This window comes from Myripristis murdjan, chromosome 13 (assembly GCF_902150065.1).
Source record: "Myripristis murdjan chromosome 13, fMyrMur1.1, whole genome shotgun sequence".
Classification (NCBI taxonomy): Eukaryota; Metazoa; Chordata; class Actinopteri; order Holocentriformes; family Holocentridae; genus Myripristis; species Myripristis murdjan.
This window is the reverse complement of record NC_043992.1, coordinates 30,615,766-30,686,850: the sequence shown is the minus strand read 5'-3', so window position 1 is coordinate 30,686,850 and position 71,085 is coordinate 30,615,766. Positions and strand designations below refer to the sequence as shown.

Below are 71,085 nucleotides of genomic sequence, written 5' to 3'. Positions count from 1 at the left end.
AATGTGCCCTATCTCTTTTTAATGCATTTATTGTACCAGTCGGAGCACCAATGGCAAACATCAGGCGTCTGAATAAATTTGTTTTGAGTGAAAAATAAGATTCTTGTGTGAGCGGGGTATGACTTCAAACTGTTGTTAAATATACCACTGTTTCATGTAAACAAAATCGAGCTGGGCTCTCAGTATCATTACACTCAGATGGGCTCTATAGTGCTCCAGCAATTAATAGAGGCCATTAGGATCAGCCTGCAGAAGGAGGTTGTTGCTATGGTTCTCTGGCTGCCGTAGGGGCCTTCCACACATACGGTTTAAACTCTCCAGCTGTGAAAATAGCTCCTCACCCAGCACCTCAGTATTTGAGATCCACAGGGGAGCCTTTGATTTTGTATGTGGTTGTGTGCTGATTTCACTGCTGCTCTGCACAGCAGGGTGTGAGAGGCAAGGGAGACAGTGGAAACAGAAAAGGGAAATGGAAACTGGAAAATAAAATTTGCAGACAAGACAGGAAATTGAATGAGGTCACAGGGAAGATGTAAATCCAACTTTAGAATATGATTGTGAACATTTTATTGAAAATTTATTACATCTTACTTTTTCTACAAAGTGATTTCTCTCTCCAAGAATTTCTGTGACAAATATTTGTTTTTGGCGTATTTTAAGGGCAGCCGTTAAGAGAAATATTTGCATCAAACAGGACTGGACAACAACTGGGAACAGTTCCACAGTAAATTGCAGCAATTGCAGATATAATGATGCATTTTTGAAATGAGTGGAAAAACATTACTGCTATTGCTGACTGAAGCTTGACCCCATGACAGATACTGTTATTTTTTTTATATAAAAAGTAAAAGAAACCTCTCTTTCAGATTGTGAATCAAGTGTCTGCCAATACCCAAATCTACATGGTGCCTTTAACTTAAGGAAAGAGAAATACAGGTAACTTTTCTGTGCAGCTATAGTTACATTGTTGATCACCATTCAGTCACATTGTTACATCACTAACCCATATAGCCATATCAGAAAGCATTCTGCAGTGCACTCCTGGTTGCTGGAATATGTATTATAGCAGTAAAGATTTCACTCAGCCCTGCTGAACAGGACATGATTAATTTGCAGTGACTGTCAATTCTTAACGTCAGTTTAATAGAGATTTAGAAGGGAGATTAGTGGTCAATGCTGAAATAGAGATGTTCCAACAGAGAAAAAAAAATCTGTAGACAAAAACCAGTCTGAAGCAGTGTGATATGACCCTGGCTGGGATAAGGAAAAACGGGGAATTCTCTTCCATAAACTTTGGAATGTGGGCTACTTGCTCTGCGATTTGAGAGAAAACTGCTTGCATATGTCAGCTCCACTACATGACAATCAAACACAATTAGCTAAACTAGTTTGGTGACGTCCCACATATTCTTTACGTGCAGTTAAATTAACCATTCACGCCTGCGCACTCCATGGACTCCCGATGTTTATTTGTTCAGTTCTGGTTTTGCAGTTCATGTTTGGGGAATAGTAGGAGTTTACCTTCCACTGACTTGGATATTTATGAGAATTCTAGACATGTGATTTTCTCATTTGCTCCTTTTCCCTTGAGTGTTGTTTAACAAAGAGTTGAAGTCAAATAAGTGACCGATAAAATATGGTTTCACAACAAACTAACTTGAAAGGAGTTCTCTGTTGCTCCGTAGAGAGAGAGAGAGAGAGAGGCACAGAGAGAGAGTTTGTGTGTGTAATACCAGTCACTAAACCCTACTGTGAATTATAATCAATGTGCTGTTAATTTCTACAATCTTTTATTTATCTTCTTTCTCTAGACATTATTCATCTGTGCCAATTCAAATATAGCTCTGACCTCAATTTCTGGTTAAAGCTGTTGAATTGAGACAGGTTGACACGAAAAGTTGCACTACCACCACCAGTTCATGAAATGAATGAACCTGGTTTGTTTATACACTAGATGAGGTAGGTGGAAGGACACCCACTTCTTGGCCACCTCTAAGAGTGTGGAAAAACAGCACTAACCTGCAGAGGACCAGACACCTTTTTCTTAAGAACACTGTTACTGTCACACATACATCATCTCCGAGGGACTTACTTCACACACTCAACAGAAATGACCATATCATGGACTTTTTCCACAAGTATGTCTGCTTTCTTTTGAATTAAGCTGCCAATCTGCTATCTTCTGATTGCTGATCAACAGACCCCCTCAGTTCAGTCTTTCCATCAACCCAATCTCTAAAGCATGCCCAAACAATTAATTTAACAATGGTCCCTTTGTTCAGCCAGAGCTCAGTATTCTCCATTATTCCATCCAGAGGCTTCCCAGTGATGATGTCTGTCTTCACTCCAGGACCCAAAAGGAGCCTTGGATTTCATGTTACAGACAGGAAGAAAATGGAGCAAGCCACCTTTTTTACAAAGCAGCACAGCAATGGACTTAAGTGACCTCATCTGTGGCTATTTTCTGTTTTCCTTACTAACTGAATATGCCCTGATTTGGTCAGTGAGTCAGTGATTCAATCTCAAGACAATCAAGCCAGCTATCCAAGCTGAAGTCGTTATCTGCTGCATATTTTACTACTGTATGTTAGGATTTTTATCTGCTCTATTAAAACATTTTGAGTCCATACTTGTGTCCTCATTATGTAAATTCTCTTCGATTCAGCCATGACTCTCTGTATGATGTCACAATCCGCAGCTTCTCTTGTGGTAAAGGTTAAGGTTAAGGCTAATGATGGGCTGTATAAAGTTTATAGATTCTTAGTGATATACATAGAACTTTATAGATGCAAAACAGAGCCTGTTTTTGTGTTTTCCTCATCTGCGTGGTGTCTCCTACCTCACAGTCAAAAACACAGAATGACAAAAAGCCTTGCTGCAAGAAACAAATGACCCTTTTTATTGTTAAATGAATGTGCTACACATACTGTGAAGGTGGATCACATGTCAGGACATTCTTCTTATCATTCTCTCATCAAAAGGGTCCCTTTGCTGATAATTTCCCTGCACCCCTGGGCCAAGAATGTGCTATTAAATGGTCTGCACCTAGACTGTTTATTTTTGCAGATAGGCTGTCAGACTGATAAATCACTTTTATTTTGCTCTTTGGATGTTACATGGAGTAGTTCCCTGGTGCATCAACACAAATAAACATCGACAAACACTTTCACCTGCCTACAATATAGAAACTGTCCAGTGTAAACCTTCCATCTCTAAAATGTCAGGTCTTCAAAAACTAAGAAAACAGCCTTGTTTTCAGCTATGCCACCATGTCTTTTTATGTCAACTATGGGTTATTAAGGGCTCACAGACAAAGTTAATTTCCTCAATTTGCTCCCATTCATGTTTAAAAAATGACTGTGGACATGACAGGTCAAAACTGTCTCTCAAAATATGTATATATGAGGAGCTTCAAAAGTAGGTGCAAAATAGTATAATTAAAAATTAAACTAGTAATACTAAACCAGTCACTTAAAATATTTACTAATACATTGAGCCTTAAAATTGTAGATAAAAATATACAGAGGTTGTATGTGTCATATTTCATATTTATCATATCTCCCTGTGTGGAGATGTCTGGAGTGAATGACACATGGTTAAAAAGAGGGAAAACTTGGAGCTATGTGAGAAATAGTGGGAAAGGAGAGGAACATCTAACAGAGTGGATAGAAGAAGGAAACCAGTGAAGGGTGAGACATATTTGTGGTCTGTGGCATGCTACATGGTATCTGACTGCTTACACTTGAATGCTGGGGGAAAAAAAAGCCCTGAACATGGAAAGCTGGAACCCAGGGGAGGGCTGCTGGGAGCTGAGAAAACCTAGCTTAAGAAATCACCCCTTTGCTACTTCTGAGAATTTGTCTTATTTCTTTGGTGCTGTAAAATTCACAACCAGTAAAAGCCACTGGAGGAATTAACTTTGTTTTGACTTCAGTCCAGCAGGCGCAAAGACGGCTGTGAGTGGGAAAACCTTCTCAGAAATTTAAAGAGTGAAGTGGCTCTGTTTCAATTTCCAGTCAGCGCACACAGTCACACATATCCATGTACGCTTGTTCATAGATCGGCGACTCTCAGTATCCGTAGTGATGATGGAATTTCGCATCGGCATTCCAGAATCCACACCTCCACTTTCCTGCCACAAGGAAGAGATTCATCATCCGATTCCCATCCAGGTGGGGTCTTCTCATGCTGTGTCGGGGGTCTTTGGATCCTCAGGTCATTGATTGTCTGGCCTGTTTTTATATATTCGTTCTGCTGCAAAGAGGCCATATTTTGCCTACAAGTATAAGGCAGGTATATAGGTAAATAGGTAGGTATTGGCTTTTTTTTCTTGCACTCACTGTTGCAGTTTCTGAAGAAATGCAACAGGATTCTTCATGACTCTTCATTGCATTAATAAACATCCAGAATTCCAAGCTCTGTCTTTTACTTAAATGTTCTTTAAGTGTTTGGAGTGGGTCGTATTGCGCATGGGCCAAGTTTAGGAGCTAACAAAACCCCAATACCAACATAAATCATCCTATGCTGCAGCCATAATTTGGCCAGACCACAAAGTAAGCAAATACACTGGTCATTAAATTTAACTATCAGTAAAATACCTGAGAGGATCAGACAAAGCCACGGTATATACATTTTAATGGGGCTATATCGCTCACATACTATCCCACGGGCAGTGGAAGCACATAAATAGGGGCTCTCTGATCTGATTAAGTGCAGATGTGCTCCAGGTCCTCGGAGTGTAACCAGGTGGACCAGTGGAGCCCACCACTGTATACCTTACCTTAATCACTCCAGACCCCCAAAGACCAACCTAAGGACATCAAAGCACCTCTGCATTACCGAGTCCCAAAGGGAAAGAGATTTTTAAACATGGCAGTGCACCCAATTATGTGCATAAACAATGTGGCACTGCTACTTCATGGCAGAGGCTGATGTTTCTCTCTGACAGGTTTAGCCTTCCCAGTTAGTTTAGCTTCACCAGGTTAGTGATGATTAGTGAAGAGGGAGGGTTTCAGTAGAACCATATGGATAAACAAAATACTTGGGCCTTGACCCATGGTGCTTTGTAAAGGTTGTATTTATAAGAAAATCACCCCATCTGATTTAATGACACATGTAATGCTGTACTGCAGAACCTCACCCAGGAAACTGGTGTCACTGTGGTGATGATACCGCCAAGAGCGATTCACTTGTGAAATTGTGGTTTTGGTCACAGTTTTAGTAATCCTACTGTACTTTAAGGCCTTTCTAATAATAACCCTAACTAACCCTAACCCACATTTTGTCTGTTTGCTGCCACAATATGCCTTGAAATTAGTTAAGGAGCCCTTGCATACATCTATGTCCCCTGATAGAGGGAGTGGGGTTCACTGTTTTTCTTGTGTTTGAATGGGTTCCCATATTCTGCTGAAATCTCATTGTTTCCAGTAGGGAGATAAAGTCCAGGATGGAGGGTTTTTGAGGAGGAGAGGCATGTGTTCATGAGAAACATTCCTTTACTCTGACACGTGCACCGTCAGCAGCTCTTCTGTGCGTCTGGAAATAACGTTTGTACTGCCCTATAGGAAACCAGTGTGTAATTTAAATGCAGTCTGGAAGAGTCATGACGTACAGTATGAGGGCACACTCAACAAAAATCCTATTAAAAGTGAGCAGGAGAAAAGGTATGGCTTTTAACAAAGGATGTTCCACAAATAGATGTAATGTCAGGTATAAATCAGGTTTGGATCATGTTTGCACGCACATCCTCCTGAGAGACACTCTCATGATTTAAAGATGTGTTTTCATCAACTGAACAACTTAATCAAGCGATGCCTGTCAAACACAATATTTTACATGCAGTAGACAACAGTATATTAACCAAATCCTGTTTATAGATAGATAGATAGATAGATAGATAGATAGATTTACAAGCATTTTAATATTGTTATTTGGTAATCTAGAGGGAAACACACAATCAAGCAATCCAGGCTAACACTGGAGTTTAGCTGTCTATTTAACTGTGCAATAATTTAATACCTTTAAAACTGTACAATAATTCAATAGTGCAATACCCCAGTGTATATATGATGTATGTAGGTGTACTTTTTACATGTTCTCACTTTCTTATTTCTGCATATGTTATTGTGATATTATTGTTGGATTAATGCACATATTGTTACATAATATACATACAAATTTCTAATGCGCACATTTTTAAATTCTTCAATAAAGATCAATAAAGTATCTCTGATTCTGATTCTGATTCTTGGTGTTGAATGGGTCTGTACATTGACAAGGACAGCAAGGATAATCCACTGAAACACAACATTTATGGTGTTCCATATGTATACATATTATCAAGGTCCCCAAATTTGAAAAACAGCAGTCAAAAAGCCTTTATGTATATTTTTGATAGCAATATTTATTTTTAGTCATGATCCACAAACACTGATACATACATTTAAATCTTCTTGGGAAGCAGTTTGGCTGCAAGATAAACCTTTCTTTCACAAGCCTGTGCAAAGACAAAGGTTATCTTTATTTACACCAGAGTAAACAATCTGAGATCACTTGGATCTTGGTGATCAAGTCTATTGCTAATTATTATTATAAGGTCTCAGAGCTGGGTAAATAGTGCAACCATGCACTCTGATTGTGTTATTCTCTTATATAACCAATAGATGGCATCAACAGCTGAGCTCTTACACCATATCTAGAACATTTTATCATGTGAAGATTTTCAGTATTTGAAGATATTTAGGGCCGGAAAAAATAAGCCAACATCACAGATATGACAGATTAAGATGTGATCTTTCCCCCTCAGTGTCAGCAGCCACTCATGAATGACCTGTCAGTGTGTTAAACTTGTAAACAGCCTCACGGCTTAGTTTTACACAAACTGCCACACTTAAGTCATTACATGACATCATTTGGACCACCTGGTCTCCTATGTCGGTCCCACGTAAATGCCTTTACAGCACCTAGCAACCTCAGAATATTATCATAATGACATCACAGGAAAAACAGAGTCTGATAATAGCTCAGAGGTCCCCTGTTGCTACTGTGAAGTCATGCTACTGAAATCATACATGTTACTCTTTGCCATAGACGTTTCCCACAGCAGTCTTCTATCACATCATTTTATGACATATTGCTTTACAGCTGATGTCAAAACAAGACAACTGTTGAGATGGCAACCCTTGTTTTCAGCAAACCTCAAGGAATTCATATGTGTATTTATTAATTTTTTGGTCAAGTCTGCTTTTTTAGACAGTCACAATGGTGAGAGACAAGAAAGAGGGCCGAGAGAAGGGGTGACATGCAGCAAAGGGTCTGAGCCGGATTCAAAACCAGGTCACTGCAACTTACCCTTACTTTCATGTGGTATGTGCTCTACACAGTGAGCTACTAAGGCACCCAAGTTGTGGAAATTCTTACATCTAACTTTCCTTGTGTTTTGTTCCGTGACATATCTCTAGGCCTTGAACTTTCTCAATCTATTCTGTATAGGATTGTGTTCAGGGCTAGGCATTTGCTCGCACTTGAAGCATGTGTGTTGAGAGTTTAGCCATTCGCTTGCATGGCCTCTTGTCCTGGTTTGTACATGACACTGACCTCATTGCAAACGTGTCGTGTGTGCTCTCTTTGTGTGTAGGGGGTCAAATGTTGCAGCTGTCTAGCACTGTGGTTAACAGCTGATACTGTTGTCTTCGACCCTGTTCGCTGGCCTACCTGCAGCCGTGAGTGTGTGTGTGTGTGTGTGTGTACAGGTCTCTGCTAAGCATACAGAGAGACCCTGTCAAATATGTCTGGTATCCCGGGCTGGTCAGCCTCCCAAAGCAAGCTGCTGTCCCTCTATTTCAAGTACGTAAGTCATAACTCCATCTACCCTAGGAGCTTAGGATGGACAACATCATTCACTGGTGGGAGGAAAGACCAGGAGCCAGTTGGACTCTTAGTATGTGTGTGAGTGTGTGTGCATGTGTGTGTGTGTGTGTGTGTGTGTGTGTGTGTGTGTGTGACAGTGGGTTGAGGAATTGTCAGACACACATCGACCCTATGGATAAATATTTCAAAGAGTAGTGTCACTGCAGACAGGTGTGTGTGGGAGACACACAAATACAGATTTCATTCAAGCCAAACAGGTAGTGAGGGAAAATCAACAGGTGGCCGTTGCTCTGTGACATTAAAAATTCAGTGGAAACTGTGATGGAAATGTGATGGTTCTGCTCAACTCTCAGAGTGAAGGAGATCTCAGGAGACTGTGATGTCTCACACAAAGCATGTTTATTGATCCTCAGCTGAGGAGAAGAGAGCATGAGTGCTGAACACTGTGTAGTACCACACCAGTTCTGAGGGTTGCTCACTGGCGTTCCTTATTTTAAAAGAGAATTCTTACCTAAGTATGTTGGAGGTCAGCAGCTCTGTGTTCATGAAAGGCGTCAATCTGCCGGGCCTCGTCTCCCTACGTCTGGCATGCCCCAGACTTATGACCTTGGTAGCATGGAGACAGTACGTCTTATCAGTGCAGCTCAAAGGGGTCTAAATGTGACCTACAGCTAAAGAGAAAATTCCTTCAGAATGCAGCTACTTTTTCATCTTAGCTTCCCTTCAAAATAAAAAAGTGTCAAATAAAGTTGAATGAAGATCAATTTGATACAATTACCTTAAAAAAAGAAAAAAATAGAGTTACACTGACCATCATTGATTGGTGGCTTTTGACATTTTGAAGTGCTGTCTGCATAATACCTGTCCAACTTGAACTCCCAGAAATATCAGGCTAGCTGTCATGTAAAGTGTTTTGTGACCCTCAGGAACAGAAACAACTTTCCCAATTCTTGAAATGTTCTTTGCATTTTCCTTTTGGAAGTGTTTTGTTACATTCAGGAGGATTATTTATTCACATCATCCCAGCTGAAGGAAATGGCCATAAAATGTGTTGCATTTTTGCAACATGTCAAAAGTTTGCGTAAAATCTCCCTGACAGTTTAATGGAAACTTAGCCTAAGCTGGCAACACTGGCCTTTCTTCATATGTCATGAGATAAGTTGAATTTCTGTCACAAGTTGAAATAATACAAGGCTTTCCATTGTGTAAAGCTAACTGGATCCTTCCTCTGCAATCTTGAACACATCAGTTGAGTAAGCCAGGTAGTGTTTAGTAGGTCATTTGCTGATGCTCATACCAGGCCGAACAGATGAGCAATGACTTGTAGCAATAAGCAAATAAAAATGGTTGCTATGGAGATTTCTATGTCCACAACAAACTGGAGCTCAGGACGGAATCAACGACATCATTCACCGGTAGAGAGGAAAGACCGGGAGCCAGTTGGACTCATTAGTGTGCGTGTGTGTGTGTTTGAGGCAGACAGTCATCACTCCAACTGTGGACACATAGGGCTCATGAAAATTGGGGGAATGTACTAAAGTCAGGCATTTCAAATGTAGAAATCTCACAGAGTTCTTTGTGGTCCAACACCTAGAAAAAAATAAGTTCACTCTGCAAGAGTAGGATGTACAGATCTCTTCAAATGCAACTTTATCATGAATTTGAAGTGATGTTTTTACACCCTGAGGGGATGTGATGGTTGCTTTGAGTCCATACCCATTAGATTAAAGACATACTATCACTCTCCTACTATATTAATGTCTTCCATCACCACTATATAAGCAACTGTAGTTTTGCATGTGTGTGAAGCCATATGGGATGCAGACCCCCTGAAACTCAAACTGAACACAGCAGCGGTAGCCAGAGAAACCTTAGACTGTCAAAACAAACCGTGGCCCACACGTTCAGACTGTGTGATTGGGAGCTGGTTTGACAGCCTGCCACGGGAAATGTATACACATAAACATGCATACACAAACACAAAGAGAGTTGCAAACAAGCAACACACACACAAACACAAACTGAAACACACGCGACCACCCTGAATGGTTTTTTTTTTTTCGCCGTGCGGTAAGGCGCTCCTGCAGTCTTCCTTGTGTCCTTCTACCTGTCATAGAGACGAGCTGATCAAGCCTTTGACTCTGAAACAGGGTCAGGGATCAAAGTTCAACCCCATCATGCCCTTGGATCACCCAGGCTCCTCTCATCACCGATCTGTGTCTGTTGTTATCTTGATCTTTGGCATCCAGTACCAGGGTTTCTCTCACCAAGCCATCCATTCATCCATCCATCATCACCCCTCCCTTCCACCCCCATGTTTTTCTTTCTTTTATTCCCTGGCAGGATCCCACACGAGCACAGCATAGCAGGGCTGATGAAAGCAATAACCAGAGTGCAGAGAGGAGCTGAAGTTTTTCTCCCTACACTTTCCAGCTTCATTATCACCACAGGGTAGAAGCTGTTTACCTTGGCTGTGCTGGTAAGACGGTAGCCATATAATCGTACGTCTGCACTTGGGAACTGGCAGTCATGGAGAAGTGGAGTGAGGGATGAAGGGGTGGCCTGGGAGGTGAGGAGTGCAGCACACCCACAGAGAGGAAATAATGTGTGTTTGAAAGGGGGACGGTGGAGGTTTTTAAATGCCAGTTCAGGTGTGGTGTTAAGTTCTTTTATTTCCTCTTCTCATTCCCCTTTTCCTGTCTGTCTGACAAAGGCCTGACAAGAATTATTGTGAGTGTGTGAATACTGTGTGTATTTGCATGCTTTCATGTGTCTGTGTGTTTGTGCATGGCTGCTCGCTGTGCTTATATACATACATTTGTTTAAGCTCTTCTGAGGTGCAACATCAGTCAAAACCCACACAAAGCATGTACATAGGACACATATTATATTCATTACATGAACCGTGAGATCATCATCAAACATAAAATACCAGATAATCAATATAATGCACTGTTACAACATAAACTGCAATAACTGCTCAAGAGCAATAAGGACAACTAACACAAAATACAAAATCAAGGGAGTTCACTTCAGTTCAGTTCATAACAACAAGAAAAAAAGTGGGTTTTCGAGCTAGTCACATACAAAATAAAAAGAAGAAGAAATACTTCCAAGCAACTCAGGACTCAGTTCCCTGGAACCGCCAGATAGGGTAGAAAGACAGGCATGTGAGTGTATGGACAGACAGGGAAAAAGGCCACTGTTAAACTGTAAAAACAGCAGTCGCAGCTGTAGCTGTCTCGTGCCCTTGAGGAGAATGCATGCTTAATCCAGCGCTGATCAGAGCCAGATGCCGAACAGTGGAGATTACAGCACTGTGAAGAATAGTGTGAATATGGAGGTTTGGGATATCAACCTTATGTATGAATATGAGTGAACTTAGGCTGAAATATACATGTAACAAACACAACAGAAGAATGTCCAAGTGTGCACACCCACACCCACCCACCCACACACACACAACCACACCCACACATGTTGACCTGCGTCACTTTTGGGGACATTACATAGAATCACATTCATTTCCCGGAGACTTACTGTAACCCACTGTAACCCTGACCATGCCTTACCCTAACCCTAACCTTCACCACTGACCCATTTTTTCCAGTTGGGGGCACAACTTTTTTTTCTCCAATTGTTGCTCTTGATGCTCTGAAATTACCTCCTTATATCTCAAGCCTTTTATCCTTTCATGCAAGCAACTATCGCACTAGATCTACTAAAGAGATTGAATATTTATAAAGAGCTTTTCAAACTGCTGTAAAGGAAACATGTTGCTCTTTTACATAATTTCCTTGACTTAGGAGGACTGATGTTTGGATATCTCTGGCACAGCCTGCAGATAAAATAAAAGATAAATAAAACTTGAAAAAAAAAAAAAAAAAAATGAACAAGGCGTCTCCAGTTTCAGGTTTTGAATCTGAAATTTGTCCCTGAAAGTCAGACACACATTTACTTAGGTAACTTTGGTGGATGTTACAAAGTCTCACAATCATTTCCTGGAGACTTACCCTGTCCCTAACGCCAACATTAACCACCGACCTAAAAAGCCGCATTGGGGACACAGTTTTTGTCCCCAGGTGGACAAGCCATCCCCAAATAACTGGTCTTACTGTAGGTGTGGTGTGTGTCCCCGTAAGTAGTCAAAAACAGACCCACACACAAAAACACACATGTGGGCACGTTCATGCACACTCACACACTCACTTAGGAAGTGAATGCTGCTGACTCCACCAGTCCTCGCTGAGACACAGGAAGTTGCAAAGTTACCATGCCGACGATGTTGTACCCAAGCGAATTAAGGGCAAAAGGCCATCAGTCAGAGACTGTTGTTTCAGTGCGTAAGAAATGTATTGTCATATTCCCACTGCGAAAATTAAAACACTGAATAATGTGTTTAATTTATGAAAGTGCATGACTACTACAGATTAACATAAAATAATCTGATAATCTCAGAAGCATAATAACTGCAATAGAGCAAACTCACACTAACTAGATTCACTTAATTATTTCGTTCAGTGACATTGCTTTGACACATGGTTAATATAACACATTCACTGAGCTCATAATGCCTAAAATGATTCCTCACTTAAGCTCAGCTACCAGCAAAATGATATGTCTCTTCAGCCCTTTTTGCATTTTTTATATATATTTTTTTTCAAAACTGTTAAATTCACAATTTAAAACCTAACATATAAAATTAAACACTGAAATCTGAAATTTGTTCAGTCATAAATATGATATTGAAATACATTCAAAATCCTAAAAAAATAGATATAATGGTTCTAGAGGAGAATGGTGACAAACCATTGCTTGAATTTACAGTATGTAAATGAGATCAGTCCGATGTCCCTACTGGATGGCTGGAGGATTCATATCATCTGTGTTTTTGTACTCACTGTATGTATTAAAAAAAAAAAAAAAAAAAAAAAAACTGAAAAGAGTGTAAAAAAAATATCTGCCAATGTGCTTTTCCATTTATGTCCTTGTTTTGTTTTTTGCGCCCAGAACTTTAGCATAATATGGTGTGTCCTTCACTTGAAAGTTTTGACACCTCCACTCAAATTTACTATTAATGTGAAAGGAATATTTGCTTTTGAATATTGTTTTGTTTGTTCAAGCCATTAGCCATTGTGAGCAACATCATGACATTTTACACTATTTTTTTTTATTATTTATTTATTTTTATTTATTTATTTATTTGTTTTTGGTTATTTAGTATTTGTTTGTCTATTTATGTTTTCCCTTCACATTTTTGTGAAACGGTGAAAACAGGGAAGAAGCTACCCTGAACAGCCGATCTCAGATTATTGTAGGCTATACCAAACAAGAGGAGAGACAACAGTTTGGGGAAATTTTCTTCATGTGTCGTCTCCACAAGACAAAGTTGGAGGTTGACACCACTGGAAAGAAACTTGTATTTGATGACCAGGAAGTTGCCTTAGAGACACTAAAACTTGTTATCTCACTGAGTTCAAACTGTGAATTGGAGAGAGCAAATGGGAACGTTTTATATCGGTGAAACATCTGCCAAAAACGTATCTTTTCACCATCTAAACTGCAGTCTTACTGTGTTGCATGCATCAAACCAGTTTAGTGTTGTTGTTTTCTGTTAAAATTTCAATATCAAATAGCCAATGGTTTAAAAAAAAAAAAAAAACATGCAATAGAATTATGAGATCCTAATCATTATTAAATAGATGGAGTTAAGCAACATCAACCCCACCAAACCAGTTGATGCTGCTGCAATAATGCGCTCTAACATTAAGTGTTGTGACATCAGGTGGGCACCTGGGCCCGTATAAAATCTTTCTTCAGGCTTGCTGAAAGCTCAGCAGGACACTAAAGAGAATGAGATTATAGTTCACTGTAGTTCACAATAAGCATGCACATGCAGGTGGACAACAACTACATGTTGTGCAACCAATCTTGTTGACACGATCTCTCCCTCTAGATATTGACTTTATTTTATTTCCTTCCGTGTTGATGAAGTTTTTCTCACACCATTGTGACTCCACAGTGATCAAAGTTATACAGCGATGAAACCACAGAGTATTCCTCACTGTAATCGTGGCTGTGACAGTGACGCATGTCTGCAGCCGGTGGTTACTTTTGCCTGTTCACTGCCTGAGATGTTTCCTTCTAGAAAGTGTGCATGCATAAAAGAATATACCTTATGATGAGCTGCAGCACTAAATTGATTCAGTCAGGGCTTGAACCCATGACTTTGAACATGGTAAACCTGCGTTAACCTGGTAAACCTCACATTGTTTGTAGGTGTGTCCCGCAAAGATCCATGTGCATGAGAGGGCAAGGTTTCAGTCGGCCATAGACTGTAGTAGGTTGTGCTCCGAACAAGAGAGGCGACAGCAGTTTTGGGAAGTTGCATTTATATGTTGTTTCTAAGAGACAAGGCTGGAGGTTGATGCCACTGGCATGGAATTTCTATTTCACAACCAGGAAATTGCCCTAGACACACTATGGTAGAAAACCTGACATCTCACAAGGTTTGGGAAGGCAGTGAGTTCAAATTCTGAAGGGGAGAGTGAGCAAACGGGAATGTTTTATATCAGTGAAACAGCTGCCAAAGACAATTTTGTATTTTTCCACTTTGGAACAAAAAGCAATATTGCCAGGATTCTTCACCGGTTTTTGGTTTTCAATAGAAGTGCTCTGTATTGTTGTATCAAAACTGTAGTCTTGTTGGGTTGCATGCATCATATCTGTTTCATGTTGTTGTGGTTTACTGTTAAAAGTTGAACATCAGAGGACAGTACTACAATACTGGACTCCCAATTATGAGATCCTAATTGTTCTGCATTTTTGATCAAGTTTAAAATCAGTTTGGCCAAGGATTAAAACTTTTTTTTTTTTTTTTTAATATTATGAATTACCGATCAAGATCAAATGCCACTGTTTAGGTCTTTAAGAGTGTGATGCAGAAAGCAACATCAGCCCCACCAAAGTAGATGATGCTGCTGCTGCAATAGTGGCCAGTAATTATTGTGATGTCAGGTGGACACCTGGGCCCACATAAAATCTTTCTCCAGGCTTGCTGGAAGCTCAGCAGGGCACTGAACAGATTAGATTATGGCTCTCTGGCAACAGCCATGTACATGCAGGTGGACACAAATTAAATGTTGTGCAACTCCTCTTGTGGACATGATCTGTTCTGTTCCACTAGATATTGACTTTATTTAATTTCCTTCCATGTTGACAAGCAAGTTTTTCACACATCATTATGACCAAACTCAAACAGCAATAAAACCACAGAGTATTCCTCACTGATCAAGGCTGCAACAGTGATGTACGTCTGCAGCCAGTGGTTACTTGTGTATGATTTTCACTCCACAATTATGATGGCCAAAAGAATTCGTGAAATGATATTATCATGATATCTATAGTAAATTTTAAAAATATATTATAATAACCATATCAGTCAAATTCATCATTAACTTAGTTTACTGTGTGTTTCGTCGCTTTTTTTGGCAAAAGAATTACACTCCAAATATAAGTGTAGGGAGGTGGAGTGAGAGTCCATAACCACGTCAGGCGTGTGCACTCTGTTTGTGTGTGTGTGTGTGTGTGTGTGTGTGTGTGTGTGTGATGTAGGGAAAGGAAGACAAAGCAAGAAAGGAAACAACAACAACATCAAACAGATGTTAGATTATTTACATGATATTACCATGTGCATATTACTAACATGATATCAATACTTCATTTTTTTACAGTTATCATTAATACCAGTATGTCACATCGCCCCTACTCTGAAACCAAAACACTAGAGAAGTGAGGACTGAAACCTGTCTCAGTTAGATGAAAGGCACATTGGTGAGGGGGAGAGCTGTGAAGGGGAAGTGTCCAGTGTTGCAATGTGCTATCTTTTCATAATTTTAACTGTGCCGTGTCAGTGTGGCGAGGTACTCTTTAAGGTGCACTGCTTTTGTGTGCCAACTTTGTCTTTGGTTGTTCTTGAGTACCATGGATTTTCAGCTGGGATGTGCACGATTTGGGGTGTAAAAGATGGCAGAGCTTGGTTCCTCCAAGAGTTTACACTGAGCCTGACGTCTGAGGATCAAATCACATCTTTCCTAAACTCGTAGCTGCAGCTCCAGGGTCATAATCATTCTTAATTTTCCTCTTTCTCCCATGAAATAGTTATTCAACCAAATGTTCATGACTAATATTAATCAGTATTCTTAGGTACAGCTCACATCTGCATATTTAATATTAGTGCCAGTAATGATTGCCATAGGCTGTCTTACTCATTTATCATGACTGTGTAGCTTCAACTTTTTTTTTTTTTTTTTTAGCAAAAATTTTAGATAGATAGATAGATAGATAGATATACTTTATTGATCCCAACCAGGGAAATTTAAGCTTGAAATGGCACTGCATGGAGCATAAGTCTGTAGCTGAAACAGACAAATCTCATCATATTTGTGTTCCCTTGTCATGTGGACAAAACAAACCATAATGATGAGCGTGGTATGACGAGTGGTGAGTCAGTAGCTCAGGATCTTTGACAAGTTATTTTCAGTGGTAGGTTCTGGGAGGACAATGGCGCAACAATGGAAATTTTATCATATATTTCATGTGACAAACTTGCCAGCCCCATGTGAAGGGAGGGGCAAGACACATGGTTAGAAAGATGGCCATCACTTTGAATTGTCTTGATAATCAACTGTGTTTGAGTTGCACAAAGGCCAGATTTCGTAACAGTACATATGAAGAGGACACCGTCAGGCTGAAAGGGACTCATGAGTCACAATGAGTCATTTTCTCTTGTACAGTCCAGCAGGGTTACATTTTGTCAGAGCACATACAGAGACCTATATGATAAGATGCTAGGCGTGCTGCTCATATATTCACTGAGTCAGTCATTCCATCTGCCCACTGAAGACACAAAGGTCAACATGATCCTCCAGGCTCCACCCTCTCAGGTTCACTCTCTTTATCGATAATAATTTAAACTCTACTAACTAACAACTAACTAGCTTTACAAATTCATAAATTTACAGCTGCCATCTGTTGTTGGCCATCTAATATAAATTTAAGAATGTGAAACTCACTTTTGGTTTTCAAAATAATCATCTATAAAGCTATTTTTGAGGATTACAAATGTGAATTATTTTTCATTCACACTTGTAATTGCCTAACTCTCACTCTTAATTACTTTCTTTACAGTATACTGTCTAGACTGCTATCTCTAATTGTATAGTAGACTGTATATTGTACAGTATTCAATGCACACATGAAAATGCCGAAACAAATTCCTATGTGTGTTACACAATGGCAAATAAAGGATATCTGAATCTGAATCTGTTTATACTTCTTGTATTGTGTGTGATGACTGGATAAAAGAACTACTACTACCACTCCTATTTGTAGTTCCAGTTCCAGTTTTGCTGCTGTATCACAAGGTGTTGCCAAAGACTTGCCTGGGCCAAGTTTTTTCATTCGCACAGCTATTTCATGCAGTCTTGGTGTTCCACCAGGTGTGGTATTATTTTGGCTTGACTCTATGAATTGTCTAAGCAGTTAGCAAAATTAATACTTGGAAACATCATTATTGCAAATATTTATCCTGCAACCAGCTGCCATATTTCAAAGCCACCTGTCAGCCCCGGGGGCCGTGGGATTTTCCTACAGTGCCACTCCGTTTAGGTGCACTTGAATCCAACCTTGGATTCATCACTTGTGTTCTACATATGCACTGTTCACTAAAAGGAAGGGGCCCAGTCAGTTTTTCACAAGTCACCTGAACCTTAGTGGCATCTTATAAGTGGTGCAACCCTCTCATGATATCCACGCACGTTTGACAATCACACACTTTCACCAATCCACTTTCACCAATTTATGATCAGATAATTGCTGTTTGTCCATAAATTTCTTTAACATATGGGTGCGTGATGTGCACATACAAGCCAAGAGGCAATATGATTAATCATGTTTGCTGTTTTATGTTATACATCATTTTTGCCTTGATCAGAGTAAATATCGTAGATGTGTAATCATTTTTCAAATCTTCAATTAAGATCAGAGAAAAGTTCTGAGGTAGAATTAAAAAAAAAAGAAAAGAAGAAAAATGAAAAGAAAAAAGTTGTTAAAATGTATTACTTAATAGCACAATGGAGTAAGTTTTCAAACACATTAAAGATACATTTGCAGATACAGTAAAAGCAATGGCAAGGACCATAATGGCTACCAAATATAACTTGAAAAGACACCAAGCACCGGTCAAAAGACCATTGATTGTGCAACAAGAGCTCCTGAGCTGATGAAATGTGTGTTAAGCTGAAGCATATAGACTAGACAGCCATTTCTCATGACAGGAAGCAGAAAACAGAAGAGGAAGGGAAAGAGAAAGTCTTCCTGTGACTTATCAAGCCACACACACACACACACTGGTTTAAGTGTCCAGCATTATTTATTTCAGTGTGTGTGACAGTTTTGTACCAGACAGACGGATAATACTAAGATCCCTCTTGCAAACGGCGCACACCGGGCAAAACTCCATCAGGACTTCATCGGCAATCTGGTGGAGCAGAAGCTGAACAGCAAAGTGATTATCCTGGAACAAAAGCAACAGGTGGGTCATATAACCTCAATTCTGCAGGGGGAATGTGAGATTTTTTTTTTTTTTTTTAAATAAATGATTGAGTCATGCATAATTCCTAAAATAATTAGCCTACACTATAATAAGTTCAACAACAAAAAAATGTAAACATTAGTTTGACAATCTGGTTCACTATGACCAAGAAGCATGACAAAAATCAAGAAATTGGGTTTGTGGTTGATGCAGCGATAGAGCTGAAAACAAGAAGAAAGAAATGGAAAAAGAAGCAAAAATAAAACCAAAGCCAACAAAATATCGTCAGTATCAGGTTATTGTTTCAGACACTGGTGGAGCTGGATGGTACCTCTTTATATAGACTTTTTTTCTCCACCTTTATTTATTTATTTATTTATTTTCATTTATTTATTTATTTATTGCACCAGTCAGGAGGTGCTTGGCTGAATATATATATATATATATATATATATATATATATATGTGTGTGTGTGTGTGTTACTGTGAATTTCCCAGTTTGGGATCAATTAAGTATACCTATCGATCTATCTATCTATCTATCTATCTATCTATCTATCTATCTATCTATCTATCTATATATTTCAAAGGGGCTACATTATTATTATTGAGAACCACTGACTGCAGTCATGCTAATCAAATCAAGGCATATTTATGTGTTACTGTATGTAAAAAAAGAAAAAAAAGTTTTAAATTTTCGCATTATGTAATTCTAAAGATGAATCCTTTAATTCATAAACCGTCTATGACAGGATCAATCTTTAGCTCAAGACACAAACTTGGTTGATTATTATTATTATTGTTATTGTTGGTGGTGAAAAAAAATAAAATAAATTAATGCTAATGTTTATAATAATAATAATAATAATAATAATAATAATAATAATATGTTTTGAGAACTGGAGAGAATCTTTTTCTTTTTCTTTTTCTTTTTTTCTAGACAATTCCCTCCATGGAGAGAAATTCCAGTTTCCCCCTGCTTCCTGGCATTAATAACCACACCAACAGCAGCTGCTCCCGAGACAACATCTTGACGACTGTGGTTTTTCCTGTTCTATACTCCCTCCTCTTCGTCTTGGGGCTTTCACTGAATGGTGTGGCAGTCTGGGTGTTTTTTCGTATCCCCTCAAAGTCTCACTTCATTATATACCTGAAGAATATCGTAGTGGCTGATGTCATCATGACCTTCACATTCCCCTTTAAGGTTTGGTTTCATTTTCCCATGATAATATATTGCACAACATTTTTGACTGTGGATATTTAATCATAAAATAATAAATTGTTTCTCCAGGTGTTGGCAGACTCCAACATGGCATCCACTGGGCTGCGTATATTTGTATGTCGGGTGTCGTCTGTGCTCTTCTACCTCACCATGTATATCAGCATCCTCTTCTTTGGCCTCATCAGCATTGACCGCTGCAGAAAGACCCTCTGGCCCTTCAGGGGGACAAATTCAGTTAGGCTGACCCGTCGGAAGCTCCTTTCTGGGGCCATCTGGGTCTTTCTGCTGTCTCTGAGTCTGCCCAATGTGATCCTGACAAGTAAGACCCCCACCTCACCATACTTCAAGTGCGGTGACCTGAAAACAGAAGCAGGGCTGAAGTGGCATGCAGTGGTAAATCATGTCTGTCAGGTTATCTTCTGGGGCAACTTGGTGACTGTGATAGTGTGTTATACCCTAATCACCAAAGAGCTGTACAACTCCTATTCCCGCACGAAGGCCAAATGTAGCGGAGCAGGTGAAGGTGTGAGTGGGAAGCCCCGCCAGGCTAAAAAGAAAAATATCAGCGCCAATGTGTTCCTAGTGCTGGCAGTGTTCTTTGTGTGTTTCGTGCCATTTCACTTTAATCGCGTGCCGTACACCATGAGCCAGACCCAGGAAAAGCTCTTCGACTGCAAACTCAAACTTTTCCTCTTTCAGATGAAGGAGAGCACTCTCTGGCTCTCATCCCTAAACTCCCTCCTGGACCCCCTCATATACTTCTTCCTCTGTAAGTCCTTCAGGACCACCCTGTTCAAGACCTTTCGGCTGCCTCCTGGTACCTGCGGCTGTCTGACAGGGAGGGGCTCGGACACAGATACAAACAGCACGCCTCTGGGAGACTCCTCTGCCTGTGGGTAGAACAACTGGACATGTACAGATTTCCACAGGTCGTATCTGAAAATGTTGTATCCCAGTTATACGTGGGTGACAAACTGATGTTCAGCTATTTCATTAACATGTTGAATGTGACTGTAGTGTGTCTCTGACAGACAGCACAAAGTGAACTGTGTATGTTCCAGCAGGATATTATGTGTACATCAGCACAGATCTTTAACAACATCAAAATCTTTGGTTGTGTATGCCAAACACAACCACATTTATTCAGTCCAGCTTTCAGATTTCAAGTTATAGCGAACTAAGTACAGTTTTTTTTTTCTCTCTTCTTCAAAACTGTGAATTGTTTTCTGCTTTAACTTTACTTTTGGACAGACATCAGGTTTTCACTGCAGTCTGTGCACTTTTCTCAAAACCTTAGTGAGGTGCACATGCAGGCTGATGTGCAAGTAACCTAGAAAATTCAGGTCAGTTTTTTTGTGTTGAAAATGTGTAAATTTGTGTAAATTAATTGAAATGCATGCAATTAAATTTTTTTTAAGTGTTGTATTCCCCTGATTGCATACTTTTGCGCATGTGTGAGTGTGCATGTCACTAGTCACCAGGGGCGCTGCCAGGGATTTTGGGCCCCATGAAAAGAAATGTTATTGGGCCCTTGTATAGCCGGCCAATGGGCAAACCTTTTTATTTCAGGCCTTTCGAGGGCCCCCTCCCCCATTGTGGCCCTGGGTAATCAGTCCCGCTTTTCCCCCACTACGATGTCCCTGCTAGTCACATTATACCCATCTACCCAAACACCACTACACCATTCTGTTTGGCCAGTGACAAAAAATGTTGAGGTTCTCCCCATGGGCAGCTCATTTTGCATTGATTTGCATCCCTCAGGCTGAAGGTGCTGACAGTATCTTCACTTTTTAGCTCTTGGTCATGATAATTTCCCAGTCTGCAGTGCGGAGATAACCAGTCTTGGTAAGTGACAATATAGAATTTGTTATGAACTTGTTTAAAAAAAACAAACAAACTTTAGTTTGCTCTCAGAATATTATGAGGAGTTTATTTAAGGAATCACATGGGCATAAACTGATGGGTGAAATATGTGTACTCGCATGTTAAGTGTTCTCACAATGAAATGGTCTTGGACGCAAGTAACCTGTGTGGTTTTCGGGGGTGATGGGGAGGAGGAGGGTGGCTAGAGATTTCCAAACTAACCAACCACAGAAAACACTTAACAGCATTTCAAGGGTAGTTTAAAGCCTGGATTTAAATGAGCAATCTGTACTAAACACACAAAATATTAGGGACTCTTGCTATTTCTGAAGTAAACTGCAAAAAGTTAATCCTGGTAAAAGACATTTCTCCTTACTGATATCCCTGAGTAAATCTATTTCAATCAAAAGAGGAAATGTTAAAAAGCAGAAGGATTTTTGAACTTTGCAACAAATGGGAAATGGGCTGAGCAAAACACGAATCGATTCAATAACAGAACAATGTCCCTAATATATTGTACATTCAGTGTATATTCAGTATGACTGTATGTGATGAATAGTACCATGATTTTTTTTCTCTTTTTTTTTCTCTCATCACATTCATTATTGCATATGTTCACTGTTTGTATCATTAAAGTGTCCAAACTGAAGGTGTCAAGTTCAGCATCCAGGATGCATTCAAATCCTCCGGTCGTGCATTCAAAACTAAGTGATGAAAACAAATGTCTAAATGATCGATGCAAATCAGGCTCAATTGGAAGAGCAGGAAACATTTAAATCAGAGGTAGTCGGTCTTTGTTGTTGGCCATTGTGGCCTGGAGTGAGTCATGCTCATTAATTTATACAGCCTTTTGTCACAACATCTCTCTGAAGGCCTTCAGAAGGAATGAGCCTATTTTGATTTAAGAAATTAATAATCACTCGCAAAACACAGAGACACATCAAAATAAAGCACAAGGAGGCTAAAAAAAAAAAAAAAAAAAGCACCAGGCTCAAAACAGCATGTTTGAGTTTGACAGAATGACTATCTAACTTATACAGCCAAGCACCACTTGCACAGGAATGTAATTTTTACTGTGTTGCAAACCTTGGACTCTTAAATTAACCAAGAAAACCACACTGGTAAAAATAGCAGAGCCCAACTAGTTTTATTTACTTGGCATAGACCAGTCCCTGACTAGATGGAACTATAAATCTGACATTCCAGATAACCTTCATCAAGTCAAAAACGGATGATGCCACGCTTGCTACGTTTCTTTGATGTCTCTTTATTGTCTTTCCAGATTCTAAAATGACATCCAACAACACATCATATCTTTCACAGGAATGTCCCACCCTCGGCTATCACACCGCAGATGTGGCTGTCTCTGTCCTCTATTTGCTGATGTTCCCCGTTGCGTTGTTGCTCAATGCAGTTGCAGGATGTGTCTCGTTGCACCTCCGGTCCACCTCTACCTTCATAGTGTACCTGAAAAACCTGGTGGCTGCTGACCTGCTCTTGACCTTGTCGATCCCACTAATGGTAGCTAGTACCCTCCCAGGAGCAACAGTTGAGTTAAAAATGGTCGCCTGCCGTTACTCAACTGTAATTTTGTACAGCTGCCTGTACACAAGCATTTCTTTAATGGGTCTCATCAGCTTAGATCGCTTCTTCAAAATTGTCAGACCGTGTGGGAGCTCACTGGGACAAAACCTGGTCTTCAGTCGTGTCATGTGCAGCCTGGTCTGGGTGGTGATATTTGGAAGCACAACTATCCCAACCATCATTCTAACTGATCAGGATCCTGGTAACACAACAGGAGATTTTTGTATGTCCCTCAAAGGTCCAGCTGGTCTGACTCTTCATCAGTTTGTGATTTTATTTATGGAGGTGCTTTTCTGGTTTGTCAGTGCGCTGGTTGTGGTTTGCTACATCTGCATCACCAACAAGGTTCTTCAGTCCTTCAGAAACTCTGGGAGCAACAATAACCAGGGAAAGAAGAAAACCAAACTAAGGGTCTTCTTGATTCTCCTTGTATTCTTTGTATGTTTTGTGCCTCTCCATATGTTACGGATTCCATTCCATACAATGTATGAGCTCAGTCACGGCAGTGTCTGTGCTGACGATTGGATGAAGATAGCCAATAACTTTGCCCTGTGGCTCTCCACTACCAATGTCTGCCTGGATCCTCTCCTCTACATCTATCTGTGTAGAGAGTTCAAAGAGAGACTGGTTGATATGATGAAAGTTAGAGGAATCTGTACACAGCTAAATGCAGGCATAAATGAAGATACTTCCCAGTAGAATGAAATCACCTGTTGGTCATCATGGACTACCTTTGGGATTTTCAGACATAAAAGGTGTCCAATCCTAAACTGTTCATGTCAGGGCTATTTCATTTTGAAGATTAACCATTCTCAGTTCAGTAGTCCTACCTTTTATTAAACTGTCTTCTACTGCCCTCTAGTGACTTTTAACAGATCAGCAGGCTAGAGTGTATTATGGGAATGTGGGGAAAAACAATACAATTTTGATTATGTGAAATATATTAGGAATTGTGTTTAATGCTATTGTGAATTATCTGGGTTCATTATTTCCCTCTCAGCTTCTTTTTTGTGACTTGATTGTGTTTTTTCAGTGGTTACTATCATCTCGATTTTAATCCCATGTGGAGGTTTCAAATATTGTTAATGCTTGTATAAAGGCTTCTGTCAATAAATTTGAGTGTGAAAGGAAACAAACTCAAGTGTATTTTGTTTTTCTGTAGTGAGGTTACTGAGGGCAAACTTTCCAACAGGCAAAAGCAGCTTTAGGCCCTGGCCAGCCATAGAGGCCCACAGAGGAAAATAACTTAAAAATTGCACTACTCTTTTGATATATACATATATATGGCCACTTTAAATTGAACCTATTTTCTTGTCACTGCACCAGCTGCTATGCTAGAACAGTAAAAAAAAAAAAAATAAATAACAATAATAATTTAAAAAAAAAATAACGCTACTGGACAGCGTATTATCAAAGCCAATCTTTGCTCCACAACAGCAATAGAGATGTTGAGTGTGCTGCTGTGCAAAATTATGCTCAAAGCCAAGCGCAAATAAACATTAGAAATAGTGATGAAGATGTGAAAGTTGATAGCCAGCATAAGTCAATCCATGCCTCCATTAATTTACTGTGTCCTCTGCTGTCTTTGTGGTGCCCTCTAGTGTCTTGGATAATATTTTTGAAGCCTAACTATGCATGGCACTGAGTCTTTTCCTGCACAGAGAGAGGCAGTGATGACTTTTCGGTTTCAGGACTGACTGAATCAGTCCCACACACAACAGCTCTGAACTGTTCCTCTTCCTCCACCATCTGCATTGACATTGCACTATGACTACAAGCTGGTAACACAATGACCTAGACAGAGAGTTATGTCATATTTATTATATAAGATATAACCATGCTGGCATATGCATACTTGTAGTGTAGGAATCCATATAGTTGGATTTTATTCTGACATGCCAGGAAAATAATTCCCTCCAAAACATGGGGCAGAGCTGCGATTTTGTCAGGTGAATGGACCCTCCTGTGCTGACTCCAAAGTGTGTTTAAATTTTTTCACCATTTCTTTTACTGACAGAGGCTTTAAAGATTCTCCTAATCTGAGATGAATCATGCACTACAGTATTGCTCTTAATTTCTGTCAGACCCTGGAGTTTCCCTTACCTTAACCAGCACTGATAAATGCTAAGCTAATAACCACACATAATAAACATTGCACAAAAAGTAAGGAAATTTGTGTTTGGTAGATTATTTCTTTATTGTAACAATGCTTTGGCAATAAATCTTATACCGTTGGAAAGCCTGTTTATTTCCCTTTTAGATGGTGCCACATTTGTAAGGAACATGCATTTGTGGGATGAGCAGCAGAGCTGAGTATGTGGGTTGCGGCCATGACAAATTTGCCAAATCTTCTCTGCCTTCTCCAGAATGAAACTGGAAACACCTGAGCTTAGCCAAAATCCTTCTGTGGTCCCCTGACATAAATATCCCCTGCATGCACACTTGTTCAGCCCCAGTAAACAGGTCAAAGAGTAACACCTGACAAAGACCACCGTTGTGTTAGTCATAATGAATGTTTTGGAGCAGCATGCTGTCCACATTTATCAGCTGAAAACAGTGAAGGCTCACCACCTCAATCCCAGCTTCACACATTTCAATCCCTCCCTTAAATCCCTCAATCTACCCCTGGGAGTGTTTACATTGTGGCCTGGGGAGACACATGTTTGATTTTGCATTGCCTAAAGGCCATAAATTTTTCCTATCTTTGCATCTGTCCTGAGCAATTGTCCTGTCTGGTCACAGATGAAATGTTGCTTTGTTTATTAGGAAAATTAAGAGTTCTTTATATGTCTACCCTATAAGAACTTTGCCATACACTTCTGAGTGATCACTACATGTTCAACACGGTGAGTAAAGGCTTGAAAGATAATTACATATACATCTTATTTCTCTCACTGGTTTGCATATGTTCTTAATCTAAAAAAGTCATGTGACTGGAAAGATTTACATTCAACTAACTAATGTCTTCCTGTGTGATGTTCTCTTGAAAAAACGAATTGAAAGACAATATTTTTTTTTTGTCACTATTTTCTAACAATGTAATGACCATGCATTACAGGAAAACAGAGATTATTATACCTGTGATATAAAGCGAATACCCACTGATGGTGACTGTCCAGACATAACATTTGAGGTTTACCATTGAAACTGCAGAAACCTGCTGGCAACATCCAGAACATTTTAATGCAAAGCTTCAGCAACAGTTAATGCTTCTGAACTCCTCCATAGTGATGTTGGATTATTATGTATAGATTTTCTTCCAGTTTTGAGGAGGGAAATTTTGGTATTGTTTCGCCCATGCTAAATGTTTATGACTTATTTTGTCAATGAGGAAGTTGTTGAATAATTTTTAAAATATTAATAATAAGAATAGGAATAATAAGAATGATAAAGTTTATTTGTATAGCACCTCTCATACAATAAATGCAGCTCAGTGCCTCACATGTTAATAGACATACAATGAGCATAAAACCTGTAGATAAAACCTATGCTTCTCTCCCATGAAGGCCACCAATATTCAAAATGTTTTTAAATTTAAATCATAAATTACATTAAAATTACAAATTACACGTTCCCAGCTAAAGAACAACAAGTGGAAAATAATACAAAAAGCAAAACAGAGCGAAGCCCACACTGCTATTGTTTGCTGTGAATGCACCACACATTTACCGAGACAAATGAGAACGTAGCGGCAGCTCTGTTCAACACAGCACACTGCAAGGCTATCTACTGGAAAATAGGCTTGGGGAAACACAAAAAAATAAAACTGAGAGTTATGCTCTGCACTGTAGACAGTGCTAACACACACACACACACACACACACACACACACACACACACACACACTAGTCAGTAAGAGCATGTTGTTTTCCCTGCTCATAATAGAGAACAAGGGCATGTAGCTCTTGAGTAAATTTATGAGTTGTTTGTTTCTGTATCTCCCTTTAGGTTAAAGGATGCAGGAAAGAGTCACATTTGATATAGTGCTTATAGAGAGCACATTTTGTACTCGGGTAATTACAAATCATACCCAAGAACGTTCATGTCCCAACTCGTACATTCATATGTCTGCATGGTTCGGTTTGTCTTTGGATCAGAGATGGTTTCACCCAACACCTTATCACTTGTTGAATGATGTGTCAGTGTTTTTTTGATGACCTCTTCCATGTCATAATTTGTTATTGAATATAGATGAGAAAACACAAGAGAAAGTTTAGTTTTCCTAAACATTGTTCCTTAAAGATCTGACCTTGGAGGAGGTCTGACCTTTTTGTAAAGCTTTCCCCAGCCAGGCCTGGTGATATCAAAACATCACAGATCTCTGTATAGAGCGTGAGACTGGGCCTGTTAGAGCAGATATGATGCCGCCTTAGGAACTGACCTCTTTAAAGAGGTGAGGGGTGCATCTGCACTGTCTGCATGTAGAGGATTATTTCTCTCAGCTTTGTATCTAAGATAAGATTGCTAAGCCATTCTCAAAAGATACGTGAGTGTCAGGGAAAGTCCCAGGCGCAGTTCCTCACATCATGAGACGTTTGAGAGTGTCTTGCAGTTTAGATACAATGCAAACAACTAACTTCCACCACAGAGTGGGGTATTGATTAGATTTGCATCAGTTCTAAGTAATGTATTGTTGAACAAGAAGTAAGTGAGTAAGAAATACAGTGTATTAGTTTTTATATAAAATGGTATTGTCTATCTTTTGAAATAGAAAAGTTACTTGTATACCGTCCAAATAAGTCAGTAGTCTCTATTCTGTTCATGCAACCTTGATAGCTTAAAAATACCACATTATATAATTTTTTCATGATAATTATGATTTAAATATTAATCTGTGTGCTTATGATGATAGAATACAATGAACTGGATGAACAGATTGCCTCGTGCACAGCCGGTATTTGCATCAGGTGCTGGTCGGACGCAAGAACATCTCAGTGAAGATAAGAACTATGACCAACCATCACGGTTTTCTTTTCTTTTTGTTTTTTTCTTTTCTTTTTTTTAAGAATTTCAGTATTTTTTTTTTATCAAATGTGAATCTTCTGACAAAACCCGTGACAATTTTTCAAAAACAACAAGAGTAATAAGAATTACTCAGAATTTCCCATGATTTAAACTGAACTAGAAAGCTGACTCGCGTCTAGGATGAGCTGAATTTCTTTAGAAACATCAGTCCTACAAATGTGGAACTGACAGTCTATCTTTGCTTAAAAAAATGTGTCTAGTCCACCTTTGCTAAAAATATTGAAACAATGAAATGAAAAAAAAAATGAAAACTGTGTCGGCTGGTTATGTGACCTGTATGCCTTTATCACACCTGTGACTAGTCAGTTTTGTTGGATCGAACCAGATGAAGCAACGGGCGAAACACGTTGTTCACTCCCAGTAAAGTTATTTCAGTGTGCAGTAGTTAATTTCTGTCTTTGTAAATAAATTGGGTTGGCATATCACATTAAAAAAAAAAAAAGCTAAGATTGGGTTTGCATATCAAAAAAAAAAAAAAAAAAAAAAAAAAAAAAAGCTAAGCAAACCTGAGTAACACTTACTGGTAATTTTGGTGAGACTGATGCAACTCTGTTTCTTGACTGTGGTTTTTGCCATCACCCAGCTGGCGCCATCTGACTGACAGGTGGAAGTGAAACAAGCAAAAAAGTACCCTCACAGTTGAATGCTGCACAACTACAGGAATGAAATTATTGATGATATTGAAAGTAAACAAATAGTTCCTCATTTTTCATACTTTGCTGAAAAACATTTTCAGATTCAGGAACATGTCTTCTGGTAAAAGTGGAAGAGAACAACCACAAAAAAAAAAAAAAAAAAAACATAACTCATCTTGTGTGTCATCTTGTGTGTTTTGCCAGTGGTTTAACATTTTCCCATATTTTTTCATTATTATTATTATTAGCATTATTATTTCATTTTCTTGCAGGTGCAGTGATGGAATCTAATCAGACACTCAGTCCTGCTCCAAACTGCCCCAGCTTCAATCCAAAGTTAATGTTTTCTGTCACAGTTCTTTACTTAGCCATGTTTCCCATTGCACTGGTGCTTAACGGCGTGGCGGCCTGGGTTTCCATACACCTCCGGTCTACATCTTCCTTCATGGTGTACCTGAAAAATATAGTAGCTGCTGATCTTTTCATGACCTTGACCCTCCCAATTAAGGCTGCAAGTGACCTGCCCGGAGCATCGATGAGGTTATACGTGCTCGTCTGCCGTTATTTCACCGTCATTTTTTACAGCTGCATGTACACGAGCATCACTTTGTTGGGCCTCGTCAGCGTAGACCGCTTCTTCAAGATCGTCAGACCCAAGATGATGTTTGGTCAGAAACTGCTCTTCAGTAAAATGATGTCAGCTTTCGTTTGGGTGATGTTGTTTGGGGGCACGGCCATACCAACCATAGTTTTAACGAACCAATCCCCAGTCAACATGACAGGAGTGACATGTATGTCTCTGAAAGGACGCGATGGACTTAATTTCCATGGAAGGATGGTGATTTACCTGAATGCTTTTTTCTGGTTTGTCAGTGTGGTGACTGTGGTTTCCTACATTTGTATTGCCAAAAAGGTCATCCAGTCTTTCAAAAACTCCGGGAGCACCAACAACCAGGGGAAGCAGAAGACCAAACTACGTGTCTTCCTGGTGCTGGCTGTGTTTTTCGTCTGCTACGGACCGTACCACCTGGTGAGGATCCCGTACACTTTCCAACAAGTCAAACCTGTTGGCACCTGCCTTCACTTCAAGTTTATCAAGGAAATCAGTCTTTGGCTTGCCACAACAAATATCTGCCTCGATCCGCTTCTCTATGTCTTTTTGTGTAGAGAGTTCAGGGAGAAACTGATGTCAATGATAAAATGTGTGGCTTCACCATCCTAAGCGGCTTCATCAGGCAACACTAAAGACTCTTCACCGTAGACAAGACGCTTACAGGGTGGTGATTTTCTGATTTTCATCTATGTCATGTACATTAGTGTGCCACAAAGTGAGCTGAGATTTCTACATAAATTTCAAAGCAAGGTCAAACACCAGATTAATATGGCCTACATTTATTTGTAATTGTTACCCACTGTTTGCTGTTTCTGCCCATACATGCTGAAACAGTGCTGTGGTGTGCTATCGCGTGCAAGTTGTGGCTCAGAGTAACAACTGATAACCTCTGACAGGAAACACAGCAATAATGAACAGTCTGAGACAACAAGATGATTTTATTTTTAATGCCATAAAAAAAAAAAAAAAAACATGCAATGGTGGTCTTGACTGTTGCTGAAGATTAAAATAACACTGCAGCTGCAGCACCACAGAAGATAAATGCAGAATCATTTTTGTTTTTGGTTCATACTGAAGTCATATACATGGTAAAACAATACTGTGTATGTGTAAAACGCCATGGGGTACACTAAGATAATTATATATATTTAACAAGAAGATCAAACATCAAATTAATATGGCACACATTTGTTTTTAATCGTGTTACCTACTGTTTGCTGAAACTGCGCTGTGGTGTGCTATCGTGTGCAAGTCGTGGCTCTGAGAGGCTCTGAGAGGCTTGGTGACAGGAAATACAGGAAGGATGGAGAAGATAAACAGTCTGAGACAAGAAGATGATGTTTGCTGATTTTATTTTTAATGCTACAAAAAAAAGCATATAATTTTATTTTTGATTGTTGTTGAGGTCATCCAGCGTTACTGATTTTTCACATCATACATATACAGCTAATCAATCAACAGGACAGCTCCATTAGGCCTACAAAGACAAAAAAAAATGCTTTGAACAAAACTTAAAGTCACAATGAAAAAGCATTTTGAGAGCTTCCTCAGTTTGATATATTATGTTTTAATCAGGATGTTCTGGATAGACAAAGAAACATTATTTAAAACTGTAAACCAAAGGGAGGTCAGTTAGGGGGAGAAGGCAGTCGATGGAAGGGGCATGATTTCCTGAAGTTATGATGCTTTTATTGGCTGAAATTTTTGTTCATGCTTACTTGAAGTCGCCATTAAAGTTGCACTGTCTCCAAGGACACAGAAATAATGGGATTTTGATACGTGTACAGTATTTAAAGTGATAGTTTGTATTTTTGGACATGAAGTTGTATGAAATCCTCCCCAGCAGTGCAGTGCATGAAAAGTTTTTTTTTTTTTTTTTTTTTTTTTTTTTTTTTTTTTAAACTTAAGGTCCCCTGGGCAAAGTTCTGGCCTCCTGAAGTACTGAAAAAGGTACTTCCAGCTCCTGGTGATATACATAAGGCCTTCTCCTAATGTATTTCACCAGTTTCCTGTCACCGACTATCCTCTTCGACAACCTTGGCCTCTTGCAGTCAGTTTGAGCAGCGAATAAAGATGGCAAGGATTAAAAAACCTTAGTACACATTTCATCAAAGAGGAATATGTCCCCACACAGGGAGGGGAAACAGCATGTGTTGGCCTACTCAAATCTGTAATCTTTGTAATGGAAATTTATTACTATTTTGAATGCACCTTGTTTTGAGAAGCAAAACTTTTTATTTTTGTGAACCCTTGGAAAACTAGCCAGAGGTTCCTATCAGGAGGCCAGAACTTTGCCCAGGGGACACCTGAGCTACGCTGCCGGGGAGGATTTCATACAACTTCATGTCCAAAAATATGAACTATCCCTTTAAACAACAACAACAACAACAACAACAACAACAAAAAGTAAATCACTGAGCATTTATTTTTTAAATAGCTGTATATTCTAGTATGGAAAATTAGCTGAGATGGGGGAAAAAATCATTTCATTGTAACAGTAAAGAAGATTTATATCGATATGTCAACATAGCAATATATGGAATAAATAAATAAACAAGTAAATAAATAAATAAAAACTCTAAGTCTTTATTTGTGTATTTCTTCTAGCAGAAGTGCATTCAGCTGTGAAATAAAGAAAGATTGTCAATGTATTAATCAAATCACACATTTAACAAGAAAGTCATTATCCATTTTTCTTTTTTTTCTTTTTTTTCAGTTTTCCATTAAAACTGTCATTCCCTCCAGAGTTTGAATCCTGCAACCAAAACCTTGACTGCTGGGAAATTTCCCGTATTTATGAGGATAAAGTGTTGAGGAGCGATGAACATTTTCTCACAAAATTGCAATTATCTGCTTATTGCAACTGAAGTTAAAATGTTAGTTTTTATGTGGAACACAGGAAATTGCAAGGCCTTGCAAGTGAGGGGACGGGAGGTAATATATGTCACTCCTCCAGGCACTGTTTCCCATCAATCATAATTCCTGGTCCACATCCAAGCAATATCTCACAGGAAATCACGTTGTGCCGTTCTCAGAACACACTATTTTTGTCAAGATAGCACAAAAGGGAATAACAGTCAATGAGAGCCAAGCTTCATCTGCCTTGTGTGTAAGGGAATGTTTAAAGTCTCACGTTTACTCCATGGCGTGTTATATTTTTCAGTAGTTACCCATTAAAAAAAAAAAAAAAAAAAAAAAAATCACACAGATACAGGTTTATTGTATACACATTACACAAATCACATTGGCTATACATTTCTGGGTTCAGCTTGTTTATTGTAAATTATGTGATGTTATCAGTGCATCTCACAAGCAGCCAGCTGTGCAAAATGCATTTCATACTCACCCACCAAAGCCACAGCTGTTTGTTTCTCATCGGTTGGTTCCACTTAACAGTGTGGCTTGAGCACAGGAAGAGAAGCTGTGGGGTTACTGGGGGAGGCTACTTGATGGAGGGAGGCGCAGTGGGTTGCAGACGGTCTCTAGATGTGGTTCAAAAAATGAGTCCGTGTCTGTGGTGTGTTTGCCCGTAAGCAGCCACTGACACTGACGCAGGCTAGCGGAGGCAAGGGGGACTGGCACGGAACAGAACAAACCTCTCAGCACACAATTGGAGCAGGAAGCGAGGAAGGAAAGGGTCTTTCACCCAGAGGAAGACTGGCAAACTCATTGGGATTGTGACAAGACAGCCACACATTAGCTCCAGAGACCACCCATTGTAACAACATCAAACGTGTGCATAGAAAGAGAGAGAGCGAGAGCGCGAGAGAGAGAGAGAGAGAGAGAGAGAGAGAGAAAGAGAAAGAGAGTGAGATTGAAACTCTCTTAGATAGGAATTAGTACTTCTTGGGAAACGATCAAGAGAATTGCTACAATCAGCTTTTAAGACAGATTGAAATGTTTGCCCTGTGGCTTATTATAGGACACAGAAAGCAGAATTGGACATCTCACTTCTTCATTTTTTAAGAATACTTTTGATTGCTTTACTCATTAGACTATTCTTTACATGTGCCTAAGAAGATAAGGATACTTTGGAGGTAAGACTTCATTATGGGAATTAAAAGTATAACCTTTGGGTACCAGTCTAATAGGCTGTGTAGAAAGACTTAATTTGTGTAATTCCTCTTGTAACAGTGCTAATGAACAGAAGTCTACACACCCTAAAAACAGGCTAAACTTTGAGAGTATGTGTGGGTTGCCATAGCACCTGCTCCAGCACTGAATGTTATTCTAAGCAGTAAAGGTTTTCGATGTAAAGCCAGCACACTAATCAAATGGAGTGGCATGTTAGTGACAAATACAGGAGCAGAATTCAAAATGAACACATGGGTAGCTGGTGGAGGCTTTGGCCACTATTAATTCTGGGTATCTTAACGTTTCTGCCAGAAGACTAAATTGGTGATCCTACCATCATGAATCGGCACATATCGGATAGCACTTCTAAAACTCTTGATTGTCTAGAGTCAGGTCTTACACAGGATTTATTCAGTTCGCATGTAAAAACTTTTTTAAGTTAGCTGACACTGAAGGTGACAATGTTATTATTCGCTGGATCTAAATCCAAAAAGACGGCTGATCCCTTGGAGCAAACCCTTGTTATGGGAGGAACAAAACTGCATGAAAAACACATAGTGAGCTATGAGCAAGCTATTTTCAAATAATTTCAATGAGACCTGGTACACAACCAGCTCAGCAGCCAAAAAGCTGTAGGCTTTCCACATCATATAGGTTCTCCTAACATTGTTTTACAGTGTCCTTTGCTTTCTCTTCTTCTCATTTCATTGCCTCAACTAACTCTTTTTTCGTCTCTCTCTCTCACTTCTTCAAGGTCCACTAAAATTCTGAAAATGAACAGCAGCCTGTCGAATACCTCCATCAAGTGTGTTCGAGACACCAGTGTGACAGCTGTGGTTTTCCCTTGTTTATATAGCATCCTCTTTATAGTGGCCCTGATACTGAATTCCCTGGCTGCATGGATCTTCTTTAATATCCCCAGTACCTCTACATTTGTGGTCTTTCTAAAAAATGTGGTAGGTTTTGTTTTGGAAAATCAGATATTGTCACCAGGGCAGAGCAATGTATGAAGTTTAAAAGAGGTCATGCGATTAATTCAAAAATCCCTCATTAACAGGTGGTGGCTGACCTGCTCATGACCTTGACCATCCCTATGAAGGTGCTAAGTGATGCAGATGTGGGCTCTTGGCGTCTACGTGCCGTATACTGCCGATACTCTGCAGTTCTTTTCTACATCACCATGTACATCAGCATCCTCTTACTGGGCCTCATCAGCCTGGACCGCTACCTTAAGATAGTCAAGCCCTTTGGGAAATGCGCCTTGCAGCAGGTCCGGGTCGGTAAGATCTTGAGTGCAGCTGTCTGGGTGGTAATGTTATCTCTAGCGCTCCCCAATGTCATTCTGAGTGACCAACCGCCCCGGCTTTCTGGAGGGAAATTGAAGTGCACCTCCATGAAGAGCAATGCTGGCCTGCTCTGGCACGAGGGATTCAACTATTTCTGTCAGGTAGCAATCATTTCATACACTGCGATATCTCCAAATTTAAATATTGTCCTGTACTCCTATATAAATACTATTATTACAATGTTGATACAACACCCAGACTTTTTATCACCCAGTTCCAACTGATCAAACACTAAAGTCATATTCAAGTTCATGTGACATTTGAGCAAATGCTTTGTTGAGTGTCGTGTTGATGATTCTTTCGTTCAGGTGGTGTTTTGGGGCACGCTGGCTCTGATGGTGGTGTGCTACACCTTCATCAGCAGGAAGGTGTATGAGTCGTACAAGGCCTCCAAGAGCAGCTCTAAAGCAGCAACCCGCAGGACCAAAGCCAAGGTCTTTGTAGTGGTAGGGGTGTTTTTCATCTGCTTCGCCCCCTTCCATTTTGCCCGGGTCCCGTACACCCTGACCCAAACCCGGAACAACGCAAATCACTGCCGGGCACAGAATGCACTCTACATTGCCAAGGAGACCACGCTGTGGCTGTCAGCCACTAATGTGTGTTTAGACCCACTCATCTATGTGTTCTTGTGTAAGGTGTTTAGGAGACGACTGACAGCCACACTCAACCGCAAGCCCCTCCCACAGGGCACCCTGGAATCTCCAACGGCAACCTCAACTCAGCAGGAGATGTCACAGATAGTTCACAGCAACAGAGCACAATATAAAGACTCACCTTAGCAACCCACTGGACAAATGACAGCCGGACACAATCTGTAACCTTAAGTGTCTCATGCAATCAAAGGCAAGATAAAACACTGCCTGGAACAATGTGGCTTGTAAATAGCATTTTATTTAGATGACAAAATTCTGAAACGGATGCAGAGTCACTGAAATCAATCAAACGGAGAAGCACTCTGTGAGATAGAAAATGGGCAAACGTGTCCAGAGGCAGTATAAAGCGTCATACCAACAACAGCTTATGGGCTACCTCACTCTTGTGCAATGCCATATAATAACTGCACAAGAGAACAGCACAAGCATTCTGGTACAGTTTATACTAACCAAGCACTTCTGCACTATGTTGCAAAGTCATGCAATACATCTCCTAAAGTCTGCATTCTATCATTTGCCACTTCCTTCTCTCTAATCTTGTTCAAACTGCACTTTCCCTTTGCATGACTTCAGCAGAATGGGAAACAACTTGACAGTACTAACTCTGTAATGATAGGACCAATGACTGAATGATAACAAAATGAGCAGGAAACTAAGGACTGCAATGGACCCGCCGATGCTTGCTGTACATTATGAATAATATAATTCTAATTTAAATTATGTGCTATATATTAATATTTAAATATAAATCATAGTGTCGATATTTTCTATACTGATACCACATAACTGCATAGTTTGCATGTTGTATACTTTTAATTTAAAGGTTTGTGACTCAATGAATTTGAATTAAAGCACAGTTATTCACACCTTGTAAAATATTGTGTGCCTTAAGATTTAGAGGTGCTTATAGTAACTGTCACTAGCGGTAGTATATTTAATAATATAATTAGCAAACTGGGTAAAGTCTGTTCCCAAAAATATTGACATCTATGAACTGTGCACGTTTGAGTGAAGTAACTGAGCTCAATTGTACAATGTTAGTCCCAACTTGAAGCTGAGCAACAAAACCTCGAGTTAAGATTTTCACACCTCATTGAGACCTGAGTGAGTTTGACCAGCAGAGGGCAGTAGATCATATACATGATCCTCATATGGATAGATGAGCCTCACACTGTGAAAAGTGGCATTTTAAACTTGAGTTAGACAAAGAATCAGTTAAAATGAGAGAATCAGACTCACCTTTTGAAGGAAATCTTTTTGAGTGTCTTGTGTAGGCTAAGCTAAGTATGCCTCTGCAATGCCCAGTGCCAAAGGACCAGCAGCAACCATTGAGGATGAATGGCCTTAGTGAAGGGTATTACCTAAACTAAGTTTATCTGCCATTTTAGGTTGACATAAATCTTGGTGACATAAATTCACGGTTCATGTCACGGTAAGAGGTCTCAAACTGATTTATGCTGTAGCCCGCAGTGTAAGGGTAGAGCCTTTGAAGGTGACAAATAAGCAGGCTATTTTTGTTTATTGTTTATGATAGTCACTGACATGGGGGCCATATGCCTAATTTACCCACCTTTTTATTTATCAGAGCATTATAATGATCAGTAACTGAAATTAAGCACTTGAACAATATGCAGGGACATTTAAGGCTCACATGAACAGCCCATAAAGCCGCCAACACCGCCCAGCAATGCTGTAAGCACTGCAAGGATGTCGCCAATTTTTCATGATAATATTGCTATAGCGACTGCTTAATTTTTTAATCGAATACGGAAAGAAAAAAAATATAGAGAGAGCTGGAATAAATTGACTTTTTGTCCGACACTGCAACACCCTGGAGACGGCTTTGCGGACAGTCACAAACTGGTTCTGCAGGATTAATGTCACCTCCCACCTGATTTACGATCGTGTCTGCATGCAGGTCTGATTAATGTAATAATGAAATATGATCTTCCTCCATCCCACCCTCTGTCGTCCACGACACAGGTTGATATTTGGGCAGGAAATTAATGAGCTACAGAGCGGTCGGAGCGATGACTGGAGCCGGGGGAAGGACTGTTCGTCACCCTCAGATTAAATCCTCTGACAGATGACCCCGCAGGAGTGAATTATGAGAAATTCTATATGACATTCATGGAAATTAAATAAACCCTGGAGATAGTGTCGCCTAGCAGTGCGCACAGAAGTTGGGAGCGGAATAAAGGCGAGATAAATAGGGCTGCTGCAGCGGTGGGGGTTAACAATCGCAAATGACAGAGGATGTTTGAAAAGCCCTTCTGAGGAAAAGCTGGCACACATGACAGTGATGCCAGTAGGAGACCTGTGGTTCCCAGACTGTTTCAGGTCAGGAGCCCCCAGAGAGATGAGGCTTTCTTCCCTGGTGCATTGTGTAAGAAAACAACATGCATAACTAGTCATACTACAGCTTCGAATGAATTAGGCTACTGTATGATGTGGGGGAAAAATCATGGGTGCAGCTGACTGCTCAGAAAAGACTGCATGTTTTCAGACAGGGGTTCAAAGGGCAGGGGCGAGAAAATAAAAAGGGCACCTACTGCATGACAGGTGGTCCCACCAGCGCACAAAAAGCTGAGCTGTATGGACAAAAATATTGGGACATCCTACACATTACACCTACAGGAGCTTTTATGACATCCCATTCTAAATCCATAGGCATTAATATGAAGTTGGTCCCCCCCTTTGCAGCTACAACAGCTTCCACTCTGCTGGGAAGACTTTCTACAGGATTTTGGAGTGTGTCTGTGACAACTTTTGTCCAATCATCCAGAAGAGCATTTGTGAGGTCAGACACTGATGTTGGGCCAGAGGGCCTGGCTCACAATCTCCGTTCTAGTTCATCCCAAAGGTGTCGGATGGGGTTGCAATCAGGGCTCTGTGTGGGCCAGTCAAATTTGTCCACACCAAACTCACCTAACCACGCCTTTATGGAGTGTGCTTTGTGCACTGGGGCACAGTCATGCTGAAACAGAAAACTGTCCCCACAATGTTGGAGGCAGAAAATTGTCCAAAATGTCTTGGTGAGCTGAAACATTAAGATTTCCCTTCAGTGGAACTAAGAGGCCAAGGCCAACCCCAGAAAAACAAGCCCATAGCATTATCCCCCCTCTAGCAGGCGGTGGTTCCTAAATGCTTTCACTTTGCAATAATGCCACTTTCTGACTTGCTTCAACAGTGGCATCCTATTACATTACTATTACAGTACAATGCTGGAAGTGAGCTCTTTAGAACGGCCCATTCTTTCACAAATGTCTGTAAAGGCAGACTGCATCGCTAGATGTTTATTTTTATACACCTGTGGCAATGGGACTGAATCAGACACCTGAATTCACACTTTTGTCCATACAGTGTAGGTGGAATGAACTTAAGTTTTAACAACTAACCTAAAGGGTACTTTGGAAAATCAAAACAGGGACAGTGCAGATTTCATTATCGATTACATCAAAATGCGAGTAAGATGTTAACCTAACTTAGGCTACTAGCCCTTTGCAAAAAATGTATACCACATACTTTGCAAAGTATTTGGTGCCAGCCCTAGACCTTTGTCACAGCCTTACTTTGGGAAAACCAGCCCTACAGAACACCTTGAATGGGAGACTATAGAGCACTGCATGTGTTCTTTTCCACTAGTATTTTTTTCTCTCCATTGCAAGGGCACTTCATGGTGTTTTATCACTTGGAAGAGCATCTAAGAGGACTCCTGAGATTTCTTCATCAGAACGGCACCTATGGAACCTCACGTTTATCCCATTGTAAGGGCTCCTGTCCTATAGCAGCACATCACATTTTCTCCACTGGAAGCTTACGCATTTGGAGTTTCAGCAGTCCGTCAGTGCCACTACTCCTGGTTCAGTTTAGTTTTTCACTTTCTTCCCACATTTAACTAGTTTGCATGAAAAAATGGCAGAAAAGTCCGATTGGAAGTGGAAGGCTACGTAAGGGTTGCGTAAATAGGTATGTTTGTTTTGTTTTCGGGTCGAAAAATGACACAAACAACAACAGTTATCACCAGCTGCGTGGCTATCCCGGCCACTGGAGAGGTAAAAATAAAATCAATTCAGATGTTGTCGGTCAGAAAACACGCTCCAGCAACTTCTGACAGTGGTATGAAGTAAAACCGAGTGATGTCACAAATTACAGCGCTGAGTAAACGTTAGTGTTACAAGTAAAGTAGGTCTGTACCGCTGATGGAAACAAGACATGTGACACGGCGAGCTCAATGGTTTGTTTTTCTCCAGCAAACGCGGATCAGCGCGCAGGGCAGCCGTCCTCTTCCCTCTGAGCTTCCGTAGGTTTACCACGTGCCGTGCCGGGTCGGGTCATATGATCGATCGCCGACGCCTTCCTCGCTGCTGTCCGCTTCCCCCCCTACAACTCCCAAACAAACGAATATGGCGGATGTGGAGGAGCGACAGGGCTTGTTGGATGACGAGGATGATGTGTCGTTCTCCGGCCGGCGGAGCGCCACAGGCCCCGGCAGACCGATGTGGGCCATTTGCGACCCGAGTCACCTCCTGCACCGGATCGTCGTCCTCATGTTTATGTGCTTCCTGGGGTTTGGTGAGCAGAGGGATTGGCTGTAGCCTCCATAATGAGTGTCAGATTACTCAGAAATTGAACTCTCCACTGAAGTTGAATTGTGTGTGTTCTAGCCAAGTAGGCATGTTGACAAGTCGCTCATGTAGTACTGTGCAGTGTGGATAGCCTGTACCATAGTGCTCAAAGTGGATTTACTTTGTTCCAGGAAGCTACTTCTGTTATGACAACCCGGCTTCACTACAGACTCAAGTCATCCAGGTAACTTAACCCCTGAATAAAGGCAAAAACGTAAGAAATCCCAAGTGTTTCTTGCCTGTTACCCAGAGAATAGACACAGAGCCCAGTTTGTTAGAGATTTTTGTGCAGGAACTTTCATCCAAGAGTCTCTGCAGATGGGGAAATGGAGAGAGTCCAGTCAGAGCAATGAAATTAGTCATCAAACTGCTGCTATTATGTCACACATTTTGTTGTTAGTCTGCAAAGTGTAGCCTACTCTGTATTTCACACCTAAGGTAAGGTAAGGTAACTTTATTATCCCCGAGGGGCAATTTGTGATACAGTCAGCAGTTATTAATAAATAAATAAATAAATAAAAAACATACACACAACAACAAGCAAGAAGGAAAAACATGTCAAATGATGCTATTGAGCAGACCAGTGGTGACAGGAACAAATGAGTTAATAGCTCATAGCTGAGCTATTAACTCATTAGCTAATAGCTGATGAAAACTGAAAACCGAAACAGCTGGAATGATTTATTCACATGTGATGTCGTTCTTCCCTGACTGCACCAGGATATGAAGCTGAACACTGCAGACTTCATGCAGCTGTATGCGTGGTACTCCTGGCCCAATGTGATCCTCTGCTTCTTGGGAGGATTCCTCATCGACAGGGTGTTTGGGATCAGGTAGGAGGGCTGCCGTATGCTCAGCTTCATGAAACTGAAACTTGTGTGCAGCTGTTGTTGATTTTTTTTTTTTAATCCCCTCTTGGCCGATGCTGACTCTGATTGTCCTCTTTTCAGATTCGGAACCATCTTCTTTTCGCTTTTTGTCTGTGTGGGACAGGTAGGTTTAATACAGGTGTTGAAGAGTATAGAGTATACATTTTTTCAGGTCTATGTTGGAGAAATGGTTATGTGAAACTTTTCCCATGTATTATCACTCTTTTCACATTTTTACAGATAATATTTGCTCTCGGGGCTTTTGTAAATCGCTTCTGGCTGATGGAAGTTGGACGGTTTGTTTTCGGGTGAGAAGACAGCTTTGTCATTTTGTTAAAATTGATTTAAGTTAATACCATCATTTAACAACATTAAAAAGTGTACATTAGTGACTTAAGTGGTTGCATTTACATACTGGTGTCCAATTCCAGAAGCCCTTAGCTGACACACCCTTTTTAATATGAAGTTTGAAAGCTTCCCAGTTTTATGATTTCACATCAATGTCTTTTGCCAGGAAGAGAGAAAAAATGTTAAATTACAGGAAGCCGCATCAAAAAGTGTATGCATGAAACAGAGTGTTTGTGAGGGGCAACTGGTGTGTTACAGAGTAGACACAAAAATCTTTACTTAGAGCTTGGCGATATATATCAGTATTATGTAAGTATTGTCATATGAGACTGCCTGGGATTTTGGATATCGTAATATCATGATATAGCTTAAGTGTTGACTTCTCCTGGTTTTAAAGGCTGCATTATAATAAAAGGACACCATTTTCTCAACTTCTTAGCCTGTTGTAGCTGTTCTGTTATTTGCATTTACCTGTTTAGTCATCATATCCACATTACTAATGCCTGTCTCAAAAATCCCTTGTGTACGAATATCTCATGAAAGCACCAATAGTCATCTCTGCAGTGTCATCTCAATATCATGTTTAAGGTGTTCAGTCAAAGATATGGTGATTTTTAATTTTTTTCCCCTTATTGCCCAGCCCTGCTTAGGCTCCATGCTGGTCAAGCCTTATAGCAGCTTATAACATAGCTGTCTTTTTGCTGGGCAGGATTGGAGGAGAGTCCCTGGCTGTGGCCCAAAACACGTATGCAGTCAACTGGTTCAAAGGCAAGGAGCTCAACCTGGTGTTTGGCCTGCAGCTTAGCATGGCTCGACTGGTAAGCACATATCAAAAGGAATATGCTGCTCGGTCTGCTTTCAAATACAATGTAAAGCCTTTGCTTGATGATAATCGTCATCAGTGGGTCTGTTATCCAAAACATATCTCTGATAGAATGAGTGTAATGCTGTCCCCCTCTCTCCCCATCCCAAGGGCAGCACAGTAAACATGAACATCATGGGCTGGGTTTACAACCAAGTCGCCAGCCTTGTCGGTTCCTCCGGATACATCACACTAGGTGCATCACTCATGATAGGTAAAGTATGCCCGTAATAACAGTATAAGCTTTCTTTTTTTGCTAGTGGTATGTGCCTTTTGTGTCACTGAAGGACAAGAATTGATATTTACAAGTCTTACATTTTCCCACTCAAGTTACACATGCTGTATTTCTGTTTCTCAGTCAGAAATACTAGATCCGTTGTTACAGCTAATGGTCTTGGGTAACACAGCCAGTGCAGAGACCGAAAACAGTGGAAAGGAGAACTGAAAGTGCTGCTCGCTGTCATTCGTTTAAGCATAACAAGTGTCAGCTCATGTAGTTCTCTTCAGTTTTCCTCTGGGCTCTTTTTGCTTTCACTTTAGCTCAGCTTCCATTTGCGTGTTTATCTCCATTGCCACTATCAAAGGTTAACCTAAAATATGCCAGATACAATGAAGATATACTCAATTGAACAATAGAATGAACCAGCCGCAAGTTCTCCTTTTTGAACTTTTTGATAATCTAATCACCAAACTGGAGGAGATGAATTTAGTATTTGTTGTTTTCTTTTTTACTAGTCCATCTCTCTTCCTCTCTCTCATTCCCTGTCTTTCTCTTTTCTTTCCCCAGCTGGCTTAACCTGTTTATTCTCTCTAATCTGTGCCTTGGTCTTGGCTTTCCTGGACAAAAGAGCAGAAAAGATCCTCAACAAGGAGCAGGGCAGAACAGGTGAGGTATTCCAACATGAAGTCCCTTTTATCTTCTGTTTTTTTCTTCTTTGACCCTTAAAGTGCCATAACAGTTGACACAGTCCATGTTGACCTGAGCAGACTGTAAGGCCACATTGTGTTTTTGTTGTTATCTGCCCAAATTTGACATTCCGTCTGGGGCGTAATCTCTCTGTTCTCAGGCTTCAGCATTTTCTGTGTTGTTTCTTAGAGGTTAGCATGGGGTCTAATGGTGAATTTTCTTCCTGAGCGGTATTGACTTGTTATTGTCAGAGAAGCTGTGCCTCAGCAGATACAGTAGACTTGTCGTAGCACAACATTTTAGAGATTCCTGGTCTTTTTCACATGGTTAAATATCTGCACGCACTCGACCTGACCTGTGTGATCGCTTTAGGTGAGGTGATCAAGCTGACGGATGTGAAGGACTTCCCTTTCCCTCTATGGCTCATCTTCATCATCTGTGTGGGCTACTATGTAGCCATCTTCCCCTTTATTGGACTGGGACAGTGAGTAGTGTACCCTTGCTATCTCAAAAAAAATCTTTTTCCCAGCGGTCCTCTTTATTACTTTAGCAATACAGCCAAGATCCATCTTGTCTGTGTAAGTCAAGACAGGTGCTGTTCAGTCTTTTCCCTTCACATTTCCAGTAACAACAGCAGTATCTTACCGGGCAGTTCAGTGAATGGTATTACTTTGGTATGGGTTTTGAACATTTCTTATTCCTTAGGTTGTAAGACATGGCCAATTTGGTGATTTTTTTTTTTTTTATTATTACAACGTAATGATTGTTGTTGTTGGTGTTGTTGTTTTTAATACAGATGCTCCAATACAGTTTTTTTCCTTCCCGATATCGATTCTGATACCTGAACTTGTGTATCAGCCGTTACCAAGCACTGATCCAATACACCGCATTAAAAAAATGTAACAGCTGTATACTACTAATGTTGCATAGATGTGATATGACTGAATTTAAAGCCTTGCATACTGTACATATTGACTGTTTACTGGCGGGACATTCCATTGTGAAATATTGCCAAATTGCTGGCATTTTTTTTATAGTAGTTTGCTTTCTGCTGTCTTAAGAAACAGTGAAGGCTGTTTACATGCCATTTTTTTCTATCGAGGGGAAATAACAGGCTATATATATATTTTTTTACTGTGTTGTGTTTCCCGATCCCGCATTTTAGGCTGTGTTGGAGGCATTTCCGATATTGGTATCGGTATTGGGACAACTCTAGTTTTTAAGCGTTTCTTCAGTTTCATTTACTCAAATAATGCAGGAGATTAATTCGGTTAAGTGTCTGCTGAAAATATCTTGATTGTCACTCCGTGTGTGACTAAAGAATAGAATTCTCTCGCCAGATGAGATAATGTAATCCTAAAGGAAGGAGGAATAAAAGAAGGGCCCAGATCAAATTTGTACAGCGCCTGTGTCTGATGTAAGATTCAAAAGTGCAACCTCACAAAGCTGTGTTTTCATAGTACCTCAAAGGGAGGGCGAGATGGATACAAATGGGTTAGCAGAGAAAGAAACCAATTGAGCCTTGATGGGCTATCATAACCCACATTTCCTTCACTGAAAGGCACTCTCAAATCACTTAGCAACTGACATGGTTTTTCCACTGAGGGTCAGTGCTTACAGAGCAAATAGATGTTATGCAAATGGGGAGAAACAATGTATGCGATACTGTGCCACCTGCTGCAGGAGCCAGCTCACCATCACCTTAGCACTCTGCAGTGTGTCTCTGAGCCACACTGAGGTTTCCCTTCTCATTTTGTCATTTTGATTACAGGGTTTTCTTCATTGAAAAATTCAACTTCTCCCCAGCTGAGGCCAGAGCTATTAACAGGTAACTAAGATCAGGTGTAATACACTGTACACTGAAAACTCAACCTTAAAACCCTTAAACACTGTTAAACACCTGTTAGTGGTGCACCTGGCCCATTTTGTTGTTTGGTGGTTTGTCTTTTATTCCAGTACCTCTTTCTAGACTCACCATCCTGCACTGACATTCAGCAACACTGACAGAGAAAGAAACCAAGAGGCATGGCACCTTCTTATCAGCAGTAGCCTCAATAGATCAGAATGAAATGCAGGAATGTTCTCTTGGAATGGCCAAAAGGTGTTTTGGGAAATGTAGGAAATAAGTAACTGAAGTAGATAAGTCAGTTTGAGGGTAAAATGGGTCCAGCAAAATAGCAGATTACGTCACCTCATCAGGGAAAAAGAATTTGAACACACTGAGCACTGATTGATGCTGCAGTTGTATCAGTGTAAAGAGTATCTGAGGGTGGAATTTTTCTTTTTAAAAGCTACTAACATTCAGTTGCCATTGACCCTTTGTGCCCTCCCCCTGTTCTTTGTCCCTTGCTATCCTCTACCTAAATCTATTCAAACCCCCTCCCACCCCGACTTTATCTACTTCTTTCTCTCCCTCCATTCCTTTACCTCACCCAGTATCGTGTACATCATCTCAGCCCCGGCGTCTCCAGTGCTGGGCTTCATGGTCGATAAGACGGGAAAGAATGTGATTTGGGTTATATGTGCCGTGGTAACCACGCTCGCCGCTCACATGATGCTGGCCTTCACCTTCTGGAACCCCTGGATTGCCATGGTAACGCTTGCCTTCTGTCTTAGATGCTAGGGATAATAGAGGTTTGCATATAAGGTAATCAAGACCCTGTTTGTATTTTTATTTAAGGTGAAACTATGAGGTGCAAAGTCAGAAATGCACTAGGCCTTGACTAGATAGCAGTTGGAATATGTAATTGAACATATTCAGTAATGTGTGTGTGTGGTTGCTTGTTTTTCAGTCTCTGTTGGGTGTGTCCTACTCATTACTGGCCTGCGCCCTGTGGCCCATGGTGGCCTTTGTGGTGCCTGAACATCAGCTGGGGACAGCCTATGGCTTGTATGTATCTATAATGTATTTGTTATGACCTGAGCTTACATATATCTCTCTATTGTTTTCTTCGGTTGTATATTTACTATTTATTATCACTGCTTTTGGTTGAGAGTAACAATGATTTTCGGCCTCCATTCCCCAGCATGCAGTCAATCCAAAACCTGGGACTCGCTCTCATTGCTATGGCAGCAGGAGCCATCCTAGACAGCAGAGGATACCTCTTTCTGGAAGTCTTTTTCAGTGCCTGCGTCTGCAGTCAGTAATCTGTGTCTGTTTGTGTGTGCCGTTATCAGAGTACCGTCTTTCATTATCCTCTTAGACTGTTATGATTGACACAATCAATGATTCCCACATTGTCTCCACCCCCTCCTGCTTTCTTACAGTTGCACTCATTGCAGTGGTGATGCTATACTTTGTGGATTATCTCAGAGGTAAGAAAAAAAAAAGGCCGTAGCCATCACATCTTCACACAGCGCTGACGATGTGATGTAAGACTCAAGTGTGCCTTTGGTATTCTTCCGAGCCTTGATACCTCCCACTGTTCCACTTCTCTGCCTCTTTTATGGCTTATCTCTCCACATTGCCTCACATTTTCTCCACTACCCACTCTTCTTCCTTCCTTTTCTCATGTCCCATCTCTCGTCACAGTTTGTCACTCTTTTGCACATTGCTCTTTTTGATGCACTCTCACTCCCGTTTAAATCTGCCCATCTCCCCCTTGTGCTGCAGGAGGAGATTTGAACCTGTCAGCTGCAGCCAGAGCCAAACTCCAGAAAGAAAACACTTCAGACTCAGAGTGAGTAGCCTTGACCCTTCCTCTTCATCCCTCCTTTTCCACCCACATACCTAACAGCTAGTCAAGTGTTTTAGAAAGATCATGAAGAACCCACTCACATAGGTAAGTGGCATGGACATATTTTGGATAGGAACACATGTATCTGTTGCACTGCTCTACACGTTTGAGAGCCATTAAATTGCTCTGCATACGTCCTTAGCTGAACCCGCCGCTGTCAGTTTAATACAAGCTAACGCTGTGCACAGGTCTACACTGTCTTTGGTGTATTCAGTGACATAGTAATAAATCATTTGTCAGCATTTTAAATTTTTTCATGGTGAAATTCAGCATAGTTGTGGTGGTTGTTTATGTCCTAAGTGACGCCTGAATGATGTTCTCATTGCTCTTTGGTCCCACACATCACCCTTACGCCACATGACTCACATGTTGATGTTTAGCCAACCTCTTCACACTTACCTGCTCCTCAGCTTAGGACATTGGCCCTATGCTGCTGAATACTGCAGCTTTCCCCTGTGAAATCACTCAATAAGATGTTTAATACCAGGAATCCCAACCTGTCACGCTAGGGGTGCTCTGAATTGTTGAACTGAAACATCTAGACAAGCTGTAGAGAAAGTTCCTTTCTGCCTTGACATCTCTTTGAACCACTACCATTAAATATGGTCATTTTAGATTTTCAAAAATCATATAAGGAAATAGAGTATGATCACGTTTTTCCCCTTTCAAGCTGAAAGTTCCAGCAAATCAGTCCGGTCCTCAGGAGTTCTCAACAATTTTTAATTAGGATTGCAACATCTTATGTTGAGCAATCTGTCCATTTATATTTGTTTGACTTGATCCTTCTTGTAATTTAGGAAACATAATGACCAATGTGTGACATCTGTAAAGGTGCATTTTACATATCTAGGCCTGTTTGTAGTCACATGCCTTTGTCCATACATCTAACTTTTGCCCACAGTGAAGAGTTAGGCTACTGACTGCGATTATCATGAGAATTTTTTAGCAAAGTCATACCATTGGGAAAAAAACAGCATCTCAAACTTATCCTTCCTCCAGTCAGCTAGACTGCTCATGGCCCTGCCGGTAAAAAAAGCTGCCATGAGGAAGTGATCACTATTGTTATACATCTAGTTTTGATTTCCAAAGTTTGGAAAGCAGTATTTGTACTTCAAAAGATATGCAAATATGTTGTTTCTCACAAATTTTGAATCAGTGACATAACCTAGGGTGAGCAAGGCCGACAAACAGGCAGTATAGCCTCAAACAGTGATCAAATGACTTTGAGTCTCTACAGTTGAAAAATAGCATTTTTGTGTACCCAGTAGAAATTCAGTTTTTGTGTTGCTGTCAGTTATGATCTCAGTGTGCATTCGGTAGACCCGGAGACAGAGGGGAGGGGTGTATGGAAAGTGACAGGTTGACTGCCTATCATCTAGCAACAAATCATGTAGCTCTTGTGGTGTTAAAATGTGAACTTGAATACTTTGCATCCTTTTGCATATTGTTTTTCTGTGAGTAGGCATGATGGGCAGGAACTGAGGTTGCATGTTGTAATAACGTGGCTGAGTATATACATGTATAGCTGATGGTGTGTGACTCACAGGTTAACATACTGGTCTGTGCTGTAATTGATATTTTCCAGATAATGATGATGATGAGGGAACACACACATGGTGCTGGGCTTCAGAGCCAGCTGGCTGCACTGTCCACCCCAGAGCTGTCAATCAACTGCCATGGGGCGGGACTGCACTACTGACTCCGCCCAGTGCTGTCATCTGTGGCTCTTCCCACCAGAAGTCTGACTGTCTGGCCCAGGCTATTACATAATTGTGCAGTAATAGCTGCTTGTCTCCCCATCAACACACTGACAAATCCCAGCTTGGACACCACAGTCGCTCTCTGAGTTCACACACTGACTTAATCTTTTTCACTGACTCCACAGTGACGTTGTGTCAAACTTAACAGAGTTTTACTCTGTTGAAACCCAAGAAGAAACTTTATATGCTTCAAAAGTGTGTTAAAGTGTGTTGTAATTGTCTGAATTGATCACCAGATGAGACTCATATCCTCTGGAAAGGGCCTTAGACCCCTCCTTAACAACATAGGAATTCAATTTTAATGTGCTAATGCCATCTACAATATAGATTTCCTATATTCAAGTTGAATTTCTTTATATATATATACGAGTATGTTTTAAATTTATTTTTATATGTTTTCTTTCTTTGTAAATTGGTTTCTGCAGGAGTGTGTTACTTGCCTTATCATAATGATCAGTTTGTGCACATATCATTTGTCAGCATTCACAATAATTGCCAAACAAAACGTCCCTCTCTGGACTGCACCTTTTGCAAAGAGTGAGTTCACATTCGGTTTTAATCATATGCGTCATTGACCTTTTATGATGGTACATCTCAGGAAGAGCATAACTCTTTATTGTTTAAATCTTTATTGCTCAATTCTTTCATTTCTTAAATTCCTTTCTTGGCTCTCTGCTGGTTCTGGAGGTTCATAAAAATTTATTTTCTGTCCCACCATCAAATCGTACACTACCATAACGATTTAAAAAAAAAAAAAAAAAAAAAGACCCAAGAGGGACACGCTTTTGACTGCACTTATCTGTGTAATGACATTCACTTTGTTACCCTCAACTTTTTAAGACTCTAATTTATTAATATGACCTTTTAAAGATGACCCTACTGGTAACTTGTGTTAAAAAAAAAAAAAAGTAAATTATTGTCCAAAGATAAAATAGGGGATTTTAAGAATCAGTTCCACTAATCACTTTGTTTTTGTAGGTTGTGTTTTGCTCATTAATCAAACTCAGGTAATTAATTTGTTGAAAGCACTGCCTTGAATTGTTTATTATACCCACTCATTGTACCAACTCATCTGAATAGTTGCATGAGAATGGTCATGCACTCTGCTTTACTGTTACCACTTCTGTGATGTGGAGAGAGCTTTGTTTCTCTGTATTGCTGCTGTTGTCACAAACATGTAAATGCAAAACCTTCACCACTGCCATTTGGCAAATCAGTCTTCAGCAAGATATTAAAGGACTGGAAAAAAGGATAGTAAGGATAGTAAGATGGTCAATGGCACCAAGATTAAATGTGATTGTGAATGCCCATTTAAATTACTATAATATTAGTGGTACAGCCAGAAACAGGCCACTTTCTTCACCCACAGTTAATTTGCTCTGTGGTATTGGGACTGTGATGCAGTCTATGTATTCTGTCCTTAAATTGAAATCGGTTGTGTTAACCATCATGATGTTCAGAAAGCGTATTACGGGAAACACAGAAGATCTGTGTTATCTGGAAGATAGAACCACTATTTTCACATTAATTTTATTTTCTTTTTGTTTGAACAAACTGACTTTGGATACTGTGTTGTTCATGGAACAATGGCATTAAAGTGTTTTTTAAGGAACTTGAATTCTCAGTGATTTTACAACTTACATTGTCTTCTTTGATAGTTTTTTCATAATCAGTTTTGGTGATTACTCATTTGCTCTGCCTTGCACGACATCCTTTATTAAGGCTTCTGGTAATATTTACATAATTGTACTCATAACAGTGTTGGCAGTAGTGACGATAAACATTGCAACATTATCATTACAGGAATAAGAGGAGGACCAATAAGCTGACAGAGGGTGAGCTTGCTAGACTAAAACCCATGTCTGCCTTTGGCCTTCGCAACCGTTACCTCTCTAGGCTGGGAGCACAGGTACTTATGCACACACACAGAGATGGCTACTGAATTGACTGCATGATTACACATGATAGAAATTCATATCCATTTATATATTTATTTATTCAGTCTTTAATTGTAGCACCAGCAATACATGAACCTTTTTTTTTAATAGATCCTGGGGTGATTGGAGGGATACAATTCAACACAAATAACACTTATCTGTGTTACTGCAGTGCCTTTCCTCTCTCCTCCCAGCTCCCAGACCACTGCTCTACCCATCTGTCATCCCTTGCCCACAGGAGCGTTCTGAAGTGATGTGCCTCATTCAGCTGCCGACTCCTGCAAACACTGAAGCTGTGACTTTACACAAGTATGCACTAAAAAACAAAAAGGGTGCCTCCAGAGTGTCCTTTCTGAACTACAGACTTTCCTGCACTGATTTGGGGTTTTGTGAGTTAAACTGTTTTGTTTCCACAGAAATTATTTTTGTATCTTGAGTGAGTTGCCCAACATTTGAAAATATTGTGCCTTTTATAGTATGTGGGTAATCATTATATATTGTGTCGTTCTATTTATATAATAGTGAGCAGGTAGCACTTTGCTGCCTCGGGTGAGACTCAACCCTGTACAAACGACAGAGGGCACCAATTCCCTCAGTTGTTAATGTAAACCTAGGTTGCACTATCACTGCTTTTAATGCCTGTCTTTTGTAGTCTGAATATTTGCCAAATGCTTATCAGTTCAGCTTCTCGCCTTTGCTGGCTCACCCAGTTTTACAGCTTACAATAAGTTACTTTTTATGCCTTCATCTAAGGCTGCAGTCTTACAAGTAATGGGGTTTCTCGACATACTGAATGATGATAATGTACATTTTTAATATTTAAAACAATAAAACTAATTATTAAACACAGCTTGCAGACCACAGTATATAACAAGAAAGGGCTACACCACTGTTTTTATTGCCCAATGGGTTGTAAGAGCAGTCTCTGTTCATCCTGATGAGACCAGTGATGGGTGTCATCTATCCCCCGGACCTGTTTGTGCTGCCTGCATCCACCAGACACACGGCGGGATGGACTCTCTTGGTCCTGCGACACAGGCAGGCATGGATCTTCTTGCGGTAATGATCAGAGCCCCAAAAGTAGAGGAGAGGATTTGCACAGCAGTTGAGACTGACGAGAGGCTTCCACACTTTGAAGGAGATCATGACCACATTTAGGAGGTGACAGTCCCCAACCATGTAGACCCGCACGACCAGGTAGACGGTCCGAGCAATGTGATAAGGCACAAAACACAGCACAAACAGCAGGCACACAAGAAGGAGAGTGCGCAAGGACTTGTTGCGCATCTTTTTAGTCCTTGCATTAGTGATGCCTTCCGCGGCCCGAAAATAAAGCACCTTTATCATAGAACTATAGCAAATGACAATAACGAGGAATGGTACCAGGAAACCAACTGTAGTTAAAAACATGCCATAGGGGAAATAAATATTAAATTGTCTGGGGTCAGTCATTTCAAAGCATACAGTCATGTTGTTGATGAACCCCGTGTGAGCAAAGACCAGTGTCGGTAATATTTCCGCCGTGGCCAGGACCCAAACTGAGCCTGACGCAAAAATGGCCAGTTTCTTGGTCCTGAGTCGCAGGGCAGCGATGGGGAAGCACACCCCGAGGAAACGGTACACGCTGACGCAGGTGAGGAACATCATACTGCAGTGGAGGTTGGTCAAAAAGAAGAATCGGACTGCTTTGCAGATGATGTTGCCGAAGGGCCAAGCATCTCCCATGGAGTTGCTGATAATAAGCGGGGGCAAGGCCAAGACGTAGAGGAGGTCTGCCACGGCGAGGTTGGTCAGGTAGACGACCGTGCCGCTCCAGCTGCGGGTCCGCCAGCACACCGACCACAGCAGAGCCCCGTTCAAGCTCAGGCCCAGCACGAACACAATGCTGTAGGTCACCGGTAGTAGGATCCTTTCATAGTAATCCGACACGGGACAGAGATGGAAGTGCTCCATTCTCGTGAGTCACCAAAGTAGACCTGTCACCCCTAATTCCCAACTAAGTGCAGCACATAAAACGTTGAGCTTAAAAATGGACTTAATTAATACCCCATCAATCTGCAGTGCACCAACCCAGTGCTGCACAAGGAGGACGTGTGCTCAGTCATTAAAAAATGCCAAATGCTCAGGTGTTTGCTCAAGTTTTGCGTCCCTCCTATTCCCAGCCCACACCTGTGCAGTGTAAACCATTACAATGGCATATCTAGGATTTGAGTAAATAGATAGACACATCGTGAGTCATTTCAAAGGTTAGGTACAATAGGCTGAGATAGGCGATTGTCCTTCCCCAGAGGGAAGGCGCGCGGAAAAATTAATGCTGTGATTAACGTTGATTGCCAAGTGAAATGACACCCTCGGCGCGCGCGGTGGGCGCTGTATAAAACGCGCGCAGGCTCAGCATCTCATTGGCTGTAAGCGTTTTCCAAGTCTGGTCCCTCTCCGGCTGCTCCAGTCTCAAAGTGTTCACTTCACTCTGCCTGACCGCGAAGAGAGAGCCCGCTATGCTGAGGAACGGCGCTTACAGGTTAGTCTCACCTGGCAACACCATGTGAACCGAGTGACATCAGGCACAAAGTCACAAAAATTGCATTCATGTAAGATAAGTGATAAGCTCCGGTGTTGCTGCTTCGACAGCACAGTGTGGAGGAATCCTGTATCACGCTGCTCTCGGCAGTTTAAATGGATACAGCCTGTTAACCTGTAGACGCTTAATGCTTATTTCGTACCCAGAGACTTTTAGTTTGTAACTTTGAGTCGTGTCCTTCCAGAAGCATGTATCAGGGAGAGGAGGCGAAGCTGCGCAGCGGGAGCCTGGCTGTGGCTCGGGAGAGGAAACACCTTGCTCTGTGCATCAGTAACCAGGTAAGAGCCAGCTGCAAGCGCAGTCATGTTATCTTATCAAGACTATTTCAAAACTATTAACGTGTGGGTAGTCACTGTGAACTGAATCGTGTGATAAGCCCCTTATCCTTCATGAGAGAAAAAACTGTGATGCATGATGGTATCTTCTTCTACAGTGGGGAGGGGGAGGCATTTCAGCGGTGATGTAATTCAGTTTCAGATCGCTCTCAGGAGCAGAAAGTTGATGCTTAGTGCTCAGTATCAGAGCCTCCCCTGGAGGAGAAAGAGAGCGCTCGGACAAGATGCAAATGCCTTTAAATGAGGACCGTGATTCCCTGCATTATGACAGTGTTCACACAACTGTTTCACGGTGATTCGCAACTGGATACAGACCAAAGCAAATATATTTCAGCACCATGGATAGCGATAGCTATTAGTATTACCATCTCTCTCTCTCTCTCTCTCTCTCTCTCTCTCTCTCTCTCTCTCTCTCTCTCTCTCTCTCTCTCTCGCTCAATATCTTTTTCAATCTCTCTTTCTCAGTCTCTCTGTCTCTTAATCTCTCCCTCTCTCAATATCTCTCAATATCCCTCTTTCTCTATCTCTCTTTTTCTCAGCCTCTCTCTCAATATCTCTATCTCAATATCAGTCTTTCTCACCTCTCTCTCTCTCTCTCTCTCTCTCTCTCTCTCTCTCTCAATATCTCTCTCTCAATATCAGTCTTTCTCACCTCTCTCTCTCTCTCTCTCTCTCTCTCTCTCTCTCTCTCTCTCTCTCTCTCTCTCTCTCTCTCTCTCTCTCTCCCTCTCCCTCTCTCTCACTGTCTCTCCTGTAAAATCAACTACTTGAAATTCTGCCTTCTGTATCCACCTATTCAAATGGCACAATTGGCTGAATTCAATATGCTTTGGAAAATTGCTTTTTCATGTTGGCTTGAGGCTACTCAGAGATTTTTGTCATGGTAGCAATGAAAGGTCTCATTAATATTACATACCTCACACTTTAAATTACTTAATTTTCAGCAAAAATGCTAACATAGCTGAACTTGTTTTTGCTCAATGAGGGGGCATGTCCTCATGGGGTTGACAACAGAGCTAATGTAGGGGTAATGTTGTTTGACGTCTACAGTTCACTTCACAATGTAAATCACAGTTTTGACATATTCATCTTTCACCCAAAAATAAATGAGTGAGTAAAACTTTTGTGTATGTGTTTGCGTGAATTTGCGTGTGCACCAGTTCACCTGGCTGTATAGAGCTTCTGAATATTTAATGCCAGTGATGTAGTGTGGCGCATTATCGGTGACTGGGGATATTGAGTGTATGCATGTTGAAAGCGCTCCTCCATCACAGCGTTCAACTTACTCTGCAATATATTAGGATATTGCCCCCCCAAAACACACACACACACACACACACACACACACACACATTTTGTGCCCATTTGTCTCCAGAATTGTTCCATTCAGCACCACCGCCAGGCAGCTGATTTTCAATAACTTTGTCCAAAAATGATCTTTCTGAATTAACCCATCTTATCTCTGCAAATTGCCACATTTAGAAGAGGTTCATAAGGATGCTGTGGAGAGACAGTGGCACAGACATGGACAAGCCGGGTGCAGGACTCACCAGTAATTGGCGTGTGAAATATGAGTCAGGATAGAAATGCAGGTTATTGGATATGGATGCTACTCCACTTGCTGTGTCTGCATGTGAGTGATTCAGATTCATTGTCGAGGCATGAACCCTCTGAGAAACACATTAATCTGTCCAGCTATTACCCCGTAATCAATGGGACAGCTGAATTTTACAGCCATGGGCCTGTGTTGTAAACCATTTTACACAGAGCTTATTTAAACAGCTTGCCAAAGGGGGTCACACTTAATGGGGTTAAGCATGGAATGCACAGTAGAGGTGATGCTGTTGAGATAGCACTTAATATAGGAATCTAGGAATCATTCATTAGCACCATGTATGATGCTACATGTTTTGCCTTGCTAATTTCCTCTACATCCTCAAAATATCCCAGTGTGCCACCCTCATTCTGAACTGATGCGCCTCATAACAATGTAGATAGGCTTTAGTGCATGGCTGGAATAAACACCCAACATACACAGCCCTCATTCAGGATGTGTGCCATAGCACAGAACAAGATCAGTTAACCAACACAAACCATGAGAGTCAGACGCACGGATAGTGTGCTGTCATGTAGAGGGATGTATAGTACAGTAGGAGTCTGGTGCCAGGGAAGGGTGTCATATTTCAGAAGTGCATTATCGTCTCTATCTCCCAGTGGGACAGAGCTCTGCTGAGTGCTGTCTGCACCAGCTCACTCAACCGCGCTGCAATTGAGTCGTAATAACATGCATAGGAGCGGGCCGAGGCTGCACACTGACAGATAGGTGTCTCTGCCTGCCGTGATCACATGACTAGGAAGTATATCCAGCACACATCTGCTGTAGCCCTGCAAAATACCACAGAATCACAAAATGCCTCTCCTAAATACACCCCACCGCCACCATCCCATTCCTTTCCCATTACCTTGTCTTGGAAGGCTGGTTTGATCTGAATGATTGAGCGCATTCTTTGATCACTGGAAGAAGCCAGTTTGCAAACACTGGGCTTGTACACTTACACTGTACATAGCTTGTGTGTGTGTGTGTGTGTGTGTGTGTGTGTGTGTGTGTGTGTGTGTGTGTGTGAGAGAGAGAGAGAGAGAGAGAGAGAGTGTTTTATTTTATCTCTCACTCCTTCCCTCACCATATGTTAACCAGAACAGCTCTCTACTAGTTAATAGTAGCGGGGGGAATAGTCCCAAGTGCTCCATTTTGCATTTTGATAGACTGTATGATCATTTTCGTACTCTCACACCTCCTTCATCTCTTCCCATTAACCCCCACCCACCAACATACTTCTCTGAGTGCTTTTGCCTCCTCATTTCTATATAATCATGTCCCCTCTTCTTCTTTATTGCTTCCTCTGCCATTTCTCGCATCTTTTCATCACAGATCCCAGCTCCTCGTTTCTACACCTGAAAATGTTCAACATTCTCCAGTACAGGTGTCGGGGGGGTGGGTGATCTCAACACATATTGGTGTGAATAATCATGTATGTAATCATGTGTGTACATGTTGTGAAAAGCATTTTGTAGTGGACCTGTTACCTTTGGGTCAAATCTATAAAAACCTGCGTGGGGCTCTAATGGAATGGGCTTGTCTGAATTTGATGAACTATTTAATTATAGATATGAAATTAATCCCATATCTGCTTGCTTGATGTGAGTATCATTGGTATTGCAATTTCTTATTGCTGCTTCCTGGATCAGTTTCCACTGCTTGTTTCAGCCTGATATTGATGGCTGTGTAACTGCAGAAGCAGCACTATTGTGGGGATGTATAGATTCCTACACACCGTCTGTTATCTGACCACTAGAATGGGTCTGCTGCCAGATCACCAACGCTCACACTGCGGTCTCTGTCAATAATAGTTTATCTTGTTTTTTTTTCTGTGGGTTCTTCTCTTGCTGTCTGTTTGTCCTGTTTTTACCTGTCATCCTCCCCAAAGAGGATTTTAATAGTAGAGCAAAATTTTATAAATGCATACCTTCACCTGTAGTAGGACGTAGTTGTTTAAACCGTAGTCATAACTCTAAGAGAAAATTGTGTCATTGTGTCACTGCATCAAGTACACCTCCATTTTTCTCTCACTCAGTGGGCTCTTTCCATGCTCCGGCGAGGGAGTGAAGTGTTGACTTTCATATTACTCCTTGCATGCGCTGCTCATGTAAATTGATTTCCGATGTTACGATTAACGAGCATCCCTACCGGTACAGCTCTCTTCCTGATTAGACCTTTCCCTGGGCCTATCGTCTGTTTGAGCTCTGGCTAACCAGCCAATAGCTTAATGCACATGCTACAGCACATTACCAAGCTGTAATGAAAATCTCTGGGATCAGATTTCTGTTTGTGTTTACATGTGCACTTGTGCTTATGTGTATCTGCATGTGTGCATGTTGGCAGTTCAAGGTGAGCTGTCCACTCAGGTGTGTGTCTATGTGTTCACTGAGCTTGTATGTTTGGAGTTGCTCTCAACAGGAGGAGACCACCGTGCTGTCTGAAGGGCATCCACAAAGACCAGACCATACCTCACACAGGAGAGAATTAGTTTTTGTCTTGTGTGTGCATGAGTGTGTGTGTGTGTGTGTGTGTGTGTGTGTACGGTCAAGTATGTTGGCCATCGATCTCTGTGATAGAACTGGGACTCTGAGAAATTATGATTTTAATAACTCATCAATTAAAGGGCAGCGCACTCTTTGGTGTGCAATGTTGTATCCTCTCCTTCTCCCTCCTCCATCTTCCTCCATTTATCCTTCCTCATCTACCCTGACATAAAATTCATTACTGATCATCTTTACATTTGTTAAAAAACAACAACTATCAATTGCCCTTACTTTGATTCTGAGAAAAATCAATTAAGATATTTGCATGCCTAGCAGAAGGAGGTTTGTTTAATATTCCTGTTTTCATGCAATTATGCATGCTGTGATTATTGATTTAACAGATTGTACCCTATAGGCTACAAGCAATATATTTCTCCTGCCATCCGTTTCTGTCATATTGCTCCCTTGGTATTTCTGTTGCTCACATGTAACTTTACTGCAATTTATCCAGTACAGAGATCCGAGGCTGTAAATATAGTAAAGATCGTAGCAGTAAAAACTGAGTAAACAAGGATAGTAGTTGTAAAAATGAATAACACAACCTATATCTTGCACGTGCGACAAACTGACAGTTTTGATGAACAGTAACTTCTCTGAAATGTAGTCTACATTGTGGTACACCATGTTTTCATCATAATAGTATTAATCTTAATGTGACCTCAATCATAATAATGTAACCAGACTGATGTGTTCATATGACTCATGTTGTACTTGCAGTATTATTAACTGCAACTGCAGTAAGGTGGAAGTATATGTGTGCCTGTCATTATTTTGCCTAAACTTTACCATTTTTATATGTTTTAAAATATTTCTTTTATTAATACTTCCACAATGTTTACTTTCCCCAAATAGGATCTACCAACCACCCACCAATTCTTGCCATTCTTCAAGCTCACTGGAAAAAAAAAAATCATGATTTTGAATGGATTCCTATTTTAGCTGGAGCACTTGGATGCAGTCCACTGTAATACAACGTAACACTTGTTGATACAGTTATGTTTTAAACCCTTGTTGGCCTTTTGCCTGGCTTTCTGAACACTTAATCCCCGCTGGCTTGGCGGAGTTGAGAAGCAAGAACATTCAGAACGGTGTGACTAAGACAGCGCACAGTGTCTAGACATGAACATGCACACAGGCGAGCACAACATAAGCTTATATATACACACAAACGCACACACCCACACTCGCACACGCTCCCAAACATGCATAAATAATCACAGCTTGCGCTCTGCTTGCTGACAGATAGGCGAGTGAATGAGAGAGATGGTGTGCAGCAGCTTTGTGAAGACATCCGTCTGCCCGGGCCAACTCAGCTTAATGACAGTGGCCCCGGAGATGCCTTAGTCTGGCTCTCTGAGATGGGCTTCACCCCTGGCCCCCAGTCCCTGTCTGGCTCCTGCTTGGCACCTTCAAAGCACACTGGCATCTGTGCAGCCTGTGTGCCAAGGACTGAAACAGACACACAGGCACAAATGCACATCTTCATATCTGACACACAGTAGATGCTCTACCATATGGATGCACCTCAGAGTATACACACCATTAAGCATCACTATTGGCATGCACATACCCAATGTCAGATGTTCCTTTTATTGCTATGTTTATTTATTATTTATGTTTGTGTTTGAGGTTAATAAACAGGGAAGGGAATATTAAAAATGAGCAGTTGTTCTTTTTTTAGCACAGCAACACAGCTCTAGGAGACAGGCAGTATGTGTGGGTGGAGTATTACACACATATACCCAAGACTGCATACTTATCATTGTATCATATAGAGGCACAGCCCCTGAGAATGAAAAATCTTGACATTTTGGCACTTTCACTATGCAGGAGGAAGGGAACAGGTACCACCGCTACTGCAACCACAGCCGAGGACAAGCAGCTCCCAAGATGGAGAGGTAGGACATTACACAGTGGAGTCCTTGCTGTTCCTTTTCCTTAATTGCAAAAGTCCTTACTTTTGCATGAAAAGCCTTTACTCCTTCATGTAAATCGTTTACTCTTCAGCGAAAAGCACTCGTTCTACCGTGAAAAGACTGTATTCCGCAAAAAAACACCCTTTGTGCTACCATGTCTCAAGACCATATCAATGAATGAAAAGTCCTTGCTCTACCGTGAAAAGTTTTTACTCCACCGTGAAAAGCCTTTATCGTGACAGTCCCTTCCTTTACTGTGAGGCGGGTTTATTCCACCATGACATGCTGTGTAATTTGAAAAAAGAACTCAGCGTCTTTACTGCAAACAGTGCTGGGGTCTATGCATTAATATCTTTTTTTGTTTTCTCATTCATGGCTCTGTCTGACCCTATATCTGTCTGTCCATGTGTCTCCGTGACTATTGTCATAGAAACCGTTCTCGTCGCAGCGAGGAGGAAGACGACAATAGCCCTCATCGCCTTGAGCAACAGCAGCACCTAGAGACCAAGGCTATTGTGTGAGTACCACCTGTGGCCTTTAAGTGTGAATCTGTATGAGTGTACATGCACAATATATGTGCTTAGGAGTACTGCTTACACTATCTTATTGTATTTTTTGTCACATTGAGTGTCACCTGGATTGCCTGTGACCTCAAGTGTGTTACATTCAATGCTGTGTCTGAGATCAATCCATGTGTGGCTTTAATTCAATTCTACCTCTGATTGAGCTTCTGAGTTGGGGTCAGGGTGCACTGGTGAGTGCATGAACCCTCTTAGACTGCAATCTAACACCATTTTAGTTAAACATGGGTCCAATCTCTTATAGGTGCTGTAACAAGGAATGATAGCTCTCGCCTCAGGGTCTCCTTGAAAATGGGGGATAGAAGAGATGGAGGCAGAGTTGCTCGGTACATGACTGTGGTATAGAAAGGTGAAAGGTACAGAGAAAAACTGGCAGGATAAACTTAGAGAAGGCTGTGGAACAGCATGCATGGAGAGGAGGGAATGGAGAGATAGAAGGAGCAAAAGAATAGAAATGGAGAAAATAGGGATGGTAGAAGGAAGGGGAAAGGTATTGGTTTTGGAGCTGGGGGTTATGGCTTAATTCAATTTGTTCCATTTGGCTCAGCTGTCTCTGCTCCACTGGAGGTGAATGTGTTTCTCCATCGGGTAATTGATCCTACACTCCATCCTGGACCCTGGTGTTAGGGTGACTGGAGGGATGAAAGAGGGAGGGAAGTGAGCGAGAGAGGGAGAGAAAGAGAGAGAGGGTGAGAGAGGGCGAGAGAAGTTGGACAAAGGTTGAGGACATGGGAGAGAGAGACAGAGAGGAAGAGAGAGGCGGGGAGAGGTCAGGAAAAATTGTGAGCAAGACTCAAGGGCAGAAAAATAGGTTGACTAAGTTAAAAAAAAATGTTGGGGTAAAAGACGTGTTAAAACGAGCAAGAAGTAGATGGAGGAAAGGAAAGGTGCAAAGGGAGAAAATGAGAAATTGAGTGAGAAAGGGAAAACTGCAATATGGTGCATGGTGACATCATTATCCAGCTCCTGTGCTTTCTAGAATAGGAATGAGGCCAGGAATGATTTGATCTGCAATACAAAACAGAAGCTATATCGCATGATTATGTGTGTGGTGTAATCCACCCTGATAAAAACCATGTATATCTGTCTAATACCCTCATTCAGCAACACTTAAGCAACCCAACACTAAAGCTATAGTGCTATATATGTAAATTTCACTGATACATTCCACCCACTCACTTTCCCAGCATTCAGCGGGCCTGGCGTGCCAGCATGTCCCGCAGAAAGAGCTGGCAGGAGCGAGGCCAGAAGCGTGCCAGCTACCTCCAAGGTGGGGCCATGCCGCTGGAGAAAATCCAGACTGCTGTGATGACCGCCGAACTTTCTCTGGTAAGAACAGGAAGGAAAATCGGGGAGAAAAGCCAAGAGCGAGAGAGAGAAGAATGAAAGCATGAGAAGGGGGCAAGAAAAGAGATCTAGGCCTAGATATGTTTCTTTAAAGCGGTTTTAACTTATCTGCTGTGGTCTGTTGTGTCGATAGGGAATGAAAAGGGGAGATGGATGAGTGGATGCATGGATAGACAAGCTAATGAAGGGGAGGGAGGAGATGAGGGAGGGGTGTTTACCTCTAGTGTCATCTGGCACGGCAGGGGTTGTGGTGGCAGAGGTGGAAGGGATGCTGGCTGGCACTGTGCCCAGATCTGTAATTAGCCGTTAATTAGGTAAATTTTCAAAGTTGGTTGATTGATTAATGAAGTGCCTCTGCCCTTGTCTTCCCCCGCCTCTTGTCCCTCCCCTTCCTCCCTTCCCTCCTCACCCTTCTCTCCCCTGGGGGCGCGAGGGAGAGAATTAAACAGTGCTCACAGGGCATGGCAGCTGCACAAAAGACACTGAGAAAAACGACTGTATGAGCGGCAGATAAACACCGAGAAGAGTGGGAGGGGGAGAGGAACAAAGCTTAGGGAGAGGCAGAGGCAGGGAGATAAGGAGATGAATGTGCAGATGTGAAAAGATGCCTTTAGAGGGTCTGAAGTTTTAAGTGACAGACAAGGGCACGCAGGCATGAATGCATGCACACAACATACAAATGGTAAATGGATTTCTAATTTGCATTTCTAGAGCGATTTTCTAGTGTACTGACCACTCAAAGTGCCTCACATTCACCCACTCACACACACTCACACACTGACGGCAGAGGCTGCCATGCAAGGTGACCACTCTACCTCGTGAGCCATGCCATGCACAGTTCATTCTGTTGTTTGTCCTCACTCTCAGTTTGCTCCGAGTGAGACATGCACACACACACATGCATACTCACGCTCAAGCTATCCATGTGCACCTACCCACGCTCTCTGCAGTACTAGAGATTTGGAATGTGATGTCATGTCTGCATACTCACTACTGTGTGGGAAGTTTTTTTTTTTTTTTTCCTCCACCCTTTTTTTGGTTAGCCACGGCTGGAAAGGGAGCAAGAATCTCTAAGCAACCAGATGGGCTGGTGTCCTGTTGAGACTGTATGTGTGTCTGAGTGTGTTTGTGCAAGTGTGTGTTTTGTTTTTAGGTTGTTTGTTCTGCTTGAGAGAGTTTGTTGTTCATTAGTGCAGCAGCCAGTGTCTTCTTAATTAGAAAGAGTTACTGTAACTTAGAAAACTTAGAGATGACATGAGTTCTCACCCTGTCCCCCAACTCCCCCACCCCACCCCACCCCACCCTTCTTGATTAGAAGCAATTTTTTGGGGAATAACACCGGACAGGCACTGTTGCCTTTTCTTCTCTCCACTTGCCCACATCACTCTCATTGCCTCCGCCTCTGCCCACAACACACTCCCCCGCCTCTCTATCTTTGTCTCCGTCTTGGTGTCTCGTCCCTCGCCCTCTCGTGCCCTCGCTCCATCTCGCTCTCCGTACTCATTCACACTCTGTCTCTCTCCTGTGGCTGTAGTGCTCGATGAAGGACACACATTTATCAGTCTGAGGCCAGTGTACCACATTCCGTGTGTGTGTTGGTTTGTGCTCTTAGCACACCATTGGGTTTTAAGGACCTTGCTGCTGCTCTGTAGGGGAGAGGGGAAGAGTCAAACATGGTTCATGCATATTTAAAGCAGTCAAACTCCTCATACACACACAAATACTCACACACATAGACTGAATGTAGAGCACACTTGTAGCTATGTTTTTGCTCTAACATACGTAAATACCCACATGTCGACACACACACTTCCCTCCCAGACTGAATCTTGTATTGATGTGCAGTTGTCTGTTATCTTCCACATATTACAGATGTGTCATGCCTGCTATAGCCTTGGATCCAGATGTATTATTTACACAGCAAGGGGCCGGGTCTGCATGCCCTGCTCTGTTCTTGCCTGGCCTGTTGATAGTAAATCAATAGGTCTCACTGTTGTGGCCACACTGCTGCTCTGCTGCTGTATGAGGGCCAGCCTGTTGGGTTTCTATGTAGGCAACTATGCAAGAGACAAGGGTCACGGTTGTTTCAAAACAGAGAGTAGAGCAGGCCAGAAGATGAGTTTGTGAAAGCTCAAACATCTCAATATCTGGTGAAGTAACTGTTAAGTCATTCATATTGATCAAAATCCTGTTAAAAATCAATAGGCCTGTTATATTTTTCGTGCCATACGACAGTAAAATGTACTTAATGCAATTTAATGCAACTTTGAAGTCACAATGAAATGAAAAGAACTTTTTCAACCTTGTAAGGTATACACAGTACCATGGCCAAATATTCACATGTTTAACAGTAAATGCCAGATAATTTGCTGGATTCAGGTTTATTTGAAGATATTTTTTTGAGTATTTTTACATCAAAACTGCTCTCCTTCTACAGCATACCATCATGCTGAACACGTAAGCATTGACAAAACTTTAAATCAATAAAGACCACACACTTTTGAACAAACACACCCATCAGAGTCCTGCACTGGTCCACTTATACAAATCTGTGTCTGACCCGAACCCGGGAAAGCTCAATACCACTCCCCACCGGATACCTGCAATTATCTCTAAATAATTTCTGGACCTGAACCAACCCAGCCTGTTAATGCAAGATCCACAACTCTATCTGTATTCACGGTCAAACACTTGACTCCACATTCAGTTTAAAATGGCTATTTTCACCATCAGTTTGGCTAAGCAGCAAAGCGTCATTCTCATGGTCTGTAATCACACCGAATTTCTCCTGTACGTCTGACTGGCCCTCAAGGATGTTTTGTCAACAATCAGATGTTCACTACTTTATCTTTTTATTATGTTGGTCCATGTGTGGCTTTGATTTGCGGACAGATGTTATTCAAGCAGGCAAGGTAGCATATCACCATTTTAAAAATCATAGGCAGTCAGTTGTGATGTTGCACATGGGAATTTGTAAAAAGACAGCAACACTGAATGATGTTTTGTTTCTATTGCACTTATTGCACTTATTGCATACAGTTGCATTTAGTTGCATATATTGAATTCTACCTGTGCCCATGCCTGTAAATAAATAAATAAATAATAAACAATAAAACATTACACACACTTTTTGCAGGTTACCTGTTGCGTACCCGCAGATTCTGACATCCATCCTATCAAGTAGAACTGATTTTCTCTCCCTAACTGATCTCCCATTGCTTTACACTTTTGAAAGATGCCTTTCCGTATTAGATCCCACCTAAACAAGTTGTGTCAACATTAAATACATCATATTAAGGATGGAAGAGGCTCTCAAAATGTAGTTTCACTGGGACTTTAAATACTATGTTCTCAAAAGTTCTTTAACAGTAAAAGGCAAAAAGCTAGGGCCAAAACTCAACTAAGAACAGAACTTTCCTCCAGATTAAATTGGTGAATTTGTTGCAACAGCATGAAGAGAGACTGGTTATTGGATGCAGTTATGAATATAGATAAGCTCTTGAATATAGCGAGGAGCCTTGACCAAGGAATGCCAAAAGACAGGGATCTGTGAGCTAGTATCAGCAGATATTATGCGGCACCCATGGGTTTGCAATTGGCATGATTTCAGCAGTGTGTATTGTATTAACATGAATGCAGATCATTGTCAGGTACTCTGCATACACATACACTATATTACCAAAAGTATTCGCTCACCTGCCTTTACTCATACTATGAACTGAAGTGCCATCCCATTCCTAACCCATAGAGTTCAATATGATGTCGGTCCACCTTTTGCAGCTATTACAGCTTCAACTCTTCTGGGAAGACTGTCCACAAGGTTGAGGAGAGTGTTTATAGGAATTTTTGACCATTCTTCCAAAAGCGCATTGGTGAGGTCACACACTGATGTTGGTCGAGAAGGCCTGGCTCTCAGTCTCCGCTCTAATTCATCCCAAAGGTGTTCTATCGGGTTCAGGTCAGGACTCTGTGCAGGCCAGTCAAGTTCATCCACACCAGACTCTGTCATCCATGTCTTTATGGACCTTGCTTTGTGCACTGGTGCACAGTCATGTTGGAAGAGGAAGGGGCCCGCTCCAAACTGTTCCCACAAGGTTGGGAGCATGGAATTGTCCAAAATGTTTTGGTATCCTGAAACATTCAAAGTTCCTTTCACTGGAACTAAGGGGCCAAGCCCAGCTCCTGAAAAACAACCCCACACCATAATTCCTCCTCCACCACATTTCACAGTCGGCACAATGCAGTCTGAAATGTACCGTTCTCCTGGCAACCTCCAAACCCAGACTCGTCCAACAGATTGCCAGATGGAAAAGCGTGATTCATCACTCCAGAGAACGCGTCTCCACTGCTCTAGAGGCCAGTGGCGGCGTGCTTTACACCATTGCATCCGACGCTTTGCATTGCACTTGGTCATGTGTGGCTTGGCTGCAGCTGCTCGGCCATGGAAACCCATTCCATGAAGCTCTCTGCGTACTGTACTTGGGCTAATCTGAAGGTCACATGAAGTTTGTAGCTCTGTAGCAATTGACTGTGCAGAAAGTCGGCGACCTCTTTGCACTATGCGCTTCAGCATCCGCTGACCCCTCTCCGTCACTTTACGTGGCCTACCACTTCGTGGCTGAGTTGCTGTTGTTCCCAAACGCTTCCATTTTGTTATAATAGAGCTGAGAGTTGACTGTGGAATATTTAGGAGCGAGAAAATTTCACGACTGGATTTGTTGCACAGGTGGCATCCTATGACAGTTCCACGCTGGAATTCACTGAGCTCCTGAGAGCGGCCCATTCTTTCACAAATGTCTTGTTTCACAGTCTGCATGCCTGAGTGCTTGATTTTATACACCTGTGGCCAGGCCAAGTGATTAGGACACCTGATTCTGATCATTTGAATGGGTGAGCGAATACTTTTGGTAATATAGTGTATATGAAGCTCTATGTTTAGCTTTGAGTTGGTGTTCCTTTGTAGTGTGCCAATGCTTGTGTGTGTGCTTGCTTGCATGCTGACACTATTGCTTGAGTGGATCTACATGATTGACAGCTGAGTCTGGCCCTCTGGGATGGACTGGATTGGCAAGTTGTGTTCAGGGATATAGATTTGTGATCAAAGGTATGCCATTGCTTGCTCATAATTACAGAGAAACTGATACTACTACCTAGGCTGTCTGATCACAAATGGAATGATGTCAGTGATGGATAGTCAGTCAGACAAAGAAAAGAAAGAGTGAGAGAGGAGGGTCTAAAATGTGGAGCAGAACATTGATGTGTGTGCCAGTGTGCTCATACGTGTCTGTGTTTGTTTGCTGACAGAGTGTTAGCAAACATGGATCTATTCCCGTCTCTTTGACGCTTGCACTTTTTCCCCTCTCTATACGTGAGGCCGGGTGGAGAGAAAGTGTTAGAGTAAGCATTCCTGTAGCATGCGTGGGAGATCGTTCTCTCATCTCTCACCGCCGAGCATCTCGCAAAGCAAAGTGATGGCTTCATCCATGCCTCCACACACACACGCGCACACACACACACACACACATGCACACACATACTCGCACACACTCTCTCTTCAATCCCTCTTCCCAATACTCCCTCTACTGTACGTCATCCCTCACTTTTCCTCCCACTGCTGCTTCTCTTACACACACACACACACCAGTCCCTCTTTTCCACAGACAGATGCTAACAGATGACTTGCTTTATTGGTGTCAGCTGGTATCTCATTGGAAATAAATTTATATACCTGTGCCCTGGAGTTGACATCGATTGGGCTTAACTCATTTAATAGCCATGACATTTGCCTATTAGCCTATTTACTGTCAAAGCAGGTCCAGGCTCAGCCGGCTTCCTGCAAAACAGTCACTCTTGCGTTTTTATCCTTTGGGGACAAAATGTGCTGTGGTGCACAATGAAAACTCCAAGCAGAAACACACTTGCATACACTAAAATGAATACCTGTCATTTCTAAACATACATTGATATGTGAGCAAATGCATAGGTCTACATAGGCAGGCACATACACAAGCATTCATGCACCACATCTATGAGGTGATGCTCCAAATTAGCCATTGATTTTGTGCATCGTATCGGGAAGGTATCTCAAAGATTTATCATGGCTGGGAAGAGGAGAAGGCTTGTGTCTCAAGGAGGTGGAGAGGCAGAGAGATGGATGGTAAGATGGAAGGAGGTCAGAGAAATGGAAGATGATGCGGCGGATATTGGAGCGACTATGAGAATAATAACTCTGTATTAGAGTCCCTATGAGTCTACATTTGTCTGTGGGACTGGGTGTGTGAGGGAGTGAATTTTGGGTGTATGTGTGAGTGTGTGTGTGCGCGTGTGTGAGTGTGTGTCATTTCTTCTCCATCACTGACCTGTCCAACCTGCACTAAAGATTAATGTTGACTATTAGACCTGTGGACCAGCAAACTTGCATTACATTCACTCAAGCACACACCAACACACACAAACGCTTTCATGCATGTTCCCACCAGCTCATGTGGGCAAATATGAACACACCAACAGCCTTCAATGACACATTAAGAGCATCTTATGACCCCTGGAAAATCAATGAAAGCTGTTACACAAATGGAGAAGAGGTGGCAAGTGGAAACGAGTGGAGGATGTGATCAAGAGACAAAGGGAATATGGGGATGAAAAGGAAAGATGTTGATTGGGCAGAGGTAGGGGCATTTAGTCTTGCTTTAGTTGGCCACTTCTCGCTTTATGGCACTGTGTTTTGTGAGCACTGGATCTTGAGTCTCTTGATTGGATATTTACAACAAGCTGTGCAGAGCGTTTTGATGAGAGGCATATTTTACAGTCGGTGTATGGGGATTTGATTGGATGCTGTATCTCACCTCATACTTCCCAGAGCTTCTAATTGGTTATTTATGTTCCAAACATGCCATTTAGCTGACATTACACAAAGTAAATGAGCATATATCCACATGTGCGCGCACATACGCTCTCATGTAGACATGTATGCGCTCGCACAGACACAGACAAACCGTAACAGCACATAAATCTGCTTGAAGCATCTTCCAACCATCTGTAGCAGTAATAACAATCTGGCACCTAAGGCTGTATGCTCTTCTGTTCTATTACTGCAAAAACCCTCGCAGCACCTGAATCTGCACACATACCATCCGTAGTAATCTCTTCTGCTCTCTCCTTTACTGCAGCCCCCCCCACTCTCTTTTTTCACACACTTGTTCTCTCATACTCTCTTTCATTGCCCCCTCCCCACTGTCTTCCTCTTACACATAGGGCTTGTCCCCCTCTTTAGCCCATCTAACAGGCAGATAGGCTTAGTCCTTATGGCCAGTGAGTCCGTCGTAATGAGATCCCTGGAGGAGAGAGGAGTAGAGTGCAGAGCAGAGGAAAGGCGAAGGGAGGAGAAGAGTTGAGGGTTGATCTTCCCTCTGACCTGCTTAGATAGGAAACCTCTGGAGGAGTTTGCCGTGCTCTGACTCTACCACCCACTGTTCTTACACCCCTTCTCTCCCTCTCTCTCTCTGCCCCCCCTCCATCTCTCTCTCCCTTTCACCTCTCTCATTCTGTGTTTTCCTTGCTCTACCACCCCCTCCTCTTCCTGTGTTCTTCAGCCAGCCACAATTACTGTCCATTAACCAGATCAGAGGCAGAGTGTACACTTGGTGCACTGTGGGGGAGGGAGTGGGGGGGAGGAGTAGAGACAGATATCTTCAGTAGATAGATATATTCAGAGAGGAGAGAGGTTTAGGGGTAGTAGCAAAGAGTGAAATCAAAAGTGCGCATATCTAGAGGAGGCTAGGGGGCTTAAGGAAGGTCAGAAGAGACAAAGTGTGTGAGAGAGAGAGCTAGGTCCAAGCCATGAGATACATGTTTTATCTAATCTGGTGTACAGCCAGTCTGTAAGGTATTTGATTAACTTTAGACCACTGGCACCTTGGTGGTCTGATAAACACAGTGCTGCACATCTTTTGAGACAATAAAAGAGATTTCCTCGCATAGCCTCAGCGAAGACCTTTCCACCGTCCATCGACCAGGGGTCAGGAAGAATGAAGTGATGAGCCAATCAATAGCTGTTAAACTAGGGGTGCAGCACTGATATCATAAAGGCTTGGCCATGGCAGCTAACTACTGTTTGTCTCATTAGCCCGTGCACTAAGAGAGCGGCAAGCTTCTCATCAATTCTCTAATGGTATAATAACAGACAGCTTAAGCAGGAATTCGATGAAAGAGCCTCTCTGAAATGAAATGCTCTCTGGCCTTTTAAGGAGAAGTTGTTGATGATGATGTGGCGGTGATGGTGTGCTCACACATGAATGGACATACATGCAACTCTCTGCGTGTCTGTCTGTCTTTCTCTGTCTCTCACTCTCTCGATCCCTCTGGACAAACACATCTGAGATCTTCAGGGCAATGATAATAAATAAGCATGTAAAGCAGTATTTAAATGGCTAGTGTGACAGCTGTGTCAGTGCCGGATTCACTCTGCTGCCGATTCGACAATCTTATGTGCCTGCTCTTTCTAAGTACCTCTAGCTGCCGAACAACTTGGTGTGTGCCAGTGTGTGTCCGTAACTGGGCAAGTATGTTAAGTATTCCAGTGGAGGCTCTGAGATGGCCTGTGGGTGCATTTCTCACAGGCACATTTGATCTCCATCTGCCCTTTCGGTTGTCTTTTTGATCAGTGAGCATGGGATGAATCAGAGGAGTGGCTGTCCTCTAGTTTGATGTACATAATCAGTGTCCCTCTCGTTACTGCATTCAGAAGAAAAGAAAACAAGAGATTAAAGGATTGAGAAAGAGGAACGATAGAAGATTGCTGTGGGCAGACTGCTAATACTAGTGCGGGTGCGCATGTTTGTGTGTGAAAGTGTGTCGTTGTTGTGTGCCTTAGCGTGTTGGGGAATCTCTTTTTAGCCAAGAGGAAAGCCTTTGCTTTGAAGTTACGCCTTTGTCTATAATGGATTGTTGAAGCTTTGAAGCCACCGTGACAACAATTGCAATGTATTTGCATAGATGTGTTTATATGCAAGTGTAAAGGTATATGTGTGTGTGTGTGTGTGTGTCAGTGTGTGTGTTTATTGCTGTGTGTGTGTGTGTGTGTGTGTGTGTGTGTTTGTGCGTGTGTGTGTGTGTGTGTGTGTGTGTGTGTGTGTGTGTTTGTATGCGTGTCATTGTGTGTGTTTATGGATGTGTGTGTGTGTGTGTGTGTGTGTGTGTGAGCATGTGTTCATGTGCACCTGCGTGTAGTGCACCTGTCTAGTTAGTCTTTTAATAGTTTCAACATTGGCTCGATGTGTCCTCATATTCTTCCCTCCATCACCATGGTAACAGTGAACCCGTTCAGGATGTCCTTATTTACTTATGCAAATGACGTCCTGCAACTCTCCAACCTGCCAATCACAATCCCAAGTGTATTGCAAAACCGAGTCAAGAAGGTGAAAGTAGTTATTTTCAATGCAACTTATGTAATGCAAATGGTGGGCCAGGTTGACCACAGCAATGCCAGGCGCCCTCGGTGTAAATCTATCAGCTGGTGACACTTTACTCAAATCATTACTCTGTGGTCATGGATAATCTCTGTGCAAGCACCAGACTAGTCTAGACATCCTTTGACATTTTTGGAGGATTGTTTGGCTGAGACACTGCCACGAGCTGTCTTGGATGGTGTCCTTATATGA

The 71,085-nt window shown here is 41.5% G+C and overlaps 6 protein-coding genes across 8 annotated transcripts; 5 read left to right on the top strand and 1 right to left on the bottom strand.

Annotated features, from left to right (window-relative positions):
* The first annotated feature begins 18,328 nt into the window (after positions 1 to 18,328).
* p2ry12 (purinergic receptor P2Y12) lies at positions 18,329 to 21,071 on the top strand. The gene is made up of 3 exons (XM_030067066.1): positions 18,329 to 18,463; positions 19,404 to 19,667; positions 19,755 to 21,071. Exons 2-3 carry the CDS (start codon positions 19,416 to 19,418, stop codon positions 20,583 to 20,585), a joined length of 1,083 nt encoding a protein of 360 aa, XP_029922926.1. The 5' UTR covers positions 18,329 to 18,463; positions 19,404 to 19,415; the 3' UTR covers positions 20,586 to 21,071.
* A 1,767-nt stretch (positions 21,072 to 22,838) lies between these two features.
* LOC115369723 (P2Y purinoceptor 13-like) lies at positions 22,839 to 23,831 on the top strand. The gene has a single exon (XM_030066391.1). The coding sequence runs from the start codon at positions 22,839 to 22,841 to the stop codon at positions 23,829 to 23,831; it is 993 nt and encodes a 330-aa protein (XP_029922251.1).
* A 5,241-nt stretch (positions 23,832 to 29,072) lies between these two features.
* Positions 29,073 to 30,020, top strand: LOC115369721 (P2Y purinoceptor 13-like). The gene has a single exon (XM_030066390.1). It carries the CDS (start codon positions 29,073 to 29,075, stop codon positions 30,012 to 30,014), a length of 942 nt encoding a protein of 313 aa, XP_029922250.1. The 3' UTR covers positions 30,015 to 30,020.
* A 3,366-nt stretch (positions 30,021 to 33,386) lies between these two features.
* On the top strand, positions 33,387 to 36,145 carry LOC115370188 (P2Y purinoceptor 13-like). The gene is made up of 4 exons (XM_030067093.1): positions 33,387 to 33,442; positions 34,234 to 34,435; positions 34,537 to 34,926; positions 35,134 to 36,145. Exons 2-4 carry the CDS (start codon positions 34,253 to 34,255, stop codon positions 35,602 to 35,604), a joined length of 1,044 nt encoding a protein of 347 aa, XP_029922953.1. The 5' UTR covers positions 33,387 to 33,442; positions 34,234 to 34,252; the 3' UTR covers positions 35,605 to 36,145.
* Positions 36,146 to 39,814: 3,669 nt separating this feature from the next.
* Positions 39,815 to 51,369, top strand: mfsd1 (major facilitator superfamily domain containing 1). 3 transcript variants are annotated; one of them, XM_030067089.1, is made up of 17 exons: positions 39,815 to 40,053; positions 40,238 to 40,290; positions 40,827 to 40,939; positions 41,057 to 41,099; positions 41,216 to 41,283; positions 42,033 to 42,141; positions 42,297 to 42,399; positions 42,973 to 43,071; positions 43,465 to 43,576; positions 44,864 to 44,920; positions 45,529 to 45,685; positions 45,885 to 45,982; positions 46,119 to 46,231; positions 46,360 to 46,407; positions 46,706 to 46,772; positions 50,393 to 50,498; positions 50,765 to 51,369. In XM_030067089.1, the coding sequence occupies exons 1-17, from the start codon at positions 39,885 to 39,887 to the stop codon at positions 50,960 to 50,962; spliced, it is 1,713 nt and encodes a 570-aa protein (XP_029922949.1). In that variant the 5' UTR covers positions 39,815 to 39,884; the 3' UTR covers positions 50,963 to 51,369. The 3 variants fall into 3 exon arrangements, with proteins under 3 accessions (XP_029922949.1, XP_029922951.1, XP_029922950.1); XM_030067090.1 differs by having other exon boundaries at positions 39,817 to 40,053; positions 50,721 to 50,916; XM_030067091.1 differs by lacking the exons at positions 50,393 to 50,498; positions 50,765 to 51,369 and adding an exon at positions 48,415 to 50,201 and having other exon boundaries at positions 39,816 to 40,053.
* A 117-nt stretch (positions 51,370 to 51,486) lies between these two features.
* LOC115369720 (P2Y purinoceptor 3-like) lies at positions 51,487 to 52,479 on the bottom strand. Its single transcript, XM_030066389.1, has one exon. It carries the CDS (start codon positions 52,477 to 52,479, stop codon positions 51,487 to 51,489), a length of 993 nt encoding a protein of 330 aa, XP_029922249.1.
* Positions 52,480 to 71,085: the final 18,606 nt, after the last annotated feature.

Excerpts from the sequence above, each read along its gene's own strand:
- p2ry12 (XM_030067066.1), top strand. The coding sequence starts at position 19,416 with ATGGAGAGAAATTCCAGTTTCCCCCTGCTTCCTGGCATTAATAACCAC. Across the intron at positions 19,668-19,754 it reads CCTTCACATTCCCCTTTAAG|GTGTTGGCAGACTCCAACAT; the intron begins GTTTGGTTTCAT and ends TTGTTTCTCCAG.
- LOC115369723 (XM_030066391.1), top strand. The coding sequence starts at position 22,839 with ATGACATCCAACAACACATCATATCTTTCACAGGAATGTCCCACCCTC.
- LOC115369721 (XM_030066390.1), top strand. The coding sequence starts at position 29,073 with ATGGAATCTAATCAGACACTCAGTCCTGCTCCAAACTGCCCCAGCTTC.
- LOC115370188 (XM_030067093.1), top strand. The coding sequence starts at position 34,253 with ATGAACAGCAGCCTGTCGAATACCTCCATCAAGTGTGTTCGAGACACC. Across the intron at positions 34,436-34,536 it reads TGGTCTTTCTAAAAAATGTG|GTGGTGGCTGACCTGCTCAT; the intron begins GTAGGTTTTGTT and ends CCTCATTAACAG. Across the intron at positions 34,927-35,133 it reads GATTCAACTATTTCTGTCAG|GTGGTGTTTTGGGGCACGCT; the intron begins GTAGCAATCATT and ends TCTTTCGTTCAG.
- mfsd1 (XM_030067089.1), top strand. The coding sequence starts at position 39,885 with ATGGCGGATGTGGAGGAGCGACAGGGCTTGTTGGATGACGAGGATGAT. Across the intron at positions 40,054-40,237 it reads TATGTGCTTCCTGGGGTTTG|GAAGCTACTTCTGTTATGAC; the intron begins GTGAGCAGAGGG and ends ACTTTGTTCCAG. Across the intron at positions 42,142-42,296 it reads AGCTTAGCATGGCTCGACTG|GGCAGCACAGTAAACATGAA; the intron begins GTAAGCACATAT and ends CCCCATCCCAAG.
- LOC115369720 (XM_030066389.1), bottom strand. The coding sequence starts at position 52,479 with ATGGAGCACTTCCATCTCTGTCCCGTGTCGGATTACTATGAAAGGATC.